The sequence below is a fragment of the Argentina anserina genome, chromosome 4 (genome assembly GCF_933775445.1).
Source record: "Argentina anserina chromosome 4, drPotAnse1.1, whole genome shotgun sequence".
In the NCBI taxonomy this organism is placed as follows: Eukaryota; Viridiplantae; Streptophyta; class Magnoliopsida; order Rosales; family Rosaceae; genus Argentina; species Argentina anserina.
Genome location: NC_065875.1, coordinates 1,598,784 through 1,670,872, shown reverse-complemented (window position 1 = coordinate 1,670,872; position 72,089 = coordinate 1,598,784). Strand labels below are relative to the sequence as shown.

General features: G+C 38.5%; 5 protein-coding genes and 3 pseudogenes across 8 annotated transcripts; 6 read left to right on the top strand and 2 right to left on the bottom strand.

Annotated features, from left to right (window-relative positions):
• Window positions 1–7,776: 7,776 nt before the first annotated feature.
• LOC126791355 (transcription factor bHLH92) lies at window positions 7,777–9,669 on the bottom strand. The gene is made up of 3 exons (XM_050517794.1): window positions 9,278–9,669; window positions 8,902–9,186; window positions 7,777–8,225 (listed from the first exon to the last, which is right to left on the bottom strand). The coding sequence occupies exons 1-3, from the start codon at window positions 9,605–9,607 to the stop codon at window positions 8,136–8,138; spliced, it is 705 nt and encodes a 234-aa protein (XP_050373751.1). The 5' UTR covers window positions 9,608–9,669; the 3' UTR covers window positions 7,777–8,135.
• Window positions 9,670–20,951: 11,282 nt separating this feature from the next.
• LOC126790891 (DNA-directed RNA polymerase V subunit 7-like) lies at window positions 20,952–22,986 on the top strand (annotated as a pseudogene).
• Window positions 22,987–29,118: 6,132 nt separating this feature from the next.
• LOC126791053 (UPF0481 protein At3g47200-like) lies at window positions 29,119–31,393 on the top strand. Of its 3 annotated transcripts, none has more exons than XM_050517451.1 (2): window positions 29,119–29,325; window positions 29,529–31,393. In XM_050517451.1, exon 2 carries the CDS (start codon window positions 29,534–29,536, stop codon window positions 31,064–31,066), a length of 1,533 nt encoding a protein of 510 aa, XP_050373408.1. In that variant the 5' UTR covers window positions 29,119–29,325; window positions 29,529–29,533; the 3' UTR covers window positions 31,067–31,393. The 3 variants fall into 3 exon arrangements, with proteins under 3 accessions (XP_050373408.1, XP_050373407.1, XP_050373406.1); XM_050517450.1 differs by having other exon boundaries at window positions 29,119–29,347; XM_050517449.1 differs by having other exon boundaries at window positions 29,119–29,442.
• Window positions 31,394–32,615: 1,222 nt separating this feature from the next.
• LOC126791126 (UPF0481 protein At3g47200-like) lies at window positions 32,616–34,766 on the top strand. Of its 2 annotated transcripts, none has more exons than XM_050517532.1 (2): window positions 32,616–32,863; window positions 33,064–34,766. In XM_050517532.1, exon 2 carries the CDS (start codon window positions 33,107–33,109, stop codon window positions 34,532–34,534), a length of 1,428 nt encoding a protein of 475 aa, XP_050373489.1. In that variant the 5' UTR covers window positions 32,616–32,863; window positions 33,064–33,106; the 3' UTR covers window positions 34,535–34,766. The 2 variants fall into 2 exon arrangements, with proteins under 2 accessions (XP_050373489.1, XP_050373490.1); XM_050517533.1 differs by having other exon boundaries at window positions 32,619–32,863; window positions 33,196–34,766.
• A 1,202-nt stretch (window positions 34,767–35,968) lies between these two features.
• LOC126790886 (DNA-directed RNA polymerase V subunit 7-like) lies at window positions 35,969–40,781 on the top strand. The gene is made up of 2 exons (XM_050517253.1): window positions 35,969–36,018; window positions 40,205–40,781. Exons 1-2 carry the CDS (start codon window positions 35,969–35,971, stop codon window positions 40,728–40,730), a joined length of 576 nt encoding a protein of 191 aa, XP_050373210.1. The 3' UTR covers window positions 40,731–40,781.
• A 5,819-nt stretch (window positions 40,782–46,600) lies between these two features.
• LOC126790882 (UPF0481 protein At3g47200-like) lies at window positions 46,601–53,826 on the top strand (annotated as a pseudogene).
• A 119-nt stretch (window positions 53,827–53,945) lies between these two features.
• LOC126792947 (protein SIEVE ELEMENT OCCLUSION B-like) lies at window positions 53,946–57,854 on the bottom strand. The gene is made up of 7 exons (XM_050519470.1): window positions 57,521–57,854; window positions 56,400–56,492; window positions 55,870–56,315; window positions 55,664–55,758; window positions 55,449–55,579; window positions 54,898–55,356; window positions 53,946–54,797 (listed from the first exon to the last, which is right to left on the bottom strand). Exons 1-7 carry the CDS (start codon window positions 57,749–57,751, stop codon window positions 54,207–54,209), a joined length of 2,046 nt encoding a protein of 681 aa, XP_050375427.1. The 5' UTR covers window positions 57,752–57,854; the 3' UTR covers window positions 53,946–54,206.
• Window positions 57,855–63,259: 5,405 nt separating this feature from the next.
• Window positions 63,260–72,089, top strand: part of LOC126790879 (protein SIEVE ELEMENT OCCLUSION B-like) — an 11,825-nt pseudogene continuing 2,995 nt past the window's right edge.

Sequence of the window (72,089 nt, the reverse complement as noted above, 5' to 3'; positions counted from 1 at the left end):
CTCTGATGTGTGTAAGAGAAGCCCAAAAAAGTAGCTCAGGATCAAGAGCCGGCCAAGAAAGAGCCCACATCGATCCCTGACTGTGGCCCAGCTTAATCATGTAATTCATGGGGAGCTCGAGGCTGCAGGCCAGCCTCCACAACCTTCCGCAGATATCGGGCAAATAACATCAGTTGAAACTGAAACTTGATTGCTCACCTGAACTTCTTCCGAGTGCACTGAAGAACTTGGAAGCAAAGTCTCAACAGTTGCATCACTAAGAGAGGTAACAAGTGAAGAGTTAATTGAACCTAGAGGGGATGAAGTCGGGGGAGAAGGGCATTGTGGGGGAGATGCAATCGGACCAGTGACAGGCAATCGACGAGGACGACCCCGCCATCCTCGGCCATGAATAGCTGAGGAAAAAGGGCGATCGCGCCGGCCGCGAGGAACAGTCGTTAGAGCTCGGGGAGCCGAGAGTAGGTAGGTAGGGGTATGATTTGCCTTTTTCTTTTTAGTGACCAAATTGGATTCCTCAAACACTTCTAGAATGCGCTTCCGCAAATTGAGATTCTGAAATTGATCCACTAATTTGGTGAAAGTATCCATCGGCGACCATGGAGGTGGTTCCGGCAAATTCTGTGATGAGAGCTTCTCGCTCCTCGTGAGCATCTCCTATCGCTCCTCGTGCGCTTCACCAATCCGATTTTCCAATTTCCATCTCGTCCTGTTGCATGTGATCTCTGGGTTACCGATCTATTTGTTACACCTAGCATCCATCTTCTCTAGGTGTTTCTATATCCATCGGCCCCTTCTGGGATCTTCACTGCTGGGTCTCACCTCTTCACACAATTACTGGAATCATTCCCCCTGTAACTTCTTGCATCGATATCCATTACCCCAGTTGCTTGTCATCTCTTTCCATTTTTACATGAGTACACATGTCCAACCCACAATCTCCATCCAACGCAAGTTATCCACCGCCCCATTAGCTCTCTTCATTCCCATGCAAAATCAATCCCCACATCCATACTATTTTCCTACTTCTCTGCAACTCATTTCCCATACCCAACCTCACCCTTTCTCCATGGATCCCAACAATGAATACCGTCCTCCTCGGAACACAGAAGGCGAAACGGGGAGTTATTTATCCATCTTAATCCGATTGCTACTCGATCAGACACTGGAACTCAGTTGGTTGGGTATGTCATCACCATCAAACCCCATCATCCTGGGAATGTTCAGCAAACCCTGGCAGATCATTGGGCGGAGTTTGGCTCTTTCACGATTGAACCCATCCGTGGTGGCGCCCTCTTTGCTATTACAGCTCCCACTGCTGATGCAGAAGACCAAGTGATTTACTGTGGTCCATGGACTGTGAACAGGTGCACTTTTGTTGTTCATCATTGGCCGATTGATTGTCGTTTGGAAGACATCCCCTTCCATCTCATCTCTTTCAGAGCAAGGATTCAATGTCTTCCACGCAACCTTATGACCCTGGCAAATGCTCACTTCATTGGGAGTCGGATATGGCATATTCTGGAATTGGATGATCCTGAAAGCCCTGACGCCTCCCCAAACTCCATCGGTCTCCGCGTCGAAGTCGATTCGAGAAAGCCTCTTCTGCTGGGTTTTAAGTTTAATTGGTCAATAACTGAGGAAGCTTGGGCTCCTATTGGGTATGAATGCCTCCCAGATATATGTTTTCGATGTAGTCGTATTGGCCATACTATTTCACAGTACCTCTTCCCAGACACCCTAATGAGGATAAGATCGGATCAGATATGAAAATCTCTTCTCCTCGCCGTCAAACTACCCCGGAAACATTCCGAGATAGAGAGCGTACTCGATCTGCTGGACCAACTAGCTCTCCATACCGCACTGATAGGTGGTCTCAAGCCAACAACCGAGCTCTACTACAACTTAACTTGTTGCCCATTCCCTCTAGTCATCCTAGAACTATGGATGAAGTTCTAATGGACTTAACTACTTGCACGGTACCAGCTGTTACTCCTGCTCCGAATTCACCTGTTTGGCGTGGGGGAATTGTGCAAGCTCCTACCCGTTTTCCATGTACATTAGTTCAGAGCTCAATCACGATCCGACCAAACCTGGATGGTCTTATGGAAGTTGATCGGCGGCCGACGATCTCTCCCCCTGCCCCAGCTAGGGTTTTTCGGGATAACATCGAGCGCTCACCAGTGTCAGTCATTGCCGCCCAGAACAGCTCCTCTCCGACTGACACATCACCTGTGGTGCAACTCGCTGGTCCTTAGCGTTCCTCGAAGGGGAAAGCAAAATTATTCCCGGACCCAAGGGAGGACACGTCAACCCTACAGAATCAGATTCCTTCGGATGAAGTAGATGCTCAACTGGCATTGGAATTAACTCTGCATGACATGGTTGCCGCTGAAGTGGGCCGCTCTTATCTATATCCTTCTTCTCCGCCTGATGAAGGCCCATCGAGGACTGGGCCCCACTCACTCAATTATCTCCCAATTGAGGCCCTTACTGACCCAACACTATTGCAGGCAGCACTGGCCCATCACGAGACCCTTTTGAGCCTATCTCTTATTTCGGAAAACCCAGATTATGCTATGTTGCCACGACCTCCAATTCTGATGTCTACTTGAATTGCTATATAAGTGTATATACAAGGCTTATAGGAAGTGGGATGAGATAAAGACCCAGGATGATAGGCCCAAATCTTTTATTGCTACACGTGTTCTAGCGTGCCAACTCGCGCCCAATGACCCAATTGAGGTTTTGTAATTATTTGCATAGCTCTAACTTCTAATCGAACGATTGTGAGCCGATGAATGTTTACTCTCAGTAGTGGGGTTCTCAATGCCTTAGATATAAGAACTTTAACATGGATAAATGTTGTAAAAGTGATGGTGATGGTGATTCTTTGTGATTTTCATAAGAATTAATTTTAGTTTACCCTCCTAAACTGTACAACAAAAATCAGTTTACCCCTTAAACTTTTATTTTAATCAGTTCACTCCATATACTTTCAAATGACATCAAAGAAAGACAAAATTCAGATTTTCTTAGTTAAAATCCGATCAAAAACTATCAAAATAAGGCTTTAAATCATATATGCAAAACCAAAACAAAATTTTCAATAATCTTACAACAACACTAAAGCTTTAAAATTAGATCTCATAGCATAATTATCTATATAATCCATATAAAAATCTGAATTTTGTCATTTTTATGTCATTTGAAAATATAAGGGGTGAACTGATTAAAATAAAAATTTAAGAGGTGAACTGATTTTGAATGTAAAATTTAAGGGGGTAAACTGAAATTAATTATTTTCTTAATACTTAACCTAAATAATATAAAGAATATGCAAATAAATATAAAGTAAAAACATAAAGAACGATAATGTAAAGTGCATGAAAGATAGATGAATACCAGTAAAATAAAGGATAAAGATAAACACAATGAGATTGAAGTGCTATGAATTATAGAATTGTATTGAAAGAGAACTTGAAATAGTGCTGGGCATTTTTGGTCAACTACCACCAACTCATTGGTCCCTTTTATAGTGAAAGACAAAACTGCCAATAACCACTAATTTGAGTTGAGAACGTTGTAGCTAATTAGTCAATGCATTGGTCATGCATTCATGGTGAATATCACCATGTTCTAAGCCATAGACCACGCGGACATACTAATTGCAATAGTAGTACAACGTTGAGTCGCGAACAATGACACACGATCGCGGCCAATACCGTCAATACAATATTGGGTCGCGGACAATAACACATGACCGTGGCCAATGTCATATTGAAGCGGTGACTATTTCAATTACGGTAATTGCAGGCGTGGCCCACTTGTCCTACCATGCAACATGGTTCATGCTACCGTTAAATGCATTTGAAGACGTTGCGACTATTTAGCCAATGCACTGGTCGGGCATTCAGGATGATAGCTCCAAGCTTTGTCACGACTTCATGAAATTGACAATTAGTCTTTATGAATGTTTAATACGCCATAGCTAATTAGCTGCGTACATATTTATTGCAATCGTAGAATACCTTCGAGCTGCGACCAATACCAAATGATTGCGGCCAATGCCATCAATACAATATTGGGCCGCGAATAATAACACACAACCACGACCAATGCCATATTGAAGCCACATATATTCAACTGCGGTAATATAATTGTAGGCATGGCTCACTTGTCCTACCATGTCACGTGGTCTTGCCAAATATAGGTTTAAATACAAAGCTTAATTGATTACCTGATAACAACAAGTTATGCGTAGGGGAGGATGCAAGAGGTGGAGACCGAAATTATGTCGTCGACCTTGTGACGACGGTTCCCATGGAGGCACTATCTTGGGTCTTAATTTGGGCAAAATGAGATCTAGGTTCTTCACTTAATCTAGGTATAGAGAAGAGAAGGTTACAGATATCAAATTCTTAGGTTTTGGGCAAGAGGAGTTTGGTTTTTTTCTTGAAATATTCTCAATTTTGCTTTTTTTTTTTGAAAAGGAAAATATTCTCAATTTTTTAGAAGAGGAGAAGTAGGAGCTTAGATGAAGGATCAATTTTTCAATAAGGACCATCTTGTTGAGGACTTTCTAATTAATTGTTAATTAAACTTATTTTTCAGTGATATTTATTTCATCTCAACTATTTAGATTTTAGGTCTATATAAGTAGATTACTTATACAAAATTTCAGCTAATTTAGTAATTGTTAAGATATTAAAATAGATCAAATTAGTGAACTGATCAATATTGTCTAACATGAATTGTTCAAGTTCATAATGAGTAAATCACATTTATGAATGTCTTAACTATTTTTAATTTGGACAAAAATGTACAACGATGATATATTGATAAATATATCTACAAATTAATTGGTCGAGATATGAATATAAGATAAAAAAAATGGATGAATAAAAAAGGTGCTAAACAAGTACTCAATAAGATGGTCTCTGAGCCCCCAAAAAAAATTCTTTTATTTTTCTGGCATTGTTGTTACGGAAACCGACATTCTTTCGAAATTTCAAATTTTTGGTTTCTTATTTTTGTGTTGAACTATGCATTGTCACGAGCACATTAGTACTCACGAAATATTTTTCCGACGCTCGGTTAATTTTCTACGCATTTACAAAATTAACGGTTTTTAAATTATACTTTCAAAAATTACATTTCGCGTATTTTTAAATCTTGCCCTTAATCTCATTTGTGCAATATGGGCCGTTGATTTTTTTAAAAGGATAGAGCCCACCCTAGGCTCTCCCACACACAATTCTCTCTCCCTCTTTTTTTCTTCCATTTTCCTCTATTCTCTCCCTTCTTTCTCCTTCCTCCCCACACCCTCTCTTTGTTCATCTCTCTCAAAAAACCCAGAAAAGGCCTTGCCTTTGACCAATGGCCACGAGACGACCGCCATTTTCTCTCTCTCCTCAAGCTCTTCAAGACCTAGTCCTTGCATGTCGGATTCAAGCCACCCTCCGGTGAGTCCGAAATCGAGCAATACGACACTGACGAGCCTCCGACGAGGTTTTGGACCCCGACGCGATTCCTTCCTCTTTTCTGGTAAACTCTTGGCCTGCCTTTCATTCGAAAACTATTCTATCCTTCGATTTGTGATTAAACCAAGCCTTAACCCCATTGTTTTCTAGGTTTTGTCTCCGGCCGACTCCGACGACCTTTTTCTTCGATTCTGGAGGCGAGCTTCGGTTTTCGGGAGCTTTGTGAAGGTTGGAGAGGCAGTATGAACGTTTGGGAGGCGAGATCAATGCCCCCGTAGCTCGGATCAGTGGTGGAGAAGATTAGGGCCAACAAGATCTCTTTTCGGTGCATCGTGGAGGTATTAGACAAACTGGAATCCTCTTGTTTTTAGTATGGTTGTGTTCGAATTGTTGTTTCGATTCTTTTAGTATACTTGCATGTTGATATTAGTTCAGTTTGGACGGAGAGAATCGCCGGAAAACGTTGTCGGAGAAGAAGGGTAATTTTTCTGGTTTTACCATGGAAAAATTACCCTTTTACCGTTTTACTATCGTCATGAAAATACCAAAATACCCATGTTGACTTTCAATAATTACGGTCTTTCCCTAGTAGTAAATAAGTTAAAAAGTTAATATTTTACCCAAACAGTAATTAATTTAATTTTACTTAAATCTCATTTCAACCATTTTACCTTTAAGTTTCTCGATTTAAATCGGATTAAGGAAAATTAATAACCTTTCGCTTTTATGGTTAAACCTTAAACTCCATTTCCGCCTGAATTGGAAATCGAAGAACTCTTAAGCGTGAGCGATTTAAATGCCTGAATAATAAATTTAAGATTTACATTTATTGATCATTCGCGTCTTAAATCTAAGATATGAATATCTATAAAATAAATTCACACTCATCTTTAGAAAAATCAACCAATCATCCTGAAACCTTGACTCGAGTAGTCAAACTAGTCAAATTGACTAAAAACGTCGTGACACTCACTTATCCCTTTTCCTTATTTGTTTAGCTATGAGACTTGTTTGCGGAACGCGATTCTACGCGGAGCACGAGGAGTGTGACTTGGGGCGCATACTTCGACACTACTATATCAGGTAGGGTGAGCCACCCGCTAGGGTGAGCCGATACCTTCCGGGTTAGTGAGTTTCTATACATAAAATTTATGTGCTATACGTGTTTATCGCATGTTGCATTCATTGGCACTTTACTATGTTCATATTGTCTCGAGACTGACCCTTTTATTTTATGCATGATTATTACTACAGTGATAACCGTGTACTCATGTCTGGCACCATATGTTTTAATATTATATGGGGAATCCGGCATCTTGATGTCCGGGCACCATCACGGTGAATCCGGTGTCCTGATGTCCGGCACCGTGTGACTTATTACTACGGTGATAACCATGTCCTGATGTCTGGTACCGTAGTACATTATTAGCTCTTGGTTCGCTTGAAGGCGAACCTTAGAGCCGGTCGGGTTGGATATACCTCATCAACGTATTTGTTATTTCGTGCCGAGTTGCATAATTTACATCTGCATGATTTTACTTGACTTGCCCTAAACTTACGAGACGTGTTATAGTCTCGGTTAGACTTTCGTTACGTGTTTTTACGCTAACGGTGTATGTATATACTGTTATATTTATATAACCTAACTACGGTTGGATCGTCTCACCCGCATTGAGTTAGCGAGGACGAGTGCTCACCCTACTTTTCAGGTACCTGGAAGCCAGTTTGCGAGTACTTGGGTTAGATGCTAGTGGCGTTGCATCCGTCGTGGTTCACTTTCGATACCAAGGAGTCAACTTCCGGTGTGACTTCTTATTTACCCGATCTCAATTTCTATTTCAATAATTGCACGACGCGTACTCTATTACTTTTTATTTCAGTCATGTGGTTGTTGTTTTTTGCCCGTATTTATTATGATGACGCACTTTTCTCATGTCATACTTGAATTTTCATTTTATTTGCTACCTTCCGCTTATTTGTATTTATTCGGTAAATTGAGCTTCATTTTTTTAACCCAAATTTGTTATTATTTACTTATCCACATAGCCTTATAGTCGTAAGTTGACGTTGTTAATGCATATGATCCCGTATTGATTGGTACTAATTTAAATCTACGACGATTACTGCTGCATTTCAAGACTGGAAATAATCCCGGGGTGTGACATGGTCCTTATTAGAAAGAACCCTGATTGGCATAAAGGAAATTGAGAAGGAAAGCTATTTAATTGAAGAACACGTGCATATTATAAATCAAAGAGAACTTGAATTGAATGGAAAAAAAGAGAACCTGGGTCGATTGGATGGATAGAATATAGTAATTAACAACTACAAAACAATATATTTTAATTAAATTTAACTCGATCCTTAGATTAAAATGAGTTTAATCTAATGGTGATCGTACAGATTTCCCATGGTCACTAGATAATAACCAGGTGAAAGGGACCGGCAGGAATATAGTAGTCAAGTCAAATTCGTGCCATAAATATGGTTGAAAATCGTCAAGCCTATGCATGAGAAAATTTTTGATCGACCCATTAATTTTCCACATGATAATTGTGCTCATTTCACCAATTAACAATGTTTATATAACTCCATAAGTATCCAGAGTGGTTCCAATGAAGCTGCCTAGCCAGAACAATCTCCTGTTCGCTTAATTTACCTGCTTCCTGGAAATGAAGATTGAAGTTTCCTCTCAACTTCATATAGTGTCTCTTGCATTGCCGCTTCTACCACACTAGCTCCGATCTGTCACCCATTGAAAGAGACTTTTAGTATTATATATACGAAAGCGGAAGACCTAGTTGTTGGTGTGCTTATTTTGTCGTAGCTCGATCTAGTACTCAATTGGGATTAAGACTTGTTCTTGGTGTATCTCTAATCCATGTACGCACCATTCCAAGCTAGCTTCTTTGGAACCGTGGTTGTCATTCTCGGCCAAGCATAATAATGGTCCATCCCTAAAATTTTGGAATTTAGGTTCTTATTCGGTTGATTAAGGGTGTCTCTTCACAATTTTGTAGATTTCGTCTGCTACTAGTCAAATTTGACATAAATTTCTCTAAAAAAAAAGTTTATTCATTCATTCGTTTTTATTGAATACTCTGAACCTAAATCATAAAAAAAGCCAATAAATTTCTGATGATTAAGAATCGGTGTCTCTGTGGTGAAATATATGCAAGTTAATTAATAAATTATCTTAATTTAGGATTATGGTACGGAACTTCTTATTTTCAGAATTCACATTTTCTGTTCCTAGCTATCATATGTACCCTTCATTTTGTTGTAACATTCACTAAAATAAGAAAAATAACCAAGAATTTAAAACCAGGATGCGTGACAATTATAATTTCTCCAATATTGAGCTACTATAATATGGGTTGTGCTTATGCGTGTAGATTATGAAGAGAGAAAAAGACAGGACCTTGGATTCAATTTCCACTTCTGCAGAAAACTCATAGGGACAGAAATTTGATTGAATATTCCTGGTCTTCAATCCCAAACTTGTCAAGCACTTTAGAACCTCTATCATAGAATCAACTCCTGAAGTAGGGTTGGCCACCCGCAATCTAATTTTGCTCCATTTTACTGATCTCTCTTTGCCCAAAATCCATTCAAGCTCCATGTTTCGCTTTCTCAGCTCCTCCTTTTGCCTCTCCAGCTGCTCAATGTTCGTGGTCGCTACTTGCACAATCCAATTCTTATCACTCTGCAAATATAATAAACCCAGAAAAAGAAAATGAGTATCCTGTTGTATTTTATCAAGGCTCTATAAATGTCTACCGAAATTGCTTACATACCTTTGTTCCATTGGGCAGCAAAGAACGCAAGGCAAAGTAGCTCTGCTTCTGCTTCTCCCTCCTCATTCGCTCATTGATCATGTGGCGAAAACCCTTTTCCCTGCCGTGCTCCTTCTCTCCGATGTCGACATCATCTGTCGAAGGTGGACGACTCGTCTGCAAGAACTGGAGCATCCTCTTGTTCATGTTCATGGAATTAGACCCTAAATTCCGAGGCTTGCCTGATTGAGGAACTTCACTGTAAGGCACAAAGGCACTGGTATTCAGAACTGGAGGATTCTCATACCAGAAGAGATCACCCTCCAATGCCTTACGAATAAACTGGTCCATCTTCTTGTTCTTGCTTTCGATTGAGAGACAGAGAGCAAAGTTGTGCGGGAATTTTAAATTTCAATTCGTGCATGCAGTTAATATATAGATAGAAATATATTATATATATAGCCGTCTCATGTACTGGGTTTATTTCAGAATAAAAAAAGCATTAAACACGTGGTCAAATACCATCGTTTTGGTCAAAGGGATTTCGTACTCGGCGATCGGCTAAACGACTGGCTTGAGACTATAGAGTAGTTGACTACTTGACTCTGCAAGGACTTGGTTTCGCTTGGATTTACTTGTCCATGAATCTAAGATCGATATTTTTGTTTCTTCTCATAACCTTATATGCAATTGTGACACTTATTTGAGAAATCCCATCTTATTTTCCAGTAGCTGTATCAATTTCTACAAAAGTCAACCTATTATAAGATTGATGTTAGGAATTTTGTGCTTTACTTTCCATTAACATGCATGCTCATTTTCGTTTGGACTAATTTAAGTTTATACATAGCTACTCTAACTTTAGGTCAATCTTCATGTTTAAGTTTAGAATCTCGACTTATCTAATCCTGGAACTCTGGAAGAACCGTTAGAATTGGAGTCACATCATCTCTACGCATAGAGTTTACTCCCCAATACAAAGCAATAGTACCTATAGACGAAAATAGTTTTCCATCTTTACAAATGAAGACTTGCAAACCCGATTTGGCCAAGAACCAGGGTGAAGCACCCGGCGCTTGTAGACCACATTGTAGTAGATGTGGGAGGTTGGAGTTGTAACTCAAGGGTTTAACACCACTAACACGTCGTAGAAGACATGAAATGACTAAGTAGTGGGGAGGAACACTAAGAAAGACTAAGGCCTAGTTTGGCTCCGATGTGCGATTAGAAAAATATGTATTTGCATATTTAATCACAAGCAGCTTCTAAAAGATTCATTTTGCAGCTTTCATAATTTGACTAAAAGCTGTATTGGAGTTCGTAAATTTATAAAATAAACTGATTCACTAAAAACTTTGGTCAGATTATTTGCAAATTTAAGCTCATAATCTGAGTCAAACTTAGTCTGAGGGTGAGTTTGGCCCCGATGTGAGTTTTTTATAATTAGCTGCAGCTAAGCTGTCAGAAAAATCAGTTGTCAGTACTTGAAGTGTTTGATGAATATTGGTATAAAAGCGTGGTGAGTTTAAAAAAGTGTAGTAATAAGGTGATAGATTATAATCTCTCATCCAGAATCAAAAGCTCTAGTTTGCAGCTTTTAGAATTTATCTCGGTGTGAGTGAAATTCTTATATAATCATATACAATTTCTATTTATCAATCACCTCAGTTAGATTATTTGAGAATTTAAACCCATTATTTGACAAAAACTCATGACCAAATGGGACCTAAGAAGTATAGCCAGATTGAGCGAAAGCTTACGGGTTAGTTGAAGAAGATTCTTGGAGGCCAATAAATCAATAATGACACGAGATTTATGTTACTATTGTCTAGAAACTTTGTTGAATTGATTCAACGGCGAGTTTTGAAGGATCACTGTGGTAGAATTAGAAATCACAAAAGGATCATCGACGCCACTCAAGGCATTTGTAGACTAGCTAATAGAGTTGGTATATCATAGTTCTAGTAGGTAGCAGTTGACTAAACCAGTCAACCTAATTCTTCATCGAAAATTACCAGTCAACCTAGTTTCTACTTTATAAAGTCAATTTGTTTTGCCAAGTCCAAATATAAACACGGGCAATCTTCTTTTAGACACGCATAGTTACTTGGTTGTTTGATTTGGGTTTATGTAACTAAAGCATTTGGATTTGGGTTTTTGAATTTTCGACGTCTTTTGAGTAATTATTTTGTGAGTACATTTTTCACGAGTAATTATTTTGTATACTCATTACACCACGTGTCACTGTTATGTAGTGTATTCAGTTAATCATATTACGTCATGGTATAATTAACATGTACACGTTGAAAATGACAAAAAATTATTTACATACATATAATAACCAATCAGAAACAATCACAGTAAAAAATGGACAAATAACATTAAGTGAGTACGCCACGTGAGATATGTAGCGGATATATATAATAAAATTTCTATTTTCACATCAAGTGCTGCTTTAGTTATGGGATTTGTTTGGCATGCTTAGTTTCAGTGTCTCACATTGTCGGAACTTTGCTTCCTTAGTGTCTAAGACTAAGCCAGGACCTTTCAAGTACGACTAAACTCTGTTTGTAAACTGTGAATGACTGTACCTTCTCTTTTGTGACAACTGACAAGTGACTGAGCTCATTGCCTTGCTGATTGGCAGGAGGTGATTTTTTTTGACATAATTATAAATGAAGTCGGAACAAGTTTTAACTCTTAAAAAAAAGTCATAAAAAGTTGCGTTTGATGCAGCTTGTCATTTCCCCATTCTACATACACACAGTAAGATATAAGAAATGATGATTTCCAGGAGTCACAGAGGCTTAAAATTGATGCTGGATGGTATGGATTAACTGGACCAGATGATATTGTATTCCATGTTTTACTAATGGAGAATAGTAAACCTCAAGATGTCTGCTATTATTTAACAACTTTATAATAATGAGAGAAAGAATTACTGATTTGGAAACAAACTGAAACATTTCTTGTTCGACTATAGGCTAGTACTTTTATTTAACAAATTGATGCATCTCTTCAGGGCCAGAATAGAGCATAGAAGGCATGTGCTTCTTTGTGAATTTGATATGTTGGAAGCAAAGGAGCAGCATTCAATAGATGGTAGTAAATTATGATAAAAGAGTGGAAGAATTACAACCCAAAATGGGGAAAAATCAGTATGTAGATCTAGAAACACTAAAAATTCTATTGAATGATATCTATTACGTTTCCTGGGTTGACTTTTGAGCATCGAATCGAATTTTGCTTAGAATATTTTAGTCAGAATCATATGAGCTGACTTGAGAATTTAGTTTTATATGAGTATTTAGTTTTATATGAGTATTGCATTGTTTTTTTATGTGATTCTAGTGGTGGCACCGTCATAGCTGGTTTTGGAGAACTGAGAAGGAGCAATGTTGTTGGTTATATAAGTTGAAAAGTCTTCTTCATTGTGCTTGTCTTTACTTTCATCCACCAAGTGAAATGTGCATTAGGCTTATTCTAGTGTTGTATCTTGGTTAAAACACTCGTTAGGGACCTTTTTATTTTTTTCTCGATTATTTCTTATTAATGTTCAGTATTTGACTAAGTGAGCTATTTAATTTTAAGGGCTTCTTATAAAAAAAGTCACATTTCATATATCAAATTAGAAAATAGTCAAATAAGGTTTGGAAATTAAAATGTAGTCACCTAATAAGACTTCTTAAACGGTTACCCCTGATTTTTGTAAAAACTACAACGTTGCCACCCTCTCTCTCCCGAGAATTCTCCCCAGAAAACTTAACTTTCCTTTTCTCCACTTTTTGATTTCAAAACATCGATCTCGTCGATCATCCGGTCTCTCCTTGATCAACGAGGCCTTCCAACGGACCTTGGCTCCAATGAACAAGCCCAGATATCCACTTGCCAAGAATGGCAAGAACTCTAGTAACTTAGAACTGCAAGACCGCTATACTCAATGGCGTTGCTCTTCGACAGCCGTCGTCATATTCCCTGGATTTTCCAATGAAGATCAAGAAGAGCCACACCTGCCACGCAGCGGCGGAGGTCGACGTTGAAATCGGTTGTGGGCTAAGATTGAGGACATGTGGAGGTTGGCAAGGGGAGAGGTTTGAAGCTGATTTTCGTTACAGAAGATGCGCTGGGTTTTTGGGAATTTCAGTGCCGGCGCGTGAGCCGATTTTCGGCGTCGATGGCTTGCGTTATAAAAGATGCACTAGCTTGTGCTCCAGTCGATTTGGGCGGTCTTCTTCTCGAAGATAGCGAGCATGTCATTGGTGGCGGTATAGCAGAACATCGTTGACGTGATTCTGGGTTTCACATGGATGCCCAGATCATTTTTTTGGGTGCCCAATAAGACATTTTTTTTAAGGCTCAATGGTTAAAGAACAATGAATCTAGCAAGGAGAAAGTTATGGGCATAGTCAAAGATGGTGACGCAAGAAACTATCGTTAAGTTACCTGTCACACTAACTATCACATTACCTATCACAATACCCGTCACAACACAAAGTTAGTGTGGTTGGTAGTGTGAGTATCAATTTACCTGTCACATTACCCGTCACACTACCTGTCACACTAACTTTGTGCTGTGACAGTTACTGTGATATGTATTGTGACAGGTATTGTGATAGATAGTGTGATAGGCAGTGTGATAGTTAGTGTGATAAGTAGTGTGACAGACAATCTGATTGGCGGTGTTTGTACTACAACATAAAGTGTCAATATGTATTAGTTCAAGATCACAAAAGTTTGTTATTTTCAGTCATTTTCTTCATCTTCATCATCATCATCATCTTCTTCTTTTTTTTTATTTTTCTTTTCACAACATAGTCACACAAAAACGGTGTGACATGGGTTGTGATAGGTAGTGTGACATGAGATGTGACAGTGAGTGTGATAGGTATTGTGACAGAGGTAGTGACAGGTAGTGTGACAGAGGTAGTGACAGGTAGTGTGACAGGGGGTGTGACAGATAGTGTAATAGTGGGTGTGATAGATAGTGTGACAGCGGGTGTGACTGAGGTTGTGATAGATAGTGAGACAAAGGTTGTGACAGATAGTGAGACATAGGTTGTGACAGTGTGTGTGACAGTTAGTGTAAGTAGATAGTGTGACAACTTCTGTGACAGTGGGTGTGATAGCGGTTATGACAGTAGGTGTGACAATTAGTGTAAGAGGTAGTGTAACCGTAATTGTGAAAGTAAGTGTGACATGCCGAGAGGAAATGTGAAAATATGCGAAATTTTGTTACAATTCAAATGAGATTGGTATGAGTATGCTCATAATAAAGATAATAGCTAGAATTAAAGAACCTTGAGCTTTGGTTTCGCCGGAATTGCTTGGCGGAAAGCCTTTGCAATGGTTGTTGTGTCTTATACGGTTGGTCGATTCAGAGTGGGTAATATATCAAATGAAAGAGGGGAGCGAGATCTTTCTAACGGTACCAATTTTGTCAAAATCTATCGCCGGACGGGAAAGTTATGGCCGAAATTAGAAAATGAAGAAATATAGTGAGAAATGGTAAAACAGTCCAGAAAATATTTTTAAAGTGACTTTTTTCTAATTGTTTTGACTTTTTTTTCTATTCCACTTAAATGTGAGACCTTTTTATAATTAATTCATAAGTATTGACATTTTTCTAATATAAGTTGGGAAATGATGCATTTTTATAATTTTCCCTAATTTTAATTGTATTGACGTCTGGTAGTTCTTGTTGTTATCCAGCGAGTCAGTACCTGTGCATATGTATACTTGATGTATTGTTGTTTATATGTTTTCTTATGCTTATGTGATTTTATGCTCCCAATTGTTTGGATAGTTTTGATTATACTTTTGAATTCATAGTATTAGGATTTGGCTAGCAGAAAGTCTTCCCCCCTTTGGTTTTCTGCCAGAGAGAAGGGTAAGGAGCTTACCCAAACTAACTTTACTCAGCCTTTGGAGGGGACTTATATTGGAATGAGCTCAAAAAGTGGTGTCAATCCTTCTTCTTCGGAAAAACCTTTCTCTCGCCGTGCAATAATGCTTTTTGATCATGGTTTGGAGGAATATGTACCTGCTGGCTGTATTGACCAAGAGATTCTTGATTATGTGGTTGCCCAGAGCCCTGGTTACATCTATCATAGCCCTGATGTAACATGATATATCTCAAAGTCTCCTCATGATCTGCCTTTCATCTCTCTCCCTCGGAATGGGCCTTACACTACTGTTCCTAACCATGATGAGTCCAATCTCTACCCTCATATCCATCACAGACCTGATCCAAGTCTATCCACCTGGACCAGCAAGTCTAACCTGAGCCAGGTCCAACAGATTGTCTCTTCTCCTTCTATTGACCAAGATGGCCTCTATTCGGTGGTAGCTCAGACTCCAAGCAACAACACCCATACAATTCCATTATCTCCCTTCCCCAACCGTGTGTCTGATTCTGCTATGATTACCCAAACTCTCTACCATGTATACTGAGATCACCCAAATCACCACCCCTCTCTCATCTCTCACTATTCAGCATGTGGAAGGAAACCCCCATCATCTCTGATAATTACTCTGGGGGATAGTTTGATGGAAAGACCATGGAGGGTCTAGATATTCTGGCAAATCCATCTGATTTTAATTATCCAAGTCCTATTGGTAGCTCTGAAACTAACTCTTTTATTTAGTCTTTAAGAGGAAAACGAGCTATGGAGGAATCTTCAAGGGTGTCTAAGTTGTCTATCAAGAAGAGATTTAGGAGTGACACATTTTCTTCTATCTCCCCTTTAGATTCTGGTAGTGGTCTCTTTTCTGAGATTTTGGGGCAATTTGAATGCTTTGTTGGTGCTAATGCAACTCGTGGGAAAGTGAGCCAGAGGAGTAGATCCAAGAGAGTTCGTAGTCGTGCCCAAGTGGTGGAGTTATCTTTTGCTAATGCTGAAGCTTTTCCTCTGGATCCAGCTCCGAACCATGTCGAAGGCATTGAGGATGGATTGAATGCAATGAAACTAGCTTTAGCTGAAGCTTTCCCTCTTTCTTCTGTTTTAGATATTAACTCTATGACTTTTCAGGAACTCCTCTCAGCTGCTATGGTTCTGATATCTTCTTCCCCTGTTATGTCAACAGTGAAATTAATGAACAAACTCCAGTCCCTATCCAAGCTGTTTGTGATGGCGTGACGACATATTCTTATGCTTGTGCTACTGTGATTACTCTCCCTGAGGATCCTACTATCATGAGGGAGTCCTTTTCCAATAGAGCAGTGGGTGGCCCTCTTGTAATTCTTGAATCTGATCTATATCCGGATCAAGGCACGGTAGCTGGCCTGATGTAGCTACGGGTCCTCCATGAGGTTTATGGCTTGGAATTGTCAAGGTCTTGGGGTGGACTTGACTGGAAAATCGCTCAAGTGTACTGTGAAACGCTATCGCCCCTCTATGTTATTTATTATGGAAACTTATCAGGTGGAATCGGTTCTCGATTTTTGGAAGTCTAAGCTGTGTTATGACCATCTGTTTGTGGTGAACCCGACAACGACGAGATCCGGCGGTTTAGCTTTACTTTGGGATAATTCTATTAATATTTTTAGTATTACTAGTTCGGAGAATTTTATCAACACTTGTGTTACCTTCTCCTCTGATGCTTTCACTTGTAATGTGTCTTGGATGTATGACACTCCAAATTTCAATGAAAAAAATTGCTTTTGGAGTTCTTTGTACCCGTCTTTCAACCAAAGATTAATTGTGTGGCTCTGTCTTGATGATTTCAATGAAATCCTATGGCAATATGAGAAATGGGGTGGCCTTCCTCAACCTCAATGGAGGTTGAATCTCTTTAGAGACTTCATTGCTCGAACCTCTCTTCATGACTTGATGTTCCAAGGGTCGGAATACACATGGTTCTGCTTTCAAGATAAGAAAATTGTGATGAAAAAAGACTGGATCGTGCCCTTGCTAATGATTCTTGGATTTCTTGTTTCCAATGCTGTCAAGTTTTTTATCTCCCTAAGATTGGGTATGATCACCGTCCTATTATGGTGGACACTCTTCCCATGCAATTTAAAGCGCCAAAATTGTTCCGCTTCGAACATCTATGGAATAGTCACCCATTGTGTTCCCAAATTGTTAAGGATAACTGGTTACCTTCTTCTCCTCCTAATTTTGTGGATCAGTGGTGTTTAAATTTGAGAAGATGTAGTCATGCTTTGTCTCAATGGGCAAAGTCTTCTTTTCCTATTGTTGGTAAACATGTGAACGAGAGCCTCTCTAAGATTCAAAATCTCATTGACTCTGGGAATGATGAGATTTTTGATGATATCCAAGATTCTACCAATTCCATCCATAATCTTTGGACTCTTGAAGAATTATATTGGAAGCAACGCTCCCCGAGTTTCGTGACTGGCTCTTGGTGACCGTAATACCAGCTTTTTTCATCATACTACTCTAATGAGTAGAAGACGTAGCAAGATTCTTCGTCTTAAGGATGATAATGGTATTTGGCTTCAAAATGAAAGAGATATCTCCTCTCACCTCAACTTGTTCTTTAAGGATATATATACGCCAATTCCACTCAGCATCAAAACCTTGTTTTAGGTTTTGTGAGTCCGGTAGTTACATTTGAGATGAACTCTGCCCTACTTGCTGAGGTTACTCTAGAAGAAATCAAGTCAGCAGTTTTTGGTCTTGGTGCTTTAAAATATCCCGGGCCAAATGGGTTCTCGGGTGCAAACCCATTGGAATATTGTAAAAGAGCTTATTTTTACTGCTACCTCGTCCTCTCTGCACCTCATTTCTTCCTTTGAACGATTCAATGCAACTTTCGTTGCTCTTATTCCTAAGGTGGAAAACCCCGAAGTGGCATCTTAGTTCCGACCTATTGCTCTATTCAATTGTGCATACAAAATTCGTACCAAGATTATTTCTACAAGACTCCAACCCTTTATGCCTCTTCTCATTTATGAAAATCAATCGGCTTTTATTTCGAGGAGACAAATCCAAGATAATATCCTTATTGCTCATGTATGTTTCACTACTTGAAGATGCAAAAATGTGGTGATGCGGAAGAGTTTGCTTTAAAACTTGACATGAATAAAGCTTATGATAGAGTGGATTGGTCTTTTGTTGAGGTAGTTCTCTCCAAAATGGGCTTTGCTCATCAATGGATTCGGTTAGTGATGTGTCACTTCAGTCTCTATGGCTGTCTTGTTCAATGGAACGTCGGGAAAATTTTAAACCTACAAGAGGTCTAAGGCAGGGTGACCTTTTATCCCCCTTCTTGTTTGTTTTTGTTAATGATGTGCTTTCCCTCATGATTAGGAAGTTATGTTCAGACAACCTTCTAGATGTTGTTAGAAAGTCAGAATGGTCCCCATATTAGCCTTTTTATTTGCGGATTATTCTCTTTTTTTCCTTAAGGCGAGTCTCTACAACTGCGAGACTTTGTCTGATACCCTTCACCATTACTACTCGGCATCAGGACAACTCATTAATCTTCAAAAGTCCTATGTCTATTTTAGTCCAAACATTAGGCCTGAAATTGTCGAGCTTTTAAGCTCTGTGATGAATATGAATGCTGTTCCAAATCCGGGTATCTATCTTGGACACCCAATAATTTGGGGGAGATCAAAAGTAAAGGCTATGAGTTATGTCAAAGACCGTATCTTGAACAAGATCATGAGTTGGAACCTTTCTTCTCTCTCACAAGCAGGCAAAGAAGTCATGATAAAATCTGTTGCTTCAGCTGTCCCCACCTATCCAATGTCAGCCTTCAAATTCCTAAAATCCACCTACAGGCACATTCTGCTATGGCAAACTTTTGGTGGGGTTCTTCTTCCTCAAATGGCATTCATTGGAAAAGCTGGATGAGTTTGTGTGCTCCAAAAGATGAGGGTGGAATGAATTTTCGTAAAATTGTTGATTTTAATGATGCTATGCTTCCAAAACAATGTTGGAGGCTTATCTGTAACCCTGAGACTATGTGGGCTCGTGTTTTGAAAGACCGTTATTTTTCACATAAGAGTTTTTTGGAGGCAACTAGAGGGTCCTCTCTTTCTTGGGCATGGGCTAGCTTATTAGAAGGTAGGAAGCTACTTAAATTGGGCCTCTCGTAGAAGATTGGAGTTGAGACAAATGTGGACTTTTGGAATGACAATTGGATTCACAATTTTCCTAAGGGAAATTTAGCCTCCTTCCTCCCGTAAGTTTCGCAGTTCACCCATGTTTCTTCTTTGATTAACATATTTTCTGAGACTTGGGTTCTCAGTTCTATTGAGCATTTTCTTCCTGTTAATGTGGTCAATGCAATTAGAGCAACATTGTTTGGCTCCTCGGATGATAATGATGTCTTGGTTTGGAAACATTCAACTTATGGATTATATACTGTAAATCTGGATACAAATCAACTGTACACTCTCATCCCCCTCCCTCCACCACTTCTACCAATAACTCTCACATCATCTCCAAGAAGTTGTGGAACTGGATTTGGAATCTTCATGCTCCCCCGAAAATTAAGAACTTTGTTTGGTGGGCGGCGTCAAATGCTCTAGCCACCAACAATAACCGATTCAGACACCACCTTGTCATAGATGCTACTTGTCCTCTTTGTGAGCAGTATGAGGAAACTATTGAACACTCTCTTTTCCTCTGTCCTTGGGCATCTAGATCTTGGTTTGTGGACCCTCTGTATTACTCAGTCTCCCGTCAACGATTCTCATCTTTCTCTAGATGGTTAGAGGACATTTCCAGCGGTGATCCCTCCTTTTTCAGGGCAAAATATATGGAGGCAACTCTCTTAGTTTTTCATCTATTGTATGTTTGGAAGGGTTAGATGCTCTGCTATTTTTTATCATTCTCAACCAAATCCTATCACGATTGCATCTCTTGCATGTTCTGTTGTGGGTGAATTTCTTGCCATTCCCATGAACTTATCCCCTCCTTTGCATTCGGTTAATTTGGAGACAGAGGCCTCTAATAGAGGTTGGGTGGCTCCGGTGTTGGGCTCTTTCAAAACCAACACAAATGCGGTTTGGAATGAATCCACTCAATCTTGTGGCCTTGCAGCTGATATTCGAGATGCTAATGGTGTGGTGGTCAATGGTGCTGCTGTTTTGGATTTTTGCTTTCTCTTCTCTAATTGCTAAAGCAAAGGCAATGACTTGGGCATATCAATAGCTTTGTACATCTCTCTTCCCTCCATAATTGTGGAGTCTGATTCTCTCTTCCTAATCTCTGTTTTAAAGAATCCCCTGTCGTTGGTTGAGTGGACGGCGTCTGCAATGCTAGAATCCGCAAGCGTCTCCACCGGTTCCAACGAGTTAACTGGAATTGGTCCAGTAGAAAGGCAAATGAAACGGACAATTGGGTCGCCTCGAAAGTCTTACGCAGGGTGTGTCCGGAAGATTGGGTTTCCAATCCCACTCCTCCCTAATGCATATTCTCTTGCTCGATACTCCTCAATGTTTTTCATTATATGTTTTGCTTTGGCCCTCGGGTTTTTAACGAAAGTTCAAATTACCAAAAAAAAAAAAGGCACATTTTAGGGATTTGGCTTGCAGTTTTGTTCTTTTTGAACAGTTTAGTTTTGATAAATGAATGAGCATGCAGACAACATTGATTTTCGTATGAAAAAGTTGTAGAACTGGACTGGAACAACACTGTTGGATAATTCTTTAGGATCAAAACTAATGTGCAGTTGGTTTCTGTTTCATTTTTTATTCTCTGACAAGTAGGAAGACAGAGAAATGCAACTCAAACAAGAGTTGAACCGGAACGTTGTAAATCAGAAAATGTGGGTGGGAAAACATTCATGCTATACCCGGAGGTCTCTGATTTCAAAAAGGCAGCCAAGGATCTCAGTGACCTTCTAGCTCTCACAAGTCTTGAAAGTATATGAGAGGGAAAAGTTAGGCAACAGGGGATGTGCTGTTTCCAGTTGCAGTGCCATGACCTTCATGCTTTTCTGGGGAGAGATCTTAGAGGAAATTGTGCCAAAGGTGCTGAAGCAAGGATTTACCCTGAGATTTGGCCCGGCCTATTGATAATGGTTATCTCTCTTCTTTAATTATTACAGATTAAAGTTATGTGCCAGGGAAATTCCTGTGTTTTCGAATGCTAATATGTCGATAATTGAAAAGGTGTTACATTCATTGTCCTAGATTCCAAGTGGCTTGAAGCAGAAAGGGAAATTCAGGCTTTGATTAGTATACAATTTTACATGCTAATTAGACAAACTTTTGAATCTCATAAGTATAAATATGTCTGTTAAGAACTACAATATCTTGGGATCCCTAATTTTTTACTAGCAGAGAACGTTTCCTATTTATTGATGAGTAAATCATCCCCACAAATTACGGAACAGTGTTGATGGAGTAGGAGTAGAAGGAGAAGAAAATATGAATTTGTTTGATGAATACATCCTTTTTTTTAATTATTGGTGAAAGTTGATGAAGACATTCTTAATACTAGCAACCTGACACACAACTCGCATGCAAGAAAACTGTTACGTTCTCCTCAAATTTTTTATCTCACGTTTAAGTTTAACATTTCTTTTATTTTATTTTCATTTTTTGTTATTTATATTTACATAGCAATATTAACCAACATAGAGACATATCTGACAGTTCACAAATTAATAAAGTTTTTGAGTGTCCGCTTTTTAGTAATAAAGATCTAAAGGACGGATAAATAATATCACCGTTTTTGATTGAGTTAACACACATATACCAGCTCTTCATTTCAGTGATTTATAAAGCTTTGCTGGATAACTCTGGTGCCGTGTAAAGGGAATACGGTGTTGCAACCATCATGGATGTAGAAAATCAAAATACAAAACGATCACACACAAATGCAAACGAGCTTGTATTAAATTCTGAAGGTCTAGAATACATTACAAATGCAAACGATTACACATACCTTACAACCAGCTCATCAAAATATATTATTTAACATCCCACGTACTCAAACACCAAATCACAACTTTATTTCTAAACTAATCCGATCTTTAAAAGGGCCAAGAACAAGCGGGTTTATGCTCTTGATCAATGAAGCACAAAAGAATTGTACCTGTGAGAATTCGACAATAGATCGAGATACTTGTTGGTTTTGTGAGCCAGAGATAATGAAGTCCGCATGTATATATCATAACTTATGAACCTTGTTGATTATTTATTTCAAAGTCCTGTTCTAATTATTTCTTAACTAGACTTTCAAAGTTTCAATCCATAACAACCCCTTAACAGTCTGGTATCGCCTAGATAATTTTTCTTCTTATACCGGCGAGCGGCGGCCATATAAATGTTCATCGTCGTCTTGCCCTTATAATACAAAATCGAGTTCGCACCGATCTAAATTGTTACCGTTGTACATCTACTGCTTGGGCAAAATAATATGCTGAGGTGTGTGGATCGACATGAAATGGTCTTTCGATTTGTACAAGACCATAACAACCTTCAGTCAAAATACTATTTGTTTGGTTAGTGTGTGTGTATATAGGCTGATATCAAGGGGGATTTCACCCAGAGAATCCGGAGAATCTGAGAATCCTAGATCTTCTTTGCGGTATGCCGAGAATGCCTTCGTGAAGACTGCTGAAGAAGTTGCAAGCTTATGTATTGCTTACCTAGTTACCTATTACCTTTTCCCTACAAAGTAATTCCAGATCCTCTTTCGGAAGAGATAAGGTTATGAGGTTATCCATGAACATGGCATTTGCTTAATTCTGCAGGTGCCAATTTGCATGACGAAGAAAGTAATCACGAAGAAACCTTCATGCAATAATCATCATGCCAATTAGTTTATATGATGCGGGAAGCATCCACGATAGAAACAATATTTAGAAATGACTTTAAAAACCAAGTAGAAAATACTAGAATCCACTAGTAATACGCAGGAGATTAACTATCAACTACGGACACGTACAACCATAAGAAACAAGAGAAACTTTTATATATGGGTTTACTAATAATTTGAATCCAGTAAGGGGATTTTGAGAGTCGCCTCCCAATAGAGTATTGGTGGTACGCGCCTCATGCACTTGGGTTGGAGAAAAGGTTTCCGCAGATTGTGGTGTCTCTCGTTCGGCTGCACGGCAGCGTTGGTGCCGGCCCTAGGCCTCGCTTGTATGAGGCTTGTGTGGTCGGACGGGACGAAGGGCTTGTGCTCCGGCTTTACGATCGGAGATCATGGCGGAGTGGATCTGAGGTCAGACCATGAATTGTGGCGGTGTTTCACAAGATGGGGGTGTGTGGTGGAAGAAATGGTTCAGCCTTGCGATGGTGACTATGGTCCTTGTAGCTGCAGGGGGAGTGGTCAACAGTGGCTTTGGGAGGAGGGATGTTGAGTGTCCGATCATTGGTGGATCTTTTTCTCCAAGATCCGGGCTCTCAAGTTTCAAGGTCTTGGTGGTGGTGGGTGATGGCTGTCGGATCTCTGCCGGTGACTGCTTTTCGTCAGCGGTCAGGGACCTAGTGTCGAGGCAACGCAAAGGATTGGATGATGGTGATCTTCGTGCAACGGCAATGGTGATCTCAGTGCAACAACGGTGCAATACTTGGTCCAATCCTTGGCCTTACTTTGCTCCTCTTTGGTTATGGGCCTGGTGACGTCTGTTGGGCCTTGTTTGGCCTAAAAATAAGTGTTGGGTTCGCTTTTTGGGCCTTAACCAAATAGTTTGGTTATTTAGTGTTTTTATTTATTTATTTTGTTTAATAATTCACAACAAAGATTTTGTAGGGGGAGTCGGGTTTCGTGTCCGTGTGTGCACTCTTTGTGTCTTGTCTACTCTAGGTAGGCAGCAAGTTCATTGCTTCGTTAAATGGGCGTTGTCGCCTAGTGGTAGGGTGAGATTAAGTATCGTCAAATTGTTCTTCCGGAGGCAACATAGTTGGAGAGCTGTTGTATTGGACATTAGGATATGTAACTGTTGCTTCATTGTTGTTAGGATCTCATATCTATTGTTCTCTCATTAATGTATGTCACCATTGTTTTTTAAAACAAATAGAGTCGTTATGAGAGTAATACTATTTGCTAGTTGATGCTTTGTTGAGTACTTATTTTTATGGATCTTTGATATTATATCAGATCTTTGTAATCAGGGGTTTAGGCTTCACGTCATCCCTTATATTTGACAGTTTCATTAATAAAGAATTGAGGGTAGCCACACCAGCCCTCCAAAATTACAATCTATAAGATGCTTTGTACATGCATTAGAATACCAATTTTGAATAATCAAATCATTCGTTTTATATGAAGATATTTTTTCTTTTCTCTATGCAGAAATTAGCTGAATTCTCGTTAGTCCACAATTGATTAGTAGCTAGTAGATATGTACATGATTCTCAAGTGTGATACTATGTTATCCCTACCCAACACTACGTACTAGCTAGCGCTTATATGTAGAATTACCCGATGTAATTAGACTTTTCTTATCTTGCTAGAAATGTACGTACATATATATACTTACAATAGTTCAACCTTTTACACTAGTTGATTGCGCTGGCTTAATGTGCAGTTTTCTTAAAATCACATAGAAAAGTAGAATAAAATACTCCTCAAACTATCACATACTCGACAATTTACTTATTTAAGTTTTAATTTCGACTGATCACTCCTTATACTTTTCAAATTCGACAAATCTGGTCATTCCGTCATTTTTTCATCTAATTTGAGTGTTAAGTTGTTTTTTGGGAAAACAGAAATTGGATGAACTTAACACCCAAATTAAATGGAAAGATGACGGAATGACCAAATTGCTCGAATTTGAAAAGTATAAGGAATGATCAATTGAAATTGAAACTTAAATAAGTAAACTTTCGAGTTTGTAAAATTGTGAGGAGTGACCAGTATTTTATCCTAGAAAGTATATAATTGTGCGAATCAGACTAAACCCAAACCTAGATTTCAAAGGATCATAATGTCCACGACCTAGCTTGACCACCAGGCTAAGTCTTGCATTTTCCTTTCAGATGGATCGTCATCTTTGTTATCTCGTGCCTCAAGGGAGTCAAGGCCCCTTGTTACTTGGAAGCAAAATCAAGCAATCATATGTCTGCTATGATTAGTCATAATATCTAGTATTAGAGGAAGTCTTTGTTGCTGGCAGTGTCATTATAATTTTAAAGTGAAGCTTCATTATGGATATGATATATATATATATATATATAAATTTTCAGCTGCGGATGTCTGTACGGTGCAGATTCGGTGATTCCGACGACCGACAACTGACAATGCGCAACGACGGCGCTGATGGTGCCGGCCGTGCTACCCTCCTTCTGGTGCTTCTGTTTATGTCAGCCAGAGCTGTAGTGCTGGTCAAAATCTTGAAATTTCTGCACGGTGCGCAGAAAATTTGAAATTTTGAGACTCAGGCAGTGTGAGCAGGCGTTGCAGCTTCGACCGAGATAAATAGGAGCACCAGGAGAAGAGGAGCAGGACCGGCACCATCCAGAGTAGACGTCCGCAAACCAAGAAAAAGTGCAAACGCTGCCTTAAAGAGGTTCAAGCTATTGCCGACGGCGTCAATGGTTTCCTGGTGTTGCACTAGACCTCCATTATTACCTTTTTCTTGCTAGTAGACTCGCTAGCAACGAGTTTGAAATTCACCCAGAAGTACTTGAAGATTTTTGGTAAACTTCCTAGCTGTACTATCCATCTAGCTCATGGTTTGAAGCTTTTTGAGTATGCATCCACACTTTTTCTTGGTTTGCGGGCGTTCGTTGTGGATCCCCTTATATATATAACTAGCCTCGAACCCGTGCGATGCACGTGATTTTATAACATAGGTTTGTCGTTTGCAGCGTTTAATTTAAGTTTAAATGTAATGTTGTTATGTAATTTTGTTTAACACGAAGTATAGTTTTGGGAAAAAAACATAATCAGTGTTTTTATATAATTGTCATTATGTCTATGTGTGAGAGTAAAATTATAGAGAGACAAATTGAAAGTTCGTAATTTGGTGGTACTTGTTGTGCTACCTTTATAATAGTAGAGATGAATGAATATAAAAAATGTCGTCGAAATATCGGCGATATTTTCGTTTTTCTCACATGGTGATATATCGTCTTCTTACCAAATTAATATCAAACGAAATAATAGAAATTTCCCGAAATATCACGCGATTTTCAAAATATTGCTATATTTGTGGAAATTTGACGGTTGACCTTGCATATGAGATGCCACGTGGTGCGTGTCTCCAACCTTTTCCACCAAAATAATAGTTGCAAGCTAAGTAGCACAAACACGATTCAATACGTTGACATGGCATATTAAAAAATTTTAGACACGGACATGTAGCGGAAACGTTAATTAAATATTACTTTAAATATAAATTTATACATATTTTATATAGAAAATTCTATTAGATGACACTTTCTAACATTCTCTTGTGTTTTAAAAATGCTTTATTTAAATTTGTGTTACGCAACTTAATTGTAACCAATTGAGAAATTCCAACCCTTCTATTGAAAACCCATTTCTTTTCGTTCACCCAAACAAAAAATCTAAACCCATTTCTTTAGCCCACTTGTCAACTTTCATTTTCTTCTCCACCCGACAACTCAGTACCCACCTCTTTCTTCTTCTTTACCACCGAGCACCGCACCACACCTTCTCATTCACCTTGCAGCGCCGTCGTCGATCAGGCGAGACTCGAGCATGCATCACTGTCATCGGAATCGCCTCCTCATTCTCTTCAAAACTATGGTCTCAAAACATCCATCAAAGTTCGAACTCCACAACTTGGGATTAGAGGCAACGGAAAAGCTTGAATCTATGGCTAATGCTTCATCTCCGGCGAGCTCCTTGGTCTCTGTTTGGTAAACCCAGTCCTCCTCTATAGCTATTTACTCGATTCAAATCGGATCCTAATCTTCCCCATCATTCCTTCTTTGTTTTGATTTTTGGCATGAAACCATAGAGTCGGCGAGCCAAATGAAGACTCCAAGGTGAGCTTGGAATGTAGTAGACGACTTAGAGAAACTTCAGTGTGGTAGCAGCAGCTTGAATTCAAGATCACCGAACTCAATTCGCGTGTCCCTTTAAGGACACGATCGTGTCCAAATACCAATTCGCGTGTCCAAGCCGTGTTCGGATATCAGTTCACGTGTCCGTATTCGTGTCCGTGTCGGACACGCAATATGTGATCTGGTGCCATGTCCGTGCTACATAGGTTGCAAGTGTAGGGAATTGAACCCTGCTCTGCTCCTTAATGAATTAATGCCTTACCCAACCCGGCTAAGCACGTGTATTCGATTATAATGTATCTTTATAATATATCAAGATTTCTATGAAACTACAAAATTTGTAATTTTACTTAATTTCTTTATTTTATTTTCTAATTTTAATCATTCATATACAATTAAGTTTTTAACTAATTTGCAAAGTACACATTATACATGCCTGTTGAATGCATTACTGCACAAAAATACTGCTTATTTCTTTATTTTTTCTTTAGCTCTTCGACCATTTCATATACCTTTTATATCGTAATGTATGTTTTAATAATTAGATATATTTTCTTTAATTGATATTTTGAATAGGTTTTTAATAATTCTCGACGATTATTTTATCTCAAATTACTACAACTCACTATAAACTAATAATTATATAATAATGTTTTATGACATATAGTAGATAATTGATCAAATAACCATCTCTCAAAAATCATTCAAAATGTCCATGTTTTTATATAAATTTTCATTAATTTACTCAATTATTTTTATAGATTAAATTTTTTTAATTTTCAGACCCTCCATATTTCCGTTCTCGCCAAAATTTTATTCCTTATATATATATATGCCAATTGATAATTACATTCGATGAGTTTCGCCTCGCTGGAAATATGGCCTGTCAATGCATGGTACATATTTTTTATATGAAAATGTAGGTAGTTGTACCATAGAATATAAATTCAGAAAACATATCGGTGTGTATTCTTGTGCAAATTAAATTAAATGCCATGAAGCATCGATCCACCGATTCAACTGCCCATTGCTAGTTTTTTTTCAGCTATAGTAAGTTTTTTTTCGTTTATCGCATCACAATCTACGTAACTACTGATTCCAATCAATATCACGTTCATATTCACTCACTGGAGAGAAAACATCTCTAGAAATGTAGGAGACGGCGCGGGTTCGGTGTTGGCTAAGAACTTGATCATGAGTGGTAGGTTTGTAGACTTATTAACCAAAAAAAAAACGACTTATATTAAAAATATAATTTCATTAAACCTAACATGTTGGACTAATTTGAACAGGATTTTTGTGTTCGTTGATCCAATTCACATGGTCATAATGTGCCCGTAAATTAAAAGCCAATAGTGCTCTAGCTCGACTTGTCGATTGTCCTATCTGATCAATATATTGTATTATTTGGGAACAATTCTTATATGCGGACCTCCCCACCACGTGGTTATGAGGCAACCCAATCACTTATCAGAAAATCATTTCACTGTTCCGATTGTACCCTTACTTAAATAACCATCATATCCAAAATACCCTCTTACTAAGCTTCTTATTGGATAGCCCCACCGCCACGTGGTGGAGTTTCCTCACGGAAGAACTTCTCATTATTTGGTGACCATACCAGCCATGTGTGAAAGAGCAATTAACTAATCGTCAATGGTTGTTGTGGGCTTAAAAAGGATTATCTGTCGAAAGCAAACATTTTTTCGATACAAAGAAAGCAGACTTTAAGTAGTTTGATATGCATGGTCTTCGTAAATAATTGCAAGTAAACAATTAATCAACTTGATGTGCGTTGAGCAATGCCCTAGCGTGTTGACTATACAAGAAAGGACGTAGTTACATTGACTATCTCAAATTATCTCTCATCCTAAATTTTTTTATATAATTCATAAATAATTATAAATTTTTTTATCAAATTCATTATGAAATCCTGACTCCGTCCTTAACTATAAGTACCAAGCTAAGTGTCAATATAAACAAGTTCTCACAACCATTTCGATCTATACCTCTTATCAATTTCCCTGATAAGTTCGTCTAGATCTATCTGTTTTACAAGGAATTGGTTTGCTGCAAAAAGCCTAGCTAACCCAAAATTCGATCAATTTCTACGTACAGATTCCCCTACTCAACGTTGATTTACTGCAAAGTTTTCCCTGTACTTACTCGATCTCCCTCATGTACGAAATATATATAATTTTGCTTCTGTTTTCTTGTTACTGCGTTCCTGATTAGGCAGTGTAGTGTACGTATATAGTGTATACTTATATGTTAGGTAATTTGACTATTACTTCCATTTATTATAAACTTGTTTCAGTTCAAGAAAGCCTATCTAATTTCTTTGGGACTGATCATATATAGCACGCATGGCTGCAAATCATACAAGTGGAAGAGATCAAATAACTATCAATATTGGTGATGACGGCAAGAAAAGCAAGGTATGCAAGAAATGCATCTTCAGAGTTCCTAAGGTGCTCCGGAGACAAAGCCCAGAAGCATATACACCTGATGTTGTTTCACTCGGACCATTTCATTACCGAGGAAAGCGAGGCAAGGAGGATGGTAAAGAAGGCAAGGATGTCAAGGAAGGCAAAGATGGCAAAGGCGAGGAAGATTTCCAACTCTTGGAACGAGTGAAAGAGAGCTATGTGAATGAAATTCTCTCGGAGATGAAGAACATAACTTTGAAGGAGTTGACTGCAGAAGTCATTGAGCTTTCAGATCAAAAGGATGAAGGCGGGTTTGAGCAACGCGCGCGCAACTTCTATGCAGAACCATTTGCTCATATTCTCTCGGAAGACTTCATCGAGATGATGATAGTTGACGGATGCTTCCTAATTCAACTCTTCCGGAAGAATAACTATCCAAAACTCAGAGCCTATGATGACCCTATATTCAACATGGATTGCATGTTTCATTTCCTCTGCCATGACATTTTGCTCTTAGAGAATCAACTACCTTGGTTTGTCATCCGCAGCTTATATGACCTCACTCTTAAATTATACCCTGATCATGAAGCCTCTCTCTCTATTCTCATCCTTAAAGCCTTCAGCATACTACCATCACTGAAGCAGAGTTGCTCAACCTATGACAGGCATCTTAGTAAAATCAAGTGCCACTGTGATGCAGATGTTCTGCACATACTTGATCTAGTAAGAGCTTCCATAGTTATTCCATTAAGGACCATTGAAGAGAGAGCACATAAAGCAGCTGAAAAGGATGGTGCATCCAACCCAGAAGAACATCAAATGCATACTCCGAAGGCAGATCCCAGGCAGATCAATCCAGAAGGCAAGATCAACAAAAAAGCTGTCCGTAAGGCTATGTTTGACCCGGACCAACATCAGATGCATACCGCAACCGCTCTCTCAAAAGCCGACATTAGGTTTCAACCTGTTATAAAGGAGAGCATAATGGACATCCGATTCGAAAAAGGCGGGTTTCGCAGGAATGGGATTCTTATGATTCCGCAGCTAAACGTTGGAATGTCATCGGAAACATTATTCAGGAACCTTATTGCAATCGAGCAATGCTACCATGGTTATTCAAACGAAATTACATCCTACGCCATCTTGATGGATAACCTAATATCTTCCAAGGAAGATATGGAATTACTTTGCAAGGAAAAAGTAATAGGTAATTGGCTGAGTGATGAAGATGGTTGTAAGTTCTTCAGCAACCTTTACAAGGATATCCCGCACAATAAGTTCTACTATGCTGATCTCTGCAAGCAAGTGAATGATCATTACAGACTGAGGAGGTTTACATGGTTGGCTGCACTCAAGAGTGAAAAATTTTCCAACCCCTGGAAAATTTTGGCTTTCGTAACAGGTATTATCATTTTGATTCTTGCCGTTTGGAGTCAGACAAACAACATTCGGACTTTCATGCAGAAGTGACACGAGCTTGCTTTGCCTTGCTAGTGATTCACAATGGGGTTTATCACTTTGCGGATATATCTTTGTGCATATGCTTAGTTAATGTTCTTTTTGAGATCTTTGAATGTTCCCCTTTAAAATGTGATGTAATTTTATTGGTGTATTTGAATGTATTTACTCGACGTAATCTTGTATAATGTAGTGCTATTTCCTTGAGAGTAATTTTGCTTATATGTGATATGTCTAGTCCTAGTCGGTTGCCATGTTTGAGCTATATATACGTGGCCATACTTTTATGAACTCATAGCTGAGAAATAATATATGGATTATAAGATTATTTGTGAGGAAGATTCCGTCCATATAGACTGATACGTGAATGCATGGATCGCCAATGTACAAACATTGGAACATTAAACAAAGACTAGTTGAAGGGAAATTAATTTTAATCTTGCTGGATGGATCCGGCATAACTTAGCTACTATATGTCATTAAGCCGCCTAAGTAGACCTTGATTAATTTTGTGAATTGAATCATATGTTAAAAGGATTATAAGTTTATAACAATGATGTAGCAAGGGCTTTTACGTTTTTATATATATACGTTATTGTAACCAGATTTATGCTCATTCAATAGTACGTGCTAGCATTAAATTCGATTCAATAGTAGTTTTAGGCCGCTTTAGCTTATATTAGTAATCAACACCTTCATTCTGAACGATTATAGCCTCAAATTAAATTATATAATTTATGTGTTCTTCCTTTACTTTTCTAGTTTTCTTTCACTTTATCTTCAGTGACCCACTCTTTCAGTTATCCTAATGCAATATGAAAGATAATAAATTGAAAAGGCAAAAAAAAAAGGACGAAGTTAATTGCAAGCAACGCCTACTCAAAATAGTTTTCTGCTTATCAAATTTAATGCTAGTTGGGGCCATTATATAACTATTGTTCTCCTGATGACGAGAGAATCACCAACATAATATTCGACGTGAATACAATTGTACACTGGTGACAAAACAATAGTGTCTCTTGCACCTGCATCCCTTTGCGATCTTTTTTGTTGTTACCTACGTCACAAGCTCACGTCACTTAGCAATCATATTCCATGCATATTATATGATCAAAATGATCAATTATTAATGGCCCTAGAGATTACTAAAAGATGAAACTGGATATTTTTTTTCATACAAAACGTGCAACACGTACCATGCAGTTAAAAAATCTCTCAAATTTTTATTATAACGTATTTGTGGTGAAGGTTCCTGATAATTAAGTTAATGTTTTAATTAGTCCTTACAACTCTCAAAATATGACCTAACAGAGAGGTAAATTGTTATATTAGAATCATAGAATCATTTAGGCTCCTTGTCATCGAGTGGAGAAAGACTCTTGTAGATATTTCACAAGAGGATTTAATTTTTTTTTCTTACGTGCGGACTTAATTAACGGTGTGTTTTAATAGAATTACTTTGAATATGAAGGTGACATTAATATGGAGCTGGATTGTCAGACATGCATGGAATGGAAGAGTACTTAATTGAAAGACTGTAAAGGATGACCTAAGGTCACAATATTTTCGAGCCCTTCGCTATAGCAAGTAAAAGTATATTCATCTACTTCAATTATTGAAAGCCTACCTGAACGGCAATCAATTACAACAACTCTGGGTACCCCCTTATCAATTTTCCCTGTCACTCTTAAATTCCAGATCCATCCATTTCTTGTTAAAAGGAACGAGTTTGCTGCAAAATTTATAATCCTATAAATTCTCCTTCTCACAATAGATCTACTGCAGAGTTCTCTCTCAACCCTCGCTCAGGTACACTATGACTAAGTAGTAATTAAAAACACTTGTACTATTTCGTTGCTAGCTACGTAAAGTGCATATGCGTTCGATCTTTACATGCATTTCCCATTTCCTTATCCTCATTTTGTTCTCATTTTCTAGGTTGTTTGATTATATGTAGTTATGTACCATTGATTAATTGCCGTCACTGCACCTTGTTTCAACCCTTTCAGGAGATCGAACTGACTAGTTTGGGATTGATCATATATTGCACTCATGTCGTTTCGTAAGAGTGTGAAATATCATACAGTTATTGATATTATTGACGAAAAATGCGTATTCAAAGTTCCTAACGTGCTCCGCAGACAGAACCCAGAAGCTTATACACCTGACGTTGTTACAATCGGACCTTTTCATCATAATAAAGAAAAAAAAGGCAAGCTTAAGGAGGAATTCAAACTCATGAAAGAACTGAAGAAGAAATATTTGAATGAAGTTCTTGCACGTATGGAGAATATAACTTTGAAAGACTTGACTGGTAAAGTTACTGAATTCTCAGATCAGGAGAATGAAGATGCTTGCAGCTTCGAGACACAAGCCCGCAGGTTTTATGGAGAACCACTGCTTGCGCATATTTCTTCCAAAGACTTCATGGAGATGATGATAGTTGACGGTTGCTTCCTTGTTCAACTATTTCGGAAGTCTAAACATTCCATTCTCAGGTCGTCCGATGATCCGGTGTTCAACATGGATTGTATGTTTCATTTCCTATGCCATGACATTTTGCTCGTAGAGAATCAACTGCCTTGGTTTGTTATCCACTCTTTGTATACCCTTACCCTTGATAAATTCCCTGATAATGCCTCCCTTTCTACTCTCATCCTTAACGCCTTCAGCATACTACCATCATTGAAGAGAAGTTGCTCATCTTATGGTAAGCATCTAAACAAGAGTCCTTGTGATGTTGATTATCTGCACATACTCGATCTGTTAAGAGCTTCCATACTTCCATTAAAGACCATAGATGAGGGATCAAACAGAAAACAATCCCGGTCGTCCAACCGAGGTGATCAAGGCACCATAGGCAAGGGAGAGGAATCAGAGGATAAATCCGTTCATGACGGTGTCTTTGAGCCAGATCACCATCAAATTCGTACCGCAACCGAACTCGCAAAGGCCGACATTAAATTCCAGAAAGTTATAGAGGAGAGCATTATGGACATCCACTTCGAAGAGGGTGGTTGGTTCAGGAATGGGATTCTTAAGATTCCACAGCTAAACGTTGGAATGTCATCGGAAACATTATTCAGGAACCTCATAGCAATTGAGCAGTGCTACCATGGTTATTCTAACGAAATTACGTCTTATGCCATCTTTATGGATAACCTCATCTCTTCAAAGGAAGATCTGGAATTACTTTGGAAGTATCAAATTATAGGTAACTGGATGAGTGATGAAGATGGTTGCAAATTCTTCAGCAACCTATACAAGGACATCCCGCACAACAAGTTTTACTATGTTAAGCTGTGCGAACATGTGAATGCTCGTCACAGATCAAAATGGTATCAATGGTTGGCTGTACTGAAGAGTGAAAGGTTTGCTAATCCCTGGAGAATTTTGGCTTTCGGCATAGGTTTTCTCATTCTGTTTCTCACCGCGTGGAGTTCGGCGAACAATATCCGAGTTAACATGCATAAGAAGTAGTTTTATTTTTTGTTCGGAAATAAGTGAACTTTTTCTAGCTAGCTAGTTGTTCAGAGTTCACATTTGCCTGTGTTTCTCACTTCTTTGTGTGTGGCTCTTGTTGTTTTAAGATATTTGAATGTACCTCAGACAAATGTGCTTTTAAATACCTGAACGGTATGTTTCAATGTATATGTCAAAATGTCATTGTACCTCTTGCATCTCAATGCAAATTGGAATTTTTCTTGTTGGATGCTGATAATAATGCACTGAAAGGAATTCTAGTGCCTTTAGCTCTCTATGATGAAGAGAAACTTTAATTAATAAAGTGAGCTAGGGAAAGACTAACCATTCCTTTGAATTTAATTTGTCTCGGGGATATGAAAATGGATTGGTCTTTGTAAAGCTTCTTGTTTGGGTCCATATGCTTAATGCATGTCAATTTCCCTGTTACAAGAATAGATGAAGAAGACAAGCACCAAGTACTGATAAAGGACTTATGTTGATTGAACCCACTTTAGGGTCCATTCCCGTGCATATGTCAACTTTAAAGAACATGAAGAAGACGAGCACCAAGTGCTGATCGAAGAAGTGGTTAATGGGTCAATCGGATATGTCGATTTCAATTTAAATGGATCAGGGACTCTCAAATGAATGATTTTAAAGCATTTCCTGCAAATCCATCTAATTTAGTAGATAATTTTGTAGCGTCGGCCTATGCCTTCAACTCTTAAATGGCAAACAAGACCTTATAAGCTCATAGACAAAGACACAAAGTTATGATTGACAAATGTTAAATAAAACTCCATGTTCACACGTATATAGATGGATTAATTCGAGGGTAGAAAGTGGGAAAGTCCACCCTCTCAATGGTTACAAGAGATTTTTCCAGGGCCAATACCTATTTGCAGAATGTTACAAGAGCAGGGTTCAAGAGAAAAATCGAAGAAAAAAAAGGCTGCAATCTTATATAATATGCTTCATCTTAAAAAATAGCATTCTTCAGAATCCACAATAGATTAATTAACTAATCCTGATTAATAGGTCTGTATAAACCTTAAACTTTAAGAACAACCAAGTGATCTAAGAATAAGAGAGCCGCTCCTTCAATATCAGAGCGTGTATATTGAAACCTTAGGGTTTCGGAAGAAGGGAGACGACGGTTTTATCCCCTCCGGCCTTTGGGTACCATCATCACCTATTCTGGGTGGATACGGCGGCGGTGCTTCGTTCGACGACTATCCTGGACGAAGACAACAAAGTAGCGCATTGAATTTGGGGCTGAGAGTACAACATGAGGAGGCGCTAGTACATAGTTTGGGTCGCGAATCTCGCAGGCGACTATAGTAGGAGGGCTTCAAGAGCGGGTTAGGGCTGTGCCACCTTCCTCTTAGGTGGCACACCAAAGTTTCGGCACCATGTTCTCTTAGAGAGGTAGGCCACCAAACTAAGTCGATGGTGACTGAAGTTGTGATGGCTTCTGGGTTCAGTGCAGACGGCCTAGGGTTAGGGATGTGGGCTAGGCTTTGGCTTTGGTCTATTTTCCTTTCTATTACTTATTTGGGTTCATTTTGTGTTGGTTTCCATGTATTTCTTTATGGGCTACTGTGATTGAAACACCCTGACTAAAAAATTACCAGTCAGAGGACGGTAATTGGTTGTAATATTTACTTTATCATTATTTTGTATATTTTCTTTTGAATTCGTAAGTTTGATGTTGTTCAGTAAAGTATTTCAAAACTATTTTAATTGATTTTAGAAGTTAGTATTATCTAAAATTTTAATTAAAAATATAATTTTATAGTCATGTGCATATGGAGTATTCGTAGCTACATTTGGTCCATTCTTTGGGTTTTATATAAAAGAGTAAGGATAAGTTTGAGGAGGGAGAGACAAGACCAACCGGGGGGCCGAGCTGATCTACAGGGATGGAGCTCGACCACTCTCTATCCTCTGGCTCGTTCACGGCGTTGCACTAGCGTCATAGCCCCTTCTCCATAGCCTGAAACTTATTTGAACCCTTTATGCTTCAAAGAACAGATGATGACAACGGGAAGGAGCCTGAAAGGTTATATGAATTTTCTGGTGAGGGTTAGGTGTTTCCTGACAACCTCTTCCTTCGAATCAGGTGTACCAAGCAGGATTTACCTCGGGTTTCAGGTTTAAAATTGGGGTGGGTCCTGTCAGTGATGTAATCCATTGAAATCATGGGAAGATCCCTACATGCGTGACATAGGATTTCACTCGTTTCTTGGCTTGAAAGATACACCTTGGGTTGGAAGCCTGATGTCCAAGTTTCGAGCTCTATATCATGCATGTAGGTTATTGTTTTCTTTAGTTTTGTTTTTCCGTTTTTTTTTTCGGATTAGTTTTGGTTTTGTTTGAACTTTGGTTTTATTGGTAGTTGTAGGAATAATAATTTCGTTCTTGTACGTTGTATGGGGGTTTGTTCCTGCCTGACCTAGCAATACTTGGTCGTTATTGGCTTGATGCTTAATGAAGTTATTCATTCATCTCAAAAAATAAAACCAAGTGATCTAAGATTTTTTTTTAATTCAAAATTGATTTAAGAAGTTGATGGAAACTTATTCATCAGTCAAATAAAACAATGCAACCATCTCATTCTATGCACGATAGAAACACAAGTTGGACACTACAAAGCATGGTTGATGTTTAAATTCGCATATATCATAAGTTAAAACAGATTCATTCGATGCTCAACATTCTCATAAGCTTATCTATAAGACTGGGCCTCGGTGGGCTATGCGATGCCTTAGGCCTACTTGGCAAAACCTAGTTGGACTGAGCCTTGCGAGCTGAAGCTGTCCGCCATACAAAAAAAAACTAGTCCTTGGCAGGGGCCAGGGGTACCTTGACTACCTTCCCGTCCGGGTTTTTCATGATTGGAAGAAGCTTTCTACTTCAACCTCTTTCAATTCATAATCTCTCTTTTAGTTTTCCAGCGAGAACTCGATCTTCGCTAAATATACATAGACAAAAGTTAAACACAACAATGATGCAATGTTACACGAAAAATGTTGGTATAAATATGTTGGCAATCCTTTATTTAACAAAACACAACATGCCTAATATATCAAGCACAATCAAATACAGTCTGAAGTTGAAGATCAAGTTGAAGAACAAACATTATCTCTTGATACTCAGGTGAAATCAGTCATATGCATTTCATGTTTTTCACTGAGGATGTAGGTCTTGTCCGCCATCCTAACCTACTGGATTTTGTTGAGTTTATGTTTTCTTGTCTCTGCTGACTTGTTAAGTCGAAAGTTTTGAATTTCCTAGTTTGAATCAAATATCATTTAGCAGAACTTTTGTTGGACTTAGTTCAACTGAGTTGGTTCACTTTAAACAACTCAAATGTCCAAAAGTCACTCTGTAATCCTTCTTTGTTATATGTTGACTAAAGAGTGTCTTTAGCTTCTTGGGAAGCTAAGTGTGCTGGTCAGCATATGGTCAAATCAATTGAGTTGTGTTACTTATGACACCTATAAATCTAAAAGTCAAAAGAGAGTATATTTTTTGACAATGCTTCTTTATTGTTACCGTATTATGACATTCCATATGGGTTGTAGTGTTTCTCTCTTAAGAAGCCTCACTCATGCATATGTATAACATGACTTTTCATTGAGGATGGTTGTTACGCTTACTATCCTGAAACTGCTGGGTATCTTGTTATTACCTATTATGAGGCTTATTGACTTGGTCTTTTATCTATGTTTTTGTTGTGGTTTGTCCATGTATTTGTAAATTCATATTTCAAATTAAGCTTATCAGCAAAGCTAGTTTTAACTTGGTTTTTCAAAGACTCCAGCTGAGTTTGTGACACACAAACTAATGTATTTTGTTGGCCATTGTTTGATAAAGAGAAAAATGTATTTTAACCATCGGGTAAAAGGTTTTGTTTCTTGAGTTTTTATCAAACAATTTTGTAGAAAAGTTGTGTTGTCTTTTCCATTCCTTGGTTGTTGTGGCAAGGCTAATGTGATTAGCTGTGTTGGTGAGCTCCCATGGAGCCTCATTCTTGCCCATAAATAGAGAGATAAGTCTTCATTTGAACTTGATTGTTTAGGTTGTTTCAAAATGTAATCTTGCATTTTATTTTGTTTGGGACTGACCAAAGATGGTGTCTTGCATGGTTATTGCTTAGCTTAGAAGTTCGAGATAATGCACCATAAGCTTGACACATAAATTTCTTACTCATATCATAAGCATTTGCATAGCATGAGATATCTTGGTATCCCTACAACCCTGGAAGTCTTCATAATTGAATCAGCTGAGATGTAGCTGGATTCAAGATTAAAGCTTCTGATATGTGCATACGTAAACACTCGAGAGACATGTTAGGTAGAATAGTTGAGAGACTAGAGGTCTAAGACCACATGATAGATAACGTGGTTACTATCATGATGTTGCTACAAACTTGTAATTGTATTGGTTTACATAGTGGAAAAGTTTGTCCCTCCGGAATTAGAGGCACACAATTTTTCTCTATGTAATTAGGGTTTTTGCGAGGAAAAAATATCATGATGTTATTTATTTATTTCTGCACTTTTATTATTTTAGTCATAGTATTTGTGCTATACAAGATAACATCAACCATTGCTATCTTTGAGAGCAAAATTGAACGCAAAAGCTTTCAGGGTATATTCACCCCTTGTAGGACCTTAAAAAAAATATCAATGTTGAAACAGAGAGAATATTGACTTGAGGAAACTAGGAAACGGAGACTAATTCTCATCTTCACAGCAAGAGGCAGACTGCATGAAGGATGAAGCAACATATGTTTTGGAGATCGACGTGGTTAAAGAGGCATAGTTAGCATTTTGGGTCATGAGTTTCTTAGGCATAGTCTCCCAAATTTACTATACTTGAAAACTTGAGGATCAAAATGATGGTCGTTTGCATGCAAGTGTAATTGAATGAAAGCCCGTCAGTATTTGAATAAATGTGAATAGACAGAGAGAAAAGAAAAGTGGCGTCATTAGGGTTCAACTTTGCTTGCGATGGCACCAGCTTATTTCCTGACCTAGGTCAGAAAAAATTCAAACCAATGTAGTACAAGACAAGACATGGTACAACGCAAACTATCAGATTAGGATAAGTAAGACATTAGTTATGATTGCTGTCTTAATATATTAGGGGTTGATCAGCTTAATTAGCTTAATTATGTGTTGTCCTAATTAAGTTGCCATACTACCCCTTAATAACGTGACACGTGTCCATCTTATGTATAAATAGCTGTCCTAGCCTGTATCCATGTACGCTTCTTTTCATTAATTCAAGCCTCTCAATTGTCCTTTCTCTTTCATTTTCTCTGGATTTCTATGTGAAGCTTTAAATATTGTGTATTTAAGGTTCTTGCTTTACTAGAAGTGAATACTGTGAATTACTTCTCTAGCTTTAATTTGTTTTTGGAGCTAGCATACTTGATTGAGGGAAGGAGAGAGCTTCCGTCTGGGAAATTTAGGACCTTTGAGATTGACTCATCGAAGGTAAGAGAACTCGATCTTGTAATTGCTTGGTCTTGATCACTCTTGAGTCATTGTTGTTCATGTTTCTTCCATGTTGTATCATCTTTTCTTTATAAAAGTCAATCTTATATTCTTAGCTTAGTAATTTTCTCCCGCCTGTTCTCATATCAAAATTTCATTTATGTTTGAGATACTGAAGTTCAATGTATCTCAAAGTGAAGTTATGCTGGAACGTTGTAATCCCCCCCAAAAGCCTCCAGATAGATGGAGTGAAGTTCCAAACGGAATTGTCTCGCCGCTTGCTGAATGCTTTTTCTGAAGAAAGGGCAACAAAAGATCTGGGATACCTTCTGGCGGTGACGACTGTGGAGAGCATAGGAGATGGAAAAGTGAGGCCGGGCACCGGTGAAGTTAAGTATCCCGTTGTTTTCAACTGCATCACCTTCAAGCTTTTCCCCGGAGAGATCATACATGCGGTTGTTTGCAAGGTAATGTGGCACGGAGTTTGTCTTAGATGCGGTCCTGTCGAAAATCTGTTTCTCTCTGCTAACAGGATACCAGATTATCAATATATCCCAAGAGATGATGATTCTATGTTCTTAAACCCTGCGAAGTCGCAGTCTAGGATTCGGAAAGATGTTACAATTCGTTGCATTGTCATTGCGACACGATGGAGCGACGCAGATAGGGAATTCCGCGTGTTGGTTGATTTGCCGGATATTTGAGACCACTTAATAAAGTTAGTGATGGTTGGTTATTGTCTTCGAGTAGCTCATGGTTTGGAACAATTACCGTAGTATGTTAATTTTTATGCATTGTAATAATTAAATTTGCAGTAATATATGTTATGGTATTTTGTTGTTTTATCGTTTGCATGGAAATATGACAATTGATTAACTTATACTTTATATTCTCCTGAAATATTATTGAACAAAAAAGATAAATTAGGGGTTGAAGATGTCGGCAGGGAGTCGGGAGAAATGAATTTTCTCCGATATCCATCTTGAAATATTCGTCCATGTTGGAGAGGAGAGATCCCACATCTAAGAAGTGACAAATAAAATAAAACTTATAAGTGGGTGGATAATAACCAATTGTACCGAGGCCTTTTGTGATTAAAACCCAACACCTGTGAGGTGGCTAAGTTGGGACAATATCGGTACAGTTGCTCCACAGGCCACACTTGTCGCTGTTTAACATGGTATCAGAGCGGGTCCCTCTCCAGTCGCGCCTCCAATCTTTCGTGAGTCCGAGTTGGGTGCCACTTTGTCATGCCATCAGAAGATTTCCGATTGGATGACCACTAAGTATCGTTGGTTACTGGACCTTAGTTTCTTTCATCCCAGTATGTGGGATGTTAATCTGTCACGTGCAGACCTAAAAATTAGGTTGCACGTGAGGGGGCGTGTTGGAGAGGAGAGATCCCACATCTAAGAAGTGACAAAGAAAATAAAACTTATAAGTGGGTGGATAATAACCAATTGTACCGAGGCATTTTGTGATTAAAACCGAACACATGTGAGGTGGCTAAGTTGGGATAATATCGGTACAGTTGATCCACGGGCCACGCTTGTCGTTGTTTAACAGTCCTTACACCTGAAAATGAAAGATGAATCGAAGTAGCAATCGTTTAACCACCGGCATTGATTGTGTTCTTGCGGTGGTAACTAGTAGTCCTAGTACTAATAATAGTGATCTATCTTCCTTCTGGTATACGTTTGTTGATGTTAATTGCATTGACATAAAGATTTATTTGGACATCATCATAACATTAGTTGACGTGTTGGGAGAGAGTAACCTCTTTCATGCAACGTTAATTTGATTCAATCTGCTTTAGCAGAGAGTTGCAGACTTGCAGGTGCCCGAATTTGTGAAAGGAGGATTAACTTTTGGAAGTCTCATATTTCGGGATATCTTCTTGATGTGACTGGTACTTGCATCGTTTATATGCTTAAAGCGAACACTGCTATTTCTTGAGCTAGGAGCATGCATGCACTGTTTTGCGGAAATGAGAAAGGAGAACTGCTATTTGCTATTTCGAAGGTTTTATATTATTCCAGCAACGGGTTTGATTGATGCATTGCAATCAGATTTAAAAAGTTAATGGATGCACGGATGTGTGTCAATGCTTTGCATGGTGATGATCGACTTGACTGGTCAGTATAATAAGCTTATTCCAAATCTTAATCAAACTATATATAAGTTATTTATAAGTTATAGTTTAAGTCTACATGTCCCATGCAACCAATACCCACATAAAAAACTCGGCTAATTTTGGGTTCATACTTAATTATATTCAACTCATATATTGTAATAACCCTAAATTTCAAACAATATTAATTTGATTTGAATTCTATAAAATTTCGAATTTTAATTAGAATGAATGTGTTTGGTTGCGACGTTATTAAACGAGAAACGGAAACGTTCTCAGAACGTTTAATTTGAAAAACGTTACAATTCCGTAACGTTTATATCGACTTTTATTCCGTCACTCGGTTGCGAAAACTTCCTTCACGAAAGTTGTAGACCTCGTCGATACGAGTTCGTGGATATGTGACGCGTTCTAATCGGTTGACGTACGTAAAAGTTATTAACGATACAAGTTGTTTCCGATTTTGGAAACAAGTATATAAGGGCATTTTGGAGATTAGGGTTTCCATAATTGGAAAACCCTATCTCTCTCTTCACTTCCACCTCCATCTTTTCTCTCGGTTCTCTCTCTCGGTTTCTCTCTCTCTCCTCGCGATTCTCTTTCTCTCCCTTGACCTCCGCCCTCTCTAGGCCGCCGTGACATGCACCGCCTGGCTCGGCGTCGTCGCAAGGACATCCGCAGCAACCCTCCAGATCGCCAGCCCGTGCCACGCCGTCGTCAAGCCGCTGGAACGTCTCCAAGTTCCTGTTTTCTCACCGCCGCTTCCAAGCTCGCCTCCGATGGTTTTCGAACTCCAATCGAGGTGAGGATAGCCTAGGTATGTTGTTGTGATGTTGTTGTTGGATTTTCGTGTGGTGTTGTGAGGTTTTGGTGGAGATCGGAGGTTGGAGAGGATGGAGGGGTACCGCCGCCTTAGGCGGCGCGTGTGAGGACGTAGGCGGGTCTAGGGGCAGCGTGAGGCCGTGGGGAGGAAGATGAGGAAGAAAATGAGAGATTTGGGGCGGCGGTAGCGTGACACGCGCCGTTGGTGGTGTCGGCGCGTGAGCGCCACGCGCGGCTGGCCGAAGGTGGCGCGTGTACCCCACGCGCCGCCACGTGCGGCGGTGTGAAAGTGTTTTCCGATAGGGGTATTTTGGTAATTTACTTAAATGTAAATGTAAATTTTATTTACTACGGTAAATGTAATTAAATTTTACCTTCGGTAAATGTAAATATAAATTACTTTCAGTAAATGTAAAAAGTAATTTGTAAAAGGTAATTAGTAAATATTATTTACTGGGATTGTATTTACCTTTAAATAGTACGTATACGTACAGAAATACGTATATAATATTTATACATACAGAAATACGTATATAATATTTATACGTACACAAATACGTACATAATATTTATACGTACAGAAATACGTATTAATGGTGTATTTGTACAGTAACCGTGAATAGTAACAGTGAACAGTAACTTCGTAAAACCGAAAATTGCTGGACAGTATCCGATTATTACTGTTTCGGCATTTAAAGGATTACGAAACGATTCTAAATTCTGTTCTTATCTTTTCAAGGTGATCGTTAATTTAAGGAAAGAAATTATCTTCGGGAATTGTGGGATTACGCTCAAGTCAATAAGGTGAGTAAAATCTCACTGAATTACGAATCTACCCTCGTGGTGATTCAACATTTTTGCAAGTGTGTTTATCAAATGAATTACAACATGTATATAATTTAGTGGACTACATATATACAGTATAATGGTAATAAGTACATATATATATAGTTCATTAAATTACGTACTGTTATTAATTCATTAAAAATAGTCATTTCGGTGACGGAAAATTTGTGCATGAGTATGTGATTTAAATGGTACAATATGATGTGAGAATATTGTACGTAATTTTTCAGGTATTTATGAAATATGACATGTATAGGATATAGTGGACTATGTATATATTGTATAAATGGTAAATAAATACGAATATATATAGTTTGCTATATAATATACTGTTATGATTTTTATTGTGGTGATATCGTGAAAGTTTTAAAACGTACAATATGATGAGTGATTATTGTACATGATTTTATCACGGAGAATGTTAAAAAATTGTGATTTGTCTTTCGGACGTGATGTGTGGTACAATATGATGTGAGATTATTGTACATGTTCGGCAAGTCGGAACCTAGCCTTTGGCCGGGCGAAGGTTACGATACAGTTAGAGCTCTAGTCTGTCTGCCTTAGTACTGCATGTGAGGTAACGGGTGGTTATCTGCTCATGGGTACTCAGTTTATTTGGATGTTGGGTAGCGGGTGGCTATCCAATATCAGCGGTGTATTACGAGAGGGGTAACAGATGTGTACCAGCGTTCTTGGTACCCGTATTATAAATGCATTTGGGTAACTAGAAGGGTTACTTAATTTCTCATGAGCGCTTCTTTTTCTTTGGGACAACCAGATGGGCCGTCCACTGACTCATGAGTGCATTTATATTTGTTTGATTTGTGGATTTTCGTATATATTGATATGCGAGTTATATATTTTCATTTTACTCATACGAGCTGTAAAGCTTACCGGGTTTGTGTTTACAATCCCAGTGCACCAATTCGATGGTGTAGTGGATAACTCCGCAGGTGTGGATTAGCGGGAATTGACGGACCGCTCAGAGGACTTGAAGTTATTTATCTCCAGCTTGCGTGAGGATTTGGTGTGACTATCTTGTGAGGATTATACATTTCCAATTGATATAATGTTGAATTATATGTTTGGTTTGTAATAATTGGTTTTCTGAGTTGTATTGAGAACTCAGTGATGATCCGCTGTGCACGTTAAATTATTTCGATTTCATTGAGATTGTTTTGGTGTTCTAACGACTTTGAAATTTTGAGTTTTTAGGCTTGAAATTTTAGGGTCGTTACATATATACTTTTTAGAGCATAGCTAACGTATATTTTCAAGAGGTCACTATAATTCGGAAAACCCCTATAATTCATCCTCATTATCTGACAAAATCTTTCTGAAGGGCCCGTCATTTATATCAAACCAAATTCTTCGGGCTTAAGCATAATTACAGAGGAACTCTAATATCATTTGGGTTATTTTGACTCTAATATCAACATGTAATTAATTAAAGTAAATTGCACTTCACAACTAAAGTCAGTTAAACTCATGTCGCAATAAGTAGCGATCCCAAAAATTATATAAATGAAAGTTGCAACGTCGGATTGATGGCACTTAGATCGGGGTGAAATGGCCAGTTCGATCAAACACTTGCTGATATAAAATGATCGATTAAGATTACTGGTCCGGTGGACTAAATTGTACTGTTTGATCAAAATCATTGAAGACCCACAATGCATTCTAGTAGCAGATCGATAATCAAATGCAAATGATAGTCTTGGTCTAATTTTCGTGCAAGAGAAGTTATATGTATATTGACTGGGTCACTGATTGACCTGCAAGCTGATCAAATTGACTAGGAACTTTACTTTTGCCGTACAAGGTCGATATGGAACAGGTAATAATTAACTCTGTAACCCCTTCGATCTCTTCTAAGTTTGAATTTTAATCCTGCACCCCTTCACTAAGTTAATGAATGCAGTAATTAAACAGCTTTGGTAGCTCACTCGGTATCAGAACTTCACCAAGGTATTTATACTTGATTACTTCTTCTTATTGTTGTTCCTGATTTCAGTTTCTTAGAGCTAATTAAGGGCATCGATCGATCATCATCCATCGCTGATTGATTTGTATTCACTGTTAAATTCTGCTCTCATCTCAGAAATCATAGCATAGTTTTATGATTAGAACTTACTATTCGATTTAAATCAAATTTAAAGATCCTTGATTCAATATTATTTGTGTTAAACTAAACTTATTACTAATTAGGATTTATTAGTGTTAATTTCTAATTAACTGTTAATGCATTGGGCCGTACGTATATATGAATATATGATACATCGCTGATCGATTTGTATTCACTGTTAATTTCTGCTCTCATCTCAGAAATCATAGCATAGTTTTATGATTAGAACGTACTATTCGATTTTAAATCAAATTTGGAGATCCTTGATTCAATATTATATGTGTTAAACTAAACTTATTACTAATTAGGATTTATTAGTGTTAATTTCTAATCAACTGTAAATGCATGTTTGTGTGGTATTGAGCCGTACATATATATGATACATCATACATGCGCACGCCACTCATCTGCGTTAGGTCCTCCGCTATATATTGTTGGACTACAGTTTCTATTTTTTCCTCTCTTTCATTTTCTTCATCTTCAAGCTTTTTCGTAGAAGTATTCCGACTTAAAAGTATTTCTGATATATAGTTGGTACTACCAGGCATCGAATTTGTGTTCGGTGGCATGCATGCTTATGTTGTTCAGTCTTTTGGACTAAGTACATCCACTTAGCTTGAAGATTACAATCATTGTCACCGATCAATGTCATGGAAGTTGATAGAGAAATCAATGTTGAAGCATTGGAAAACAACATTACTGCAAAGCTTCACTGAAATTCACCCCTTTCAGCAAAGTGCTGCATTTTCAGAGATCCTCAAGTTATTAGGAGATGATTGACCCAAAAAACAAGTTATTAGGAGACAAAATCCAAAGGCTTATCATCCCGATGGCGTGGCAATTGGACCTTTTCATGATGGAGGCAGTAAACACTTCCAACACTTCACAATTTTCTCTTGCGCAAAAATATAACTTTGAAAACGTTAATTGAAGGCATATATATTAAGGAGTTTGAGAAACATGCTCGTGAGTTTTATGCGAACCACTCGATCATCTCAACAAGAATGACTTCATTGAAATGATGATACTTGATGGTTTTTTCATAATTGAAGTATTTTGCAAGCTTTGATTTAGTGAAGATATTAGAATCAACGACCCCATTTTCAACATAAATTGCATGTTTCAGTATTTATATATGCCATGACCTTTTGCTACTAGAAAATCAGCTTCCTTAGTTTGTTCTCAACTCTGGAAACGGATAACGTTCACCCACAAATACCAACACCGTCCACTCTCAATCGTCCAATCTAACACGTGGACATTTTTATTTTGTTGGGTGTTTGCTGCACGTTAGAAACCTGTTAGTAGGCGAGTGAGGGTTGAAGAAAAAGTAAAAGTTATGAAGCACAAACACGTGTTATGGGCACCGTATTGCGTGTCCGACACGGACATGGATACAGACACGTTCGGAAACGCGAACTGACTTTAGACACGGTTCGGACATGCGCGAATATTTGAATCGGACACTCAGACACGCACCAACTCATAATTAAAAGTAAACGTGCTTATGGTGAGATTTGAACTTTGGTCATCCAAGGCACTGAACAACTTCTCAACTATTCCAACAGATTCAGTTTTTGTTATATTTACGCACACTTTAATATATATATATATATATATATATAAGGAGAGAAACTCGTGATAAAAATAAGAATGCTTGTGATGGGATTCGAACATTGGTTATCTAAGGTACTTATCAAGTCCTTAGCCATTCTAACAAGTTATGTTTTCATCATTTTAATGCACACTTTGACATACATATACATCTAAAATTCTAAATACTTTCACAATTATAAATTAATTTTTAAATAAATAAATATTTATATTAAAAATAATATTTAATTAACGTGTCCACCACGTGTCCGTGTCCAAAACAAATTATATATGTCGTGTCTACGTATCGAATCGTATCCGTGTCCGTGCTACTTAGTAAAAGAGAGAATAGGAAGAAATATGATTAGCCGATTAGGTCAATGGTTCCCTCCTACTTTCATTCATCTCCTAAAACTCATTTATATTGTTTCTTCCACCATCTCCGTCAATGACGGAAGCACGCAGGAGTCATGTTGATGAGAAACACTTCAGCCTTTCCGCGTTGTGTTTCAATCCCAAAGATGGCTCATTGATTTTCAATTTCAAAAGGAGATCTGGTTTTCCATTCTACATTGTTGATGCCTCCTTGATTCAAGTCCTTCCTTAAAGATCTATCTCTGAATTGAAATTTAGAAGTTAGTTAATTTCTTTGATCTTTGGGTTTGATTCCAAATTGGGTTAATTTGGTAGTTTCTTTGATTTTGGAATTGAATCTCATATCGGTTTCTCCATATGTTGATGTTGTGTAACCAGAAATCAGTTTTCTTTATGGTTTATGGGTTCTGATTCAATCACAGGGGAAGAAGAGAAGAAAAAAGTTCATCATCGGTACCCAAATTATTGTGGCAAGGTCAATATAGTACCTCAACTATGAGTTGTACCAATATAATACCCAAAATTATAATTCGCTATCGACGAATGGTCTGAACCCTTCTGTTACGGCTACGTTATCTCGGTCACGTGTCCTGCACGTGACCACAAAAAAAATTTCAAGAGCGGTACCCAAACTCTTGTGGTATGGTCAATGTAATATCCAAACTCTCAGTTGTACCAATGTAGTACTCAAACTAGTTTTTCGCTATCAATTAGGGGTCTGAGGCCAATTTAAGTCACGGTTTCATCTTATGGATTAAAATAAAAAGGGTATTTGTAACAACCCCAAAATTTCAAGTATGAAACTCAAATTTCGAAGTCATGAAAAACTCTAAAACAATCTCAATAAATCGAAATTATTTTAATGTCACAGCGGATCATTACTGAGTTCATAATACAACTCAGTCAAAATGATTATTACAAACCAAATTTATAATTCAACATTATATCAAATGGAAATGTAAGAATCCTCTCAAATTCTCACCACAAGATAGAATAAAACAACTTCAAGTCTTCAGAGTTGTCCGTCGATTTTTGTTAATCCACACCTGCGGAATTATCTCATACACTATCGAATAGGTGCACTGGGATTGTAAACACAAACCCGGTAAGCTTTGCAGCTCATATGAGTAAAACAACAATATAACTCGCATAAAAATATATACGGAAATCCACAAAACATCAATCATAAATGCACTCATGAGTCATTAGACGGCCTATCTAGTTGTCTAATATTATGAAAATATATGTGCTCATGAGAAATGGGCAACCCATCTGTTTACCCAAATGGTACCCCTCTGTTTACCCAAATCCATTTATAATACGGGTACTCATGAGCGCTGGTACCCCTCATGTTAGTACGCCGCCGACATTGGGCAACCACTTGTCACCCAATATCCAAAATATAGGTACTCATAAGCCGATAACACATTTGTTACCTCTCATGCAGTATACCGGCAGATAGACTAGAGCTCTAACTGTATCGTAACTGTCGTCCGACTAAGGCTAGGTTCTGACATGACAACACGTTCGAAGACTGGTCCGAAGACAGAAAAAACACGTCCGAAGACAGAAAAACACGTCCAAAGATAGAAAACGTTTCAACACAACAAAATGTTAAAACCACGTACAATAATCATCACATGATATTGTACAAATCAAATCAACATGCTCAATAAATAAATCTCAACACCAAAATGAACTTGTTCGCAACGAAAATTACGACAGTATATAATACAGCAAACCATATATATGTACCTATTTTACCATTTATACACATACACAATCCACTATATCATATACATGTCATAGTTAATTCTTTAAAATTTAGTAATTTTATTTACGTATTTCTGTACGTATGCATAACATTTATGTATTCACGTACATCCATGTACTAATCAATCGTAAATACGGTTTCAGTAAATAATAATTACGATTTACCCTTCCGAAATTACTTTTACAATTACTGTACGTAATTTACATTTATATTTACCGTACGTAAAATAAATTCACATTTACTGTACGTAAATCACTTTTTACATTTACCGTACGTAAAAATAAATTTTACAAGATTACTGTTTCAAAATCACTATTCACGCACCACCGTATGTGGCGGCGCGTGGGGCTCACGCGCCGCCCACAGTGATAGCCCGTGGGGCCCATGCTTTGACTCCAAAACCGGCGCGTAGCACGCCACCGCCGCCCCCAAACCTCTCCATTTTCCCTCCTCTTCTCCTCCACGGCCTCCTGCCGCCTCCTCACCTCTTCACGCGCCGCCTAAGGCGGCGGTATTCTCCCCTCCTTCTCCTCCTCCGATCTCCTCTAAATCCTCCTCAAATCCATCCAATACAACCAAAATCACACAAACAATAATCACAACAACCAATTTAATCGAATCCTCACCTATTTCCTGCCTTGGAAGCACCGGAGCTTGTCGGAGAGCTTGGACCGATCGTGCTCGATTCGTGGTGAGGACGGCGTGGTCTCGAGTTCCCCCTCCGATCGTAGGTGGCACCGAGGGTGAAGAGTGGTGGAGGAGCACCTGCTTTGAGCCCTAGCTTTGTCGGAGGAGAGCTTAGATGGCGGCGAGTTGTTCCAGAAATCTCTGGTGGTCGGCGTGGCTTCCCGGCGACGCTGGGGGTCGTGCCTTGTTTAGAGGAGGGTGGAGTCGGCGGTGAGGGCCACGTCACCCGGAGTAGGGAGATCGTCGGCGAGGGTGCGAGGGTCGGGGAGAGAGAGCGATCAGGGAGAGGGAGAGAGAGCGAAGAGAGAGAAAGAGGGAGGCGGGGTGAGGGTTTCCGAAAATGGAAACCCTAGCTCCATTAACTTCCCTTTTATACCCATTTCCAAAATCGGAAACTAACTTCCGTCATTAATAACTTTCACGTCCGACGTTCGATTCAAACGCGTGATGTATCTACGAATTCGTATCGACGACCTCTACATCTTCCGTGAAGGAAGTTTTCACAAACGAGCGACAAAGGAAAAGTCGATTCTCGCGTCGTGAAAACGTAACGTTTCCCTAATTAAATTTTCCAAAAACGATTCCGTTTTCGACTCATAACGTCACAAAGCAAAACAAACGCGTTTAATAAATTTACAAACTTAATAAATTTGAAAAACCATCCCATAATTGGTTTTCCGAAAAATCGGGTTATTACAGTATTTACCTAAATACCTCTATGTGGGTTATAACTTCTAAGGCCCTAAATAAGAAACTCTTACAGTAAATATCTAGAATTAAGAAACAACTTACAAATTGGGCAAAACACCAACCCATTCTCATTATGTTCCGGACACCTCCCCACCACAATGTGGCATCAAAGAGCTTCACCTTCTCTTATCCCCACCGCCTCCTCCTCCACCACCAATATCATCTTCGAGCTCCTCCACCTCTACTTGGAACCCCCGATCCATTGACAAGTCACGATCGCAGACCTTCACTCTGAGATTCTCGACCGTCGACCGCACTACTTTACATGCCTCGAATGTCGTATGTGGAGGGAGAGAAGGTCGTATGTGGAGGATGTGAGGTTGACGATGTTGTGGCTCAAGGCAGAGCTGCCGAGCTGGGAGAAGTCGTCATCGTGATTGAAGAGTTTGGAAGAAACACAACTCGTAGTGTTGCTTTGCCCCGAAATCTGAGCTCAAAAATACAATGTGGAAGGAGTGAGAGTGAAGGAGAATGAGAAGAAAAGAAGAAAAGACAAGAAGTTATGACACGTGACCCAAAAGATGGAGTTGTGATAGAAATTGGTTTCAGACCCCTCGTTGATAGAGAAAAATGAGTTTCGGTACTACATTGGTACAACTCAAAGTTGAGGTACTACATTGATCTTGCCACAAGAGTTTGGGTACTGATGTTGAAATTTGTTTTGTGATCACGTGCGGGACACGTGACCAAGATAACGAAGCCGTAACAGAAATTGGGCTCAGACCATTCATTGATAGCGAATTACAAGTTTGGGTACTACATTGGTATAACTCAGAATTAGAGTACTATATTGACCTTGACACAATAATTTGAGTACCGATGACGAAATTAACTCAAAAGAGAATAATAGAGAAAGAAGTTTGCGCGTGGTTTCCTGGGTATGTCGCTCTACAAAAGATGCGTGATTTGCACGCGCCGTTAGAATTTGAAGGTGCCTATACTCCGGCAGTGCTTCAAATAGGCTCCCCTCAACTCTTTATATATCCTTACGAAGGAGGTGGTTTCCAACAGTCTTTCTATGGTCCTAGCATGCGGGTGGAATTGCATCCAACGACTGCTCTCTCATACGTCGCCGCCGTCACAAGTGACAGTCATGACAGCATAGTGAACATTGTATTGGAAGACACGGATTATAACAATTTTCGGCCACCTTTCTATGGCCTTAAGACATAGTTTATGCAACCTGCAAGTATTCTATTGGAGTCAGGAGTAGTATTCAGAATGGATTCTAGCATATTCGAAGATGGAGTGTTCACAATTCCCCCGCTTGTCACTGGAGAGTTAACATAATCACTCTTCAGGAACTTGATTGCATTTGAACAATGCTATCATGGATGTTCGCATAAAATCACATCCTATGTGTTTTTAATGGATAACCTCATCGCTTCGCAAAAGGAAATGAATTTGTTTTGTGAGAAAAAGATAATCACTACAAATTGGCGGAGTGCTGAATCAGACGTGTACCAATTTTTCAACAAGCTTTACAAAGACACCTCGCTTAAGGAGTTCTTGTACGACGGACTTGATAGAGTCAATCCCTCCTTAATGGAGGTGAGAAAATTATGTGATGTTCACATGAGTAAATCAAGCACACATATTGCTTTGGTGGCCTATTAATTGATGAAGTTGATTTTGTTGAAACTTGGAGCAACCTTTGTTGAAGGTAAGAAACAAATCTACAACCTTATGGTGGTAGGTGGTTGATTTGTTTGAGCATGAATGAAAGAAGAATGCATTGATGAGCATGCCAACATTGAGCATGAATGAAGGAAGAATATTGATTTTGCTTCCATGCATGTTACATGCAAATGCATGAATTGCACAAAAATGTTTGCCTATATAAAGACATGAGAAGTGGTGCAATAAACATAGAAGAACAATAAGGGAGAGATCATCTTGTATGTGATCAAGAGTGAGAGATAGAGAAAACTTCAAGTAGAGAGTTTTGTGTGTGTAGCAAAATAAAGTGTGTGAGTGTGTATTCCTTCAAGTGTGAGTCTTGAAGTAGTGTTTCTCTCGGTGTAATCTTTCTTCGTATAGTGAAGGTTTTTTATTTTTGCTACCCGTGGATATATGCACTTTACCGAACCACATTAAATCCCGGTGTTCTCTATTATTTTTATTTTCCGCTTGTGGTTGTGAGTTATTTCTATTTACATTCTACAGTTTATTATTTCGTCTTGTCACTAACGCGCCGCAGTTATACGACTCGTTGTTAATCGCTAATCGCTCCGTTTCGCATTACATTTAATAACGTATGTGATGATGATACCGTCGAGACGCCTACGCGTGAGACCATTGCTGACGCCCGCATTCCCCAACAGGTGCTACCAAGTAAATGAACATTACCAGGTTGCAGAGGACAAAAAGCTTCACAGAATGAGGCGTGAACTAAGAACTACTGCACAGTTGAAGCGTAATTATCTAACGTGGAATGTTACTTCAACAAACCTCTGGAAAGTTACTTCTTTGATTGCAGCTTCTGTCCTTTTGGGAGTCACTATAGTGCAAACCGTATATGCCATGAAACAATATTATTATGCCCCTAGATGATGTTCATTTCATCATTTGTACGTTTACTTTGTAAAATATGAAATCATTTGTGTACATTATTAGTTTGAGAAACTAGCTACTACAATAAGGTCACTAGCCAGGTTCTAATCTTCTATATATCGTCTTTTACGTACAATAAGCTACTCGTTTACTTTGTAGATTATGCATTCATCGTTTTACTGTATCCGCGCCCTGTAGCTAGGCTATTTTTCCTTTTAATTATCTCAACCAAAATATAAACGAAAAGAAACCGAGGACAAAAATTCATGTTGAACCAAGTATAACATATATAAGTGATTATATCAGAAGATGAACGTAAGATTTTAGTACTCTTAAGTCTTACTACTGAACACACATCGGACTCACATAGGCGGGCATCACATTACCAACGGATTAATATGACCCATCATTATTGTACAAACGGTGACACTGGGAAAACAAAACAGAGCAGGGCACTTGTCCCTTGTACTATGTAGTGGTATTAGACGCCCTCTTAGTCTTTCAATAGCAAACGATACATCGATCTAATGATGTGCGTTAATGGGACCATCAGTGTGGCAACACTTGTAGCTCACATAGGTTTCCATGGTGCGAGGACACTCCGGACACTTCATTGTCTCCGGAACATTTCCTGCTACACTTGGGATGTCAAGACGGCAACAGTGCTTTATAGTCTGAATCACCTTATCGTGGTACGACTTGAATGAGACCTCAAAGCCCTTCTCCTTGACAATCTCCTTCCATCTCTCAAAGTCCTCAAGCACCTTCAAGATTGTGAAGCCGTGGCCACTGACCACCACAGTAGACCCTTTGCAAAGCACAGCCCATCCGCTCTCATTTTTGTAGGAAAGCAACTTCTGGACTTCTTTGGTGACGGTGTCCGTTTGCTTGTTGACATTGGTGAAGAACAAGCTCTCAATGCCGTTCCAGAAACGTCCGAGAATGCCAAGGTCTTCGCCTCCTTTTGCGGTCTTACCTACACAATACAGCTCAATGTTGATCTTGAGTTCCTTCATGAAAGGATCATTAGCAATGGCAGTGGCTTTCTTTGTGAATTGCTGGATCCATTCGTTGTCCTTGCCTCCATAGAAGAAAATGTACTTCTCCTCCTTGATCTGTTGATGAGTTGACATGACAAAATTAAACCCTAATATGTTAAAAGGTAATGCATTGTAATAAATGTAAGTAGCCGTACGTGAAGATGATTTTACTTACCCATGTCTGAATGCTTGGGTGAATATCATTCACAATGGGGGTGATCCACTCTTTGTCATTTACGATAGTGTCTTCTATGCCCTTATGGAAAGGAAATGCCTTCATTCCATAAACTCGAATCAAGTGGAGAGCATTAGTGTTTTCCACTTTGCCTTGTGGGTTCATCACTACCATTGTAGGCTTACCCTTGAAGTGCCACTCATCCTTGATAAACCTGATGCCTGCAACTGGTGAAAAATACTGCACTGTGTACCATGGCATCTTAGTCCTCAAGATCTCGAACTTCTTCCGTAGCTCATCAGTCCATTGCTCCACAATGGGAATCCACACAATCTTGTACTTGTCTTCTTTATTTATTCCCTCATAAACTGGTTTGAGAATTGCAATTTCGTCGTCAGAAATGTCCAGGTTTGAGATGAACAACAACACGTACTTCCTCCTCAGAACATCAATGGTAACCTATGTGGATAACAAAACGAAGTGTAAAATTACAAATTAAGGTTATAACTCTAATTTTTGAAGTAAGGTACTAGATGAGTCTTTGAACAAACCGTTTTGTTCGTCGAACCATCAATTATTGGCTGCACATTATCCTTGGAGAAAATCAGGGCCTTGAACACCTCCATAACTTCGGCAGGGGTCCGAAAAAGTTTCCTCAGCTTCCTATATGTCTCTGCCTCCTCTGTTTTCAATACCAACTCTTCAGCATTAATTTCTTGTAGTACAAGATACACAACTTACTACCAGGTAATGAAAAAGTTCTCACCTATTTGTTTTTTGCCGATTAGCAGCTGGATCTTAAGCTTGTTTAGGATGTAATGGATCTTTTGAGCATATTGTGATAAATCATGTGGCTTGTCCCTACATCAAATTAATTTGATTTAGATAAATGAAAGCTCTTCGAACTTCGATCACAATGCTCCATCACATCTATATATAGAAATTAACAAACGGTTGGGCACAAAAACTTACTCATCACTAGTGAGAAGAGTGACTTTAGTGGCACAAGCAACAATCGTTATGATAGACCAATATATATCAACTGGGATATGGTCCATTGCAATGGCCAATGCAGGCACATCCTTTGGATCATAAGTAGAAAGCTTCTCCAGTTCAAATATGCACTCAATCACTTGGAACGTGGTCTTGATCAGAGTGTTAAGCTCAACTACTGCCTGGCGCCGCTTCTGGAGGTCAGCCGGCTTAAGAAGGACGGGCACTCGCTTAAGGATGGCGACAGACTTGGCAAGCGGGTCAGATTGGTGAATTTGGGCAAGGAGCCAGAACTCACCAAATTCCAAAGCAAAGGCAGCTAAGGCCAAGACTGCCTTGGCTTCCCAGGAGTAGGTTGATAGCTTGTGAAGAATTGAGAGTGTTGATTTATGGGCAATCTCTTCACCTGGACCTTTGCAAGATAGCTGAAATTTCAAACAGAAAGTGGTTAATTTCGATAACTTGGAAAGCAATTAGGAAAACTGTCGAGAAAAGTACTAATTAGTCACCTCACAACCAATTGACTTGAGGGTACACAATGGGGAGCTGAAGCTGGCTTTGGGGGGCTTCTCATCTATGGTTTCAACATGAACTTGGGTGCCCTGCAACAAGTCAGAAGCAATCATATATCCATCGCATATAGGTTCTAAACCTCAAAATTAACACTGATATATACCAGGTTATTTAATACTCATGATCAGTACGTTGCATCTAGAGACGTTTTATGCCCTGACACAATAATATCTTAATCAATAAACTTCAAATTACCATAATTTATCGAAAGAAAAATTAGTTCATAGTGGAGAAGTGTTAATATAATGAAAAAAAAATAAGAGTTAATATAGTATACATCAATGTATACTATACATCTCACATCTAACGGTTGACAATCTATATTATTTTTTTGACCACACTCATAAAACACATCTCACATCTAACGGTTGACAATCTATATTATTTTTTTGACCCCACTCATAAAACAATATTAATCGTCGGATGTGGGATGTATAACATAAATTGATGTATAGTAGAATTTTCAAAAAAATAGTATATATATAGAGAATTATTTCTTGTTCTGGAGTCATATGGTAAAGCACATTTATCTTGTTTATTTTCTTTCTTTTGTTTGTTTGGTATATGACAACTCCATGACATTGACGTAGCCTCTCAAGCGTGAATGGGTGGTGATAACATTTTGTTAGTCTGTTCTAATTTGTAGCAAAAGTGAAAGTCCGATTCTCCTCATCTCATTATCTTGTTTCTAAATTTTTCATGCACAAAAAAAAACATATGAACTGTCAAGTATATATTGACTTTCCAAAAAAACTGAAACAAAAGTAAGGTATATATTCATATAAACTATTAACTGCAAAACTCTATAAAGGGGAATTTACTATGATTTTAGTCCAATTTTTCTTCAAGTGAAATATTATTTGAAGCACTAATGTCTGTGGTGAAAAAAGCTTATCCACTCATCGCAAAAGGAGTACTAGCAGAAGCATGCACTACTGTTCCACCGCTTTCTACAGAAACACTACTAGACAGATCGAATCACAGCAACTCCACACAAGCTCAAATATTGAGAAACAGTGCATAATAAACTAGCTAGCATTCATGTATTAAGTACTACCTGCACGATGTTATCAACAATCTGGGTAGAACGCTTGATGATGTTTTCGGTGATCAAGAAAAGAGAATCGACATCAAAGGAGTCGTCCTCATGGACATGGCTGGTGTAAATGAGCTCCAAGATTTTGTGGTCAGACATGGTGAACAGGCTGAGGTCACCCTCGATGTGCTGAGCGGCGTTGCTGACAGCTGAGGTCCCCACGTTCACCGCATTTGGAGCTATGCCTAGCATGGTGAAGGAGATGACTTAATTAACACAGAGGAAAAGGAAATGCAGGAGCTGAGATTATAGCTTATGGAATATTTTGCTCAAGGGAACTGGTTCTTCTTGCAGCTCAGTGTTTGCTGAGGGGACTATTTATAGCAAGGTTGAGCTTCTAGAGTGGCATAGAAGTGTGTTTCAGCAATCCAATAATACATTGCCATGTGGTGAAGGACTAGCAATGTCTTTATGACTTTTATTTTATGCACGTGAATGTTACTGGGTACCTAATTGTGTAAATTAAATAGATTTGAGGACTTGGTAGTTAGAACTCTACCAAGGTAATAACGGGTAATTTGGAGATTGAGATGCGTGAATCGTACACAAACTCATGAAGGAATAAGGGAGCTTTCCATGGGAGACTCATGTAGGTTCTGCCTTCTTTCATGCATGTTACTAATTAAGCACATAGAAACTGATCACTATGTGTGAGTAATCGTCTATAGTTCCATTCTTATATATTGCAAGTGAGAAAATCGTATTTAGAACAAGAGAGAACTGGAAATTAAAGAACCATAAGTAAACAAGGTTTTTATTTTCACATTTAGTTGTTTAATACAGATCATAAACTTGTGAAGAACCAATTATGGAGTTCTCTTTTATTTTGTTTTTCCTAACTACTACATGTAAAATTACAATTTATGAGAAACTTCTCGGGCAATTGGAGTTTACGTACATTATGAATCGCCAAGGTTTTCTCAACTTCATGGATGATGAAAATTAATGATAGACTGGATTAATATAATGGTGTTTCCAAACTCTATAACACCCAACACAGCCAACACCTCTACTTATTTCCTATATACTTTCATTCTTATTGCAAGTGAGAAAATCATACTTAACCTTTGAGTCTTTGACACACAAAATCAACCGTTTGGGACAAACAACAACTTCCTTTATATTAATTCTCCTCCCCGGCTGTATCAGTGCATTTGTATGCTTTCTTTGAAACAAAGAAAAAATAAAAACAGTGATATTTTTTTTTATAGGAAAAAAAACAGTGATCGATCTTGAGAGAAGATCTTAGACTGAAAAAGGGCAAGGAAACGATGTGATTCTTAGCTCGTTTTGGTCCGCACATGCACGTCCAAAGGATAAAGGAGATCGTACACGTTTTTTCCCTCGTGCTCCACAATATCAATATATATATACACATAGGCCCTATATTTTTAACAAACTTCTCATTACATTCAAAATTAATTTGTAATAGATAGATAGACTCAAATCTTTATAATCTCACATGCGAGGTCTCAGTTCCTAATATACGATGTATATTCTCAACACGTTCCCGCATGTATGGCGAATTTTCAAGTTATACACGTGGACAATATTTTGAGTGACGTGGAATCAATATGGACATTTTGGATTCACACGTGGATGTGAGTAACCTACTCTGATACCATGATAAAGTGATATGGGGTTCGCATCTAAAACCAATTGACAATGGATGGATTGGCTCAAACCTTTATAAACTCACGTGCTAGGTCTTAATTCCTAATGTGAGATGTATATTCTCAACAATTTCAACATCTCTGTAATAACCTGAATTTTCATTTCTTAACTTTCCTGAAAATTATTCAAAATGTTGATTTGAGTAAATTCACATTCTACGCCTTCTCGTTAGTTGTCCTTGCAAAACATAAATGATTTTGGAATTAAAAAGCTGAAAAATGTAAGGCTGTTAATCAGTCTCAATTCCTGAAAGAACCGTTGGAACCAAACCAATTAAGACCAGTTCGGTTCAGTTCTTATGAAAAAACATATAGGTTATGACTAGAACCGAACCGTTTTATATAAAAACGGTTTAGTTCGGTTCTAATATTTGAAATAAATAGGAACTGTTGGATATAGTTTAAGATAATACTAATCGTTAGATGTCTAAGTAATTATATATTCAAATTATAGTCTTTCAAGTTTTGAGAGTTGAGAAAAAATGGTAAGGAAATAATACATTTATGTAGTTACATGATCATAAACAAGTTGTAATGGAATACATTTAATGAACAAATTTTAAATCTATCCAATATTAATCATATGAAACACTATAATTCAATAAGATCAATTTGAAATTATTACATGTCTAAATTGGTCATTTGACAAATTAAAAGCATAAGCCAGTTTGAGATTACCAAACGTTCTGTCACTATTTCTGCTACTAAAAACTACTTATAAAAGTCAGTTTACCAAACACTTAGCTACTTATTCTCAGAAATAAGTATAAATTAACTTATTGAATAAGCTCAGCGGTATCAAACACAGCCATATAGCCTTTCCACTAATCTGGACCATCCCGTGCTAAAAATCAAGAAATTGTGGACCAAAACAAGAAGAAAAAATGATCATCTTCCCGTTATACCGAACGTTCCAACAAATGTTAATCATTAAGTGTCTTCGTATGAATGTTAATTATTAAGTTAGTCCTATCTAAATTATAAGTCTGATGCCTTGATTGAACGAACGTGAAACCCTAAACAGTACACAACACGATTTTCATATAGCTGAGTTGGAAAGAGTACGTGTTGTACGTATGATGAAGTTTTCTAATGAAGGGTTATGAGGGCATCTCTATCAATCTACCCAAACTCAAATTTTGGTCACCCAAACCTATTTTGGGCACTTTGTTGTTTATCTCCAACAAGAGTTACTTAAATCCATACCTAATTTTATATTTTAATTAATTTATATTTTATATCATTATAACTTAACAGTTTCTTATATTTATACACCATATAAAATATATAGGTTGTTTAATTAAAAAGCAACAAAAAATTTATTTTCTGAAAATAGATGATTATTCACCAACGGTAGAGAATTGCGGAGCCAGTGGGAAATTACTTCAGTGCGCCTTGTATCCTCATTGCTATTTTTTTTTGTCTTATGCGAGAGTGCAAAACCAACTTATATTCTGCAATTAAATGCATAGGGTCCACTGCAACACAGTATTATGACTCATCCATTTTGGGCGGGGATATGAGCGGTTGAGCTATACCCATTTTGGGTTTCATTGTTGGAGACAATTATTTGAACAGCACCAGAATTCTCTCGGGTTGAGTCACTCCCCTATCTAGTTACTAGTTGTAGAGAATATTGTACGTGATAGTGGGTGAGAGATCACTAAACATCATTACTTAGCAGGATCAATCACATGTAGCTGCCCTACATCGGAGTACAGCAACGAATCTATGTGATCATGTTTTATTTTATTGATGATAATATATATATATATATATATATATTATATATATGCTTCTGTTGATAATAGAGAATCAAGGGTTACAACTTACAAGACTATACATATAGCTTGGTTGATCTAATATACTCAAAAATCTTAATAGAAATTTGCGTAGGTCCAAAAGAAAATTAAGAAATCGGCAATTTATCAATATAAGTTGAACCTTAGTTTAACATTCCCTTTGTGGTTGTTACAATTTGTTGTTTGAATTACATGGAGAAAGAGCAATCGCAAACGATAAGTACAGGACCGTTCTTCATGGTTCTGGGATTGTGGTTTTCATTTCAGCTTTGCCTGGCAAAAAAAGGAAGGGCCAGAACCAGAAGAAATGAATCGAGATCGAAGGAGCTCAACGTGATGCTCGTTTCTTAAATATAATTAGCAACAGCGAACCATTTTTATTTGTCTACTGTCTTTGGGACACTCTAATGAACTCTATAGAGGAATTTGATCCTCTTTCCAAAAAGAGAAGAACAAAAGTACGTATAATGAACGAAGATAAGATTAAGTTCAATCATAATTGTCGGGAGCTCAGGCTTTTCGAGCATTCCAGATGTGCATAATGGGAATATATTAACCTTTATATATGGAATATAGATTGCCATTTAACAATTCGGGTTTCTTAAATTGAACTCGGAACATTTGAGAAAATTTCTATGCTCGTAGTTAAATTTCATTAATTTATAATCATTACGCAAAGTTCATCACTGAGTTGATAATTTTGCGAAACCTAAACAATGTTTCGGCTCAAATCTAGGAGAATCGAATTTAGAGAAATTAAAAAAAGTCACCCCATGTATATACTCTAATTCAAATCTAAATTTTTTTTTATAAACGTAGAAAGAACTAAAACAATGTCCTCCTACAAAAAAATTTACTGAAAGAAAAAATATAAATTAGTCTTTTAAGGACATTCCACATATGCCATATGCTATAGAGGTGTGGACAAACGTACTACTCACTACCCAGTGTTCTAAATATCGGATATATCGGCCGATATATCGGCGATATATCGGCGATATTTAGAAAACGATACGATATCGCCATATCGGTTGACTATATCGGTCAACGGTCAAATATCGGTCAAACCCCGATATATCGGTCAAATATCGGTCAAACTCCGATATATCGGTCAAACTTTGATTTTTTTATTATTTTCTCAATTTTTGTTTAATTTTTTAATATTTATTTCCTCTTTTTTTTGTTTGAAAAACTTATTTTTTTTTCATTTTTTCATATATATTTTTACTTTATATATTTTAAATATATATGATGAATTTCAAGTCTAAATAATCATTCTTAAATGCCTATTTTTATTATTAGATGTCGTTCGTGTACTTTAATTGTCATTAAATCAAGTATTTATTTTCTTTAGTTTACTTAGTACCGTTTTTTTAGTTTATTTGATACATATTAAAGTATAATTTTATAAATTTTATTGAAAATAAGCAAATCCGATAAAACCGATATATCCCCCGATATATCGTTTTACCTCTCGACCGATACGATACCAAAAACGATATTTAGAACATTGTCACTACCATCTCACATAACCTTTTGTTTGGATGCATGTGCTATGCGACCTAGCTAGCTAAACTAGCTTGCTAGCTCCACCACTCCAAACTCCAAAGAGTGTCAAGTATGTATATAGATGAAAATTCGTCTATATAAAAAGATAGGTGGTGGATTTTCAGTGTATATGTGAGACGCAAGATCATGTTTTTATAATGAACTATTAAAGGCTAGTTGTTTTACTCACGAAATACTAATTTCAGGTAAATATTTATTTAAAGTTTCAGTACAACATCACCAAAGTAGACTGCTTAACAGAATAAAACACAACATTTGCTAGGCATCTGAACATCAACATGTCCATGCACTTGAGAATATCCTTAAGCGCGCAACCCAAACTGTTGACAAAATTGTCCAGGTAAACCACATTATACTATAAATATTTCAGTTTATTATGTTTACATACATTATAAATATATATGTCTACGTAGAATGGCCATTTTATTATTATTTTGGTACTGACTGCTACCTTCTTATGGTTGCAGGGTACCCAGGTGCATGTGGAAGACATAGAGGAGAAGACACCCAAAGCCAGCTTCAGTGTACCATTGTGCACGCTGAAGGGAATCTCTTGCGAGGTCCATACATATATAAACCAGCAAAAATCAATAACTTTATAAATTTCTCGTTACAATTTCCATAATAATTGAAGCTTTCTCTAATTTCAGATGCAATGCATGCCTCCTGGTGAGAAAACCGCCCACAAGACAACACTAGCAATACTAAACAAGCTGTCGAAGTATACATGGGAAGCAAAGGCATCACTGACCCTAGCAGCTTTTGCTATGGAATTTGGTGAATTCTGGCTCCTCGCCTAGCTTCGAGAATCAAACCACCTTGCCAATCAGTTGCGATCCTCAAACGAGTCCCTGTTCTGCTCAAGCCTTCTGAGCTGCCCAAGCGCAGGCAAGCAATCCTCGAGCTTAACAATCTGATCAAGGCCACATTGCAAATGATTGAATGCATCGACCAGTTCGACAAGCAATTCTCGAGCTTAACAATTTGATCTTTCCCCCTATTCTCAAAAAATTCACTATGTCCTTAACAAGCTCAAGATACAGCTGATAGTTTGCCACAAACAAATTGGTGGGACGTTTGCCTTCTTTTCTTTTTTTTTTAATAAAGCCTTTTTTTTTAATTAGTTGAGGTTTACGTTCTATATGTTTACACTCTTTGAAATGAAAACTAAAGCATTATTAATGTTGTTTACTGCAGAAGAGGCAAAGAATCACAAAACTATTCAAAATCTGTTCCGAAGACCTACTGAAATTATGGAAGTGTTTAAGGGTTTGATCTTTACAAAGGATTATGTCCGGCCACTGTTTGATTGTTCCACAAAACAAACGGTTTGCACATCGTCTCTAGTCATAATATTACTTCTCTACAAATTGTCACTATCATACTGAGGTTTAATCATGCCAAGCCAATTGGTTTAACAGGTTAACATCGACATCCTGAGGAGGAGGAATCTGCTTCTGTTCATTTCCAGCCTAGACATTACGGATGATGACATTTCGATTCTGAAGCCGGTCCACGAGTTCACAAAGAAAGACAGTCAGTATAAGATTGTCTGGGTTCCAATGGAGCAATGGACTGATGAGCTGAGAAAGAAGTTTGATATCCTGAAGAACAAGATGCCGTGGTTTACAATTCAGTACTCTGGACCTATAGCAGGCATCAAGTTCATCAAGCAGGAGTGGAACTTCAAGGGTAAGCCTACACTGGTGGTGATGAACCCACAAGGAAAGGTCGAACACTCTAACGCCCTCCACATGATTCGGGTATGGGGTGTGAATGCCTTCCCTTTTACGGAGACAACAGAAAAAGAACTTACAAAATCTAGAGAATGGGTTCACTCTGTAGTAGAAGGAGTTCACCCATCTGTGACAACTTGGGTACGTAATTCTTGTCAACTAATCAAAGTGCATATACATACTCACGACTTACTATTTATTGCCTATATTACTTTTCACCTCACAGTGCATTGATTACGTACTGCATCAACATATTACATTTTAATGAACTAGGAGTCATCTCCATTATTAATACATTCTTGCATATGGTTATTGAAACACCGTTATTGAATAATAAAACAATGACACATTAGCTGAGGACAAAGTACGTTGTTATTATGAGCAATGAGATCGATTAATGAAATTTGTTATCCTTTAACAGATCAAAGAAAATAAGTACATCTTCTTCTATGGCGGTAAAGACAACGAATGGATTCAGCAATTCACAAAGAAAGCCACTGCCCTTGCAAACGATCCAGTCATCAAGGAAGCTAAGATTCACATCGAGTTGGAATGCATCGGAAAAGGCAGCGAAGGAGGATAACCATGGCATTCTAGGCCGCTTCTTGACTGCTGTAGAAAGCCTGTTCTTAACCAAAGTCCACAAGCAGGCTGACTCTGTCAGTCAAGAAATTCAGAAGCTTCTTCCTTACAAAAACGAAAGTGGATGGGCAGTGCTTAGCAAAACGAAAGTGGATGGGCAGTGCTTAGCAAAGGGTCGATTGTATTGGTCACAGGTCATGGCCTCTCGGTGTTGAAGGTGGTAGAGGACTTTGAGAAATGGAAGGAGCACATCAAGGGAAAGGGTTTGAGTTTTGTTTCAAGACCTATTATGGGAGAATTATTCAGGCTAGTCGACCTTGCTGCCGTCTTGACATTCCTGGGTCTACTGGTGTAATAACCCGATTTTTCGGGTCGAGTTAATCGACTATTTCTAAAGTTATAAGTTTTCGAAAATATGAAATCGTGTTCGTTCCATTTTGTAACATCGGGAAATCGAAAACGAAAACGTTATCGGAACGCTTAATTTAAAAAAAAAAAACGTTACGTTTCCGTAACAAATATATCGACTTTTATTCCGTCGATCGTTGATGAAAACTTTCTTCATGAAAGTTGTAGAGCTCGTCGATACGAGTGCATGGACATGTGACGCGTTCGCAACGGACATCGTACGTAAAAGTTATTCGCGTCGGAAGTTAGTTTCCGATTTGGAAACTAGTATAAAAAGGGAATTTTTGTAACTAGGGTTTCCATAACAGGAAACCCTTTTCTTTTCCGCCGCATTCTCTCTCTCTCTCTCTCTCTCTCTTCCTCTCCCCTTCTCCCCGATCCCTCTCCCTCTCACTTTCGGCCTCACCTCCGATCTCCCTTCAACAGGGAGACGTGCTTGTCACCGCCTAGCCGGGAAGCACCACGCCGCTCCCCTCTCCAACCCCTGAGCTTGCAGCGCTCAACCTCACCGCCGAGAGCATCACTCATTCCCCGAGCTCCTTCGCCGACACCATCCTCCACTCGCCTCCGGAGCCTCCGCGATAAGGGTTGAACCCCGATTCACCTCCACACGGCCTCGCCTCCACACGGCCTCACCTCCACTCGCATCGACTGCGTCGGCCTCCCTCACGTCACCACCGACGAATCGAAATCTCCATTTGAGCTAGGTATGATTGTTGATTTGAAGTTGTGTGTGCTTGTATGGTGATTTGGGGGTGATTGGGAGAATTTGGATTCGAATTTGGGAAGGATCGGCAGTGAAGGAGGGTGGGAGATACCGCCGCCTCTAGGCGGCGCGTGAGGGTGTTAGGGGTAGCCTAGGGGTGGTTGAAGGCCGTAGGAAGGAAGAGGGGGAGGAGGGGGAGAGTTTAGGCACGGCGGTGGCGTCACACGCTCCGTGGTTAGCCTCGGCGCGTGGGCCCCACGCGCGGCCGGCCGGAGGTGGCGCGTGTGCCACACGCGCCGCCGTGTGAGGTGGTGTAATTAGTTTTGACTGAAAGGGTATTTTGGTAATTTACTGTGTAACGGTAAATGTAAATTTTATTTACGTATGGTAAATGTAATTAAGTTTTACCTACGGTAAATGTAATTATAAATTACTTTCAGTAAATGTAAAAAGTAATTTGTAAAAGGGTAATTTAGTAAATTTTATTTACTGAGTTGTATTTACATTTAAATCGTACGTATACGTACAGAAATACGTATTAATATTTATACGTACAGAAATACGTATTAATATTTATACGTACAGAAATACGTATTAATATTTATACGTACAGAAATACGTATTTAATATTTATACGTACAGAAATACGTATTTAATATTTATACGTACAGAAATACGTATATAGTATTTATACGTACAGAAATACGTATATAGTATTTATACGTACAGAAATACGTATTAATTGAGTATTGCACAGTAACCGTGAATAGTGAACCGTGAACAGTAACTTCGTATAAACCAAAATTGCTGAACAGTAACTGTTTATTACTGTTTTGGCATTTAAAGGTTTACGAAACGATTCTAAATTCTTTTCTTATTCTTTTAAGGTGATCGTTAAATCGAGGAAAGGAATTATCAACGGGAATTGAGGATTTACGCTTGAGTCGATAAGGTGAGTAAAATCTCACTGAATTACGAATCTACCCTCGTGGTGATTCAACATTTTTGCAAGTGTGTTTATTTAATGAATTACAACATGTATATAACTTAGTGGACTACGTATATATAGTATAATGGTAATAAATACATATATATATATAGTTCATTAAATTACATACTGTTATTAATTCATTAAAAATAGTCATCTCGGTGACAGAAAAATTGTGCATGTGTGATTTTAATGGTACGATATGATGTGAGATTATCGTACGTAATTTTTCAGGTGTTTATGAAATATGACATGTATATGATATAGTGGACTATGTATATATTGTATAAATGGTAAATAAATACAAATATATATAGTTTGCTATATAATATACTGTTATGATTTTTATTATGATATATTGTGAAAGTTTTAAAACGTACAATATGATGAGTGATTATTGTACATGATTTTATCTCGGAAAATGTGAAATATTGTGATTTGTCTTCGGACGTGATGTGTGGTACAATATGATGTGAGATTATTGTACATGTGAGGCAAGTCGGAACCTAGCCTTTGGCCGGGCGAAAGTTACGATACAGTTAGAGCTCTAGTCTGTCTGCCATAGTACTGCATGGAGGTAACGGGTGGTTATCTGATCATGGGTACTCAGCTTGTTTGGATGTTGGGTGGCGGGTGGTTACCCAACATCAGCGGTATACTAAGTGAGGGGTAACGGATGTGTACCAGCGCTCATTAGTTACCATTTTGTGAAAGTATTAGAGTAACCAGATGGGTTGCTCGTTTTCTCATGATTTTCATTATGCTGTGTTGATGTGGAGTTGTGTCTTTTATGAGACGAGAGTTATTTTAATATTTTACTCATACGAGCTGTAAAGCTTACCGGGTTTGTGTTGCAATCCCGGTGCACCAATTACAATGGTGTAGGGGATACTTCCGCAGGTGCTGAGTAGTGGTGATTGAGTGACGACTCCGAAGACTCGAAGTCAATCGCATCCAGTCGTGGTGAGGTTCCAGCGTGGATTGTGTGTGCGATTTGGTGTGATTTTATTTGTGAGGTTGTGAGGATTATACAATTCCATTTGTTATATGTTGAATTATCATTTGGGTTTGTAATAATCGGCTTGACTGAGTTATATTTTAAACTCAGATGTGATCCGCTGTTACGCTTTAATGATTTCTATTTATTTGAGATTGTTTGGTGTTTAACGACTTTAGAATTTTGAGTTTTTAAGCTCGAAATTTTGGGGTCGTTACAGTTGGTATCAGAGCCTAAGTGCGTATTTGGCGATTATCAATACCATCCAGGAGCGATGATCCGACTGCAGGCGGGCACCCATCACATGCTCCTCGGTATTGATATGTCGTCGGGTACGCGAGAGTGTTAGGAGCCATACCTTATGGTTTGGTCCTGTAGAGAGTATTGTGACAATATTCCAATGATTCACCTTCTTCTGAAATTTCATGATTGATATTGGTTGGATCTATTTTGTCGAATTCGAGACTTCACATGTATGACTGAGTGTTGATTGTTGAACGGAGATGAATTTGGAAAATGGCCGTGGACAGGGCCGAGGACGGACGAGAGGTCGAGGCCGAGTCAGGGCTGCAGGCCGGGTCCGCAATGTGGAGAACCTTTATGAGAAGGCTGCTCCACTGGAAAGACAAGTGATCTTGTTGCTATCGTTAGAGACGATAGTCGTGTGTTGAGGTTGATCAAGGACATGAGTGAGCTGCTAGTGCTGTCATATCATGACGCTTGGATCATATGGTGGCGGACCGTTGGATCGAGAGTATTGGGACTTACTTGGTAATGATTGAGTACTCTGATTTAGAGAAGACGATGATAGCCACATTCATTTATTGATAGTTGGCAGTGGAGGGGTTAGGATTGATTCCTACGCTTATGGGAACTCTTTATGTGTCACTTCACTTTTGGAGTGTTCCTCGAAATTAGAGACAATGAAAGGCTTATCCTCTTATGATTGGAAGTAGAGAGTTCTCTGCTTATTTGATAGTGATTCCGGACCACACTGTGATGTGATCTGAGGAATCGATTGGTTGAGGCCGCAGAACTCGGTGATGATGTGGTCCGAGGAATCGATTGGTTGAGGCCGCAGTACACAGTGATTGATTGTTTTGACATGGTGGATTCTTTTGTAGACCCAGGAAACCAGAGTGTCGTATCTCTGACTCGAGTCGGATAATGCCATGAGAGCTTGAGTCATAGCATATGTTGAGTATGTGGATCTGAAGTAACTATCACAGATCGTTGTGATGTCTGAGTAAAGTGAGACGTTCCGGAGACACTGTGTTCTAGCACCTATAACGAAGACGCCGTATGGATGGGACAAATGAATTCCAAGACTAAATGACTGGTGCAATCAGTTTAGAGAGGCTACAATACTCTCTGAGTTTGACAAGCGATCCAGATACTGGAATGCTAACAGGTTTAAGTATATAGTTTCCTATCAGGGCAGAGAACTGTCAAGGAGACTCGATGGAGAACGTTGACCCTATGTTGAGGGAGGTTCAGTGTTTAAATGTTGAGGACTAGATTTTAGTTATGCAACTAATCTAGAGATGTGTAGACCATAGGTTGGAGGTGGTTAACGAAAATTTTCGTGACTAGCATCTCTAACGCTATTGGTAACAGAGTGGTAGGGCGTATGATACGTCCATAAAGTGGTAATACAATTATTGAATTGAGATTCACTTTTTGTCGACGTAAGATTCCAAACTTGTTTTGGTTCGACTATAGACAATTGATGTTACGCATTGTTCTTGGCTGAGCAAGAAATATAAGGTGATGGAGAAATCTCAATGTGGCGATATGAATTAATTATTTGCTAGATGAGCATTTAAATGAGAACGCTGGCCATTCAGGATTTAATTAATTTGGTGTTGGGGATTGGAACTTCACAATGCCACAGGTCCAAATGAGACGCAATGGCGGTGAAGTAACTCTGTTGAAGGTAAGGTGTGAGATGACCTTAGCTTAGTGGGGTTTTAACGAATTGGTCGTGACAAGTACCTTCTAACTGGTAAAGAAATGGTTGAGGACTAAATTTTCTTTTCAACTGCAAGTGGCGTTAGTATTGGAGACTTAGAGGTTCTTTTCCTCTATGCATCAGATTGTTTATTTTTGGATAAGGGAAAGTTGACTGAAGTGTTCAACAAGGGATACATTTTACAATAAAGAGTAATCAATTATATTACTACTTGCAGAGAAGTTATTTCGGCCGAATGCGTTGACCATGAGGGTTCTTATTGAAAGTAAAGAAACAACTGTTTAGAGTGGTGGTATAGCAATCATCTTGGGTTAGTCTGGAGGAGATGGTGGACCCAATATCAGGATTCAGTTGTTGAATTGTTTACTGAATTTATTGTATTACGACGGTGGGAAAAATCAATACTATGGATGATGCCACTGGGGCGTTGTGTGGGACCATGGGTCATACATTTGAGGTATGCATGAACCAAGGGGTTGTGTTTATTTTGCACTGTAATTCCATCTAATTTTCATGTTCCACTATCGGGAGATAAATATTTTCTTTACCTGTCCTGCGACTTGAAGCAGATAGCTGTAACTTCTTTTTCGACGGTGAGTTTTGGTGAGGGTGACAGGATGCATGATGCGTCGCTCTTGTGATAACGGCGGTGATTCTCTACTGGCTTGTGAGAATAGTAGTCAAATCCCTGGTGAACTGTTCGAGAGTAATTCTTAATCAAAGGTAGGGTTATGTTGTGGTCGTGGACTCAGTGAGTTAAGACCCTTATCGAGTTACCATTACAAAGGAGGTGCTGGATGAGTAACATGCACAACAACCTTTGATGATTGTAAAAGATAATCATGAACGGAGATTGTTTGTAGATTGGAAGGAATGGTAGATTCATGGTTCTAGTGATGGGTTGAGGTGAAATCATAACGGTACTGTTGTGGATATAAGTACGATTTCCTTGGAAACCGATCTGTGTGATGCAAGTAGTAGGTATGTGTTAAATATTTATTTTGACTCGTGTTAGATATTGAGAGTCTTGACCATGCATAGTGGGTGGGCAAGCTCATGACGGGAGAATTGTCTAATAACCGCAAGGGAGGGGTGAATTAGACAAAGGGGTATGTTGACGTCTCTACCGAGACCCCCATTATATTTTGGTGACTCACAGGTGGCGGTTAATGTTAGAACACGTGACAGATTGGGTGTTTGGAGGAGAGTGAGGCAATGGAGGACATGCTGAGAGCATATATGCTGGATATTATGGGTAACGGGGAAGATCATTTGAGGATCGATTGAGTTGCTTACAACAACAGTTACCATTCCAGCATCGGCATGGTACCCTATGAGGCATGTTATAGTAAGCCATGTCGACCTCCGATCTGTTGGGCCGAAGTTGGCGATGAGGCACTGATGGGCCAGAGGTGGTTCAGGAAACCACGGAGAAGATCTCGATTATTCGAAATAGAATCCGGACCGCCCAGAGTAGACAGAAGAGCTATGCAGACTTGAAGAGGAGACATGAGGAATTTGAGATTGGTGATCATGTGTTCATGGAAGTTTCACCTATGAGAGGTGTAGTGAGATTCGACAAGAAAGGAAAGTTGGCACCGAGGTACGTTGGGCCCTTTGAGATAATTGAGAAGGTGGGCGAACTAGCTTATCGACTAACCTTGCCTACTAGCATGTCGGATGTTCACAACATCCTCTGCATTTCCAAGTTGAGGAAGTATGAACCTGATGTGTTGCATGTGTGTGATCATAACACCATTTAGGTGAAGGAAAATGCCACAATCGTTATTAAGCCAGTGGTGATTTGGATAGATCCACGAGAAGCTTTGGAGGAATGAAGTAGAACTAGTCCAGGTGTGGTGGAACTATCATGATGAAGGTGATGCAACCTTGGAGCTAGAGTCAATTATGGAAACAAGATATCCACAGTTATTGTTGAGTAAGCTTGAATTTCGGGACGAAATTCCTTTAAGGGGGGTAGAATGTAATAACCCGATTTTTCGGGTCGAGTTAATCGACTATTTCTAAAGTTATAAGTTTTCGAAAATATGAAATCGTGTTCGTTCCATTTTGTAACATCGGGAAATCGAAAACGAA

Excerpts from the sequence above, each read along its gene's own strand:
- LOC126791355 (XM_050517794.1), bottom strand. The coding sequence starts at position 9,607 with ATGGACCAGTTTATTCGTAAGGCATTGGAGGGTGATCTCTTCTGGTAT. Across the intron at positions 9,187-9,277 it reads TGCTGCCCAATGGAACAAAG|AGTGATAAGAATTGGATTGT; the intron begins GTATGTAAGCAA and ends TTATATTTGCAG. Across the intron at positions 8,226-8,901 it reads AAGTGGAAATTGAATCCAAG|ATCGGAGCTAGTGTGGTAGA; the intron begins GTCCTGTCTTTT and ends AATGGGTGACAG.
- LOC126791126 (XM_050517532.1), top strand. The coding sequence starts at position 33,107 with ATGTCGTTTCGTAAGAGTGTGAAATATCATACAGTTATTGATATTATT.
- LOC126790886 (XM_050517253.1), top strand. The coding sequence starts at position 35,969 with ATGGTGACTGAAGTTGTGATGGCTTCTGGGTTCAGTGCAGACGGCCTA. Across the intron at positions 36,019-40,204 it reads TTCAGTGCAGACGGCCTAGG|TTCAATGTATCTCAAAGTGA; the intron begins GTTAGGGATGTG and ends GAGATACTGAAG.
- LOC126792947 (XM_050519470.1), bottom strand. The coding sequence starts at position 57,751 with ATGCTAGGCATAGCTCCAAATGCGGTGAACGTGGGGACCTCAGCTGTC. Across the intron at positions 56,493-57,520 it reads TTGTTGATAACATCGTGCAG|GGCACCCAAGTTCATGTTGA; the intron begins GTAGTACTTAAT and ends GACTTGTTGCAG. Across the intron at positions 55,759-55,869 it reads ACTCTTCTCACTAGTGATGA|GGACAAGCCACATGATTTAT; the intron begins GTAAGTTTTTGT and ends AATTTGATGTAG.